This window comes from Eubalaena glacialis, chromosome 2 (genome assembly GCF_028564815.1).
Source record: "Eubalaena glacialis isolate mEubGla1 chromosome 2, mEubGla1.1.hap2.+ XY, whole genome shotgun sequence".
In the NCBI taxonomy this organism is placed as follows: Eukaryota; Metazoa; Chordata; class Mammalia; order Artiodactyla; family Balaenidae; genus Eubalaena; species Eubalaena glacialis.
Window position 1 is genome coordinate 33159545 of NC_083717.1, and position 72089 is coordinate 33231633.

At 43.0% G+C, this 72089-nt stretch overlaps 2 protein-coding genes across 2 annotated transcripts; both read left to right on the plus strand.

Moving 5' to 3' along the window:
* The first annotated feature begins 13143 nt into the window (after positions 1 to 13143).
* On the plus strand, positions 13144 to 14751 carry ANKRD34C (ankyrin repeat domain 34C). The gene has a single exon (XM_061181704.1). It carries the CDS (start codon positions 13144 to 13146, stop codon positions 14749 to 14751), a length of 1608 nt encoding a protein of 535 aa, XP_061037687.1.
* A 27115-nt stretch (positions 14752 to 41866) lies between these two features.
* TMED3 (transmembrane p24 trafficking protein 3) lies at positions 41867 to 53136 on the plus strand. The gene is made up of 3 exons (XM_061181705.1): positions 41867 to 42433; positions 44127 to 44375; positions 52274 to 53136. The coding sequence occupies exons 1-3, from the start codon at positions 41867 to 41869 to the stop codon at positions 52508 to 52510; spliced, it is 1053 nt and encodes a 350-aa protein (XP_061037688.1). The 3' UTR covers positions 52511 to 53136.
* The last annotated feature ends 18953 nt before the right edge of the window (positions 53137 to 72089 follow it).

The window sequence follows — 72089 nt, forward strand, 5'->3', positions numbered from 1 at the left end:
GCAGACTTGGAATAGGTTGCAAAAGGCCTTTGTCTCATATTGTCTTGTATGAAATGGATGGCAGAGCCCTGATACACACCACACACACACACACACACAGAGATGCTGACAAATCTCAATCTTTAGAAGGTTCCTCCACAAAGGGAGAAAACTTGTCTTTCCTCTTCACAGCTGACTCTCCAGCATGCAGAGGAAAGCAGGTCACATCATATAGCCTCAACTCAATAAATTTTTCCTGAATGAATGAATTCAAGCATCCTGGGAGACTTTAACAGTTTAATTTAAACATTAATAGATCAGGTAGACAAACATAGCTAAGACATATACAGTGCTTACTCCCTACCAGGCACTGCACTAAACACTGAACATGTATTAACTCAGCTGCCTCTGGTCCCATCCTATGAAGTAGATACTATTATGAACTCAGTTTTACGGAGATGAAAACTGAGGCACAGAGCGGTTTAGTGGTTCACCAGGGATCCCATGGCAGGCAGGTGGCTGAGTGAGGCTTTAAATCCAGGTAGTCTGACTTCAGAGCCTGCGCTCTTAACCAACATGCTTTACTGCCTTGCAGTACAAAATAAAGATACAGAGAGTAATAATGTGCAATTAACTTTACAGGTGGATTTGTGTTGTTTGTATCCAAAAACACAGAAAGTACGTTTTTTTCTTCCTTGAGTATGAGGGAAAAATTCTCTTTGAGTATTTTTAATTGGTCATTTCATAGGCCACAGAGTGGAAATTACGTAGATCATATAATTTGACCACAGCAAAATAACATTAGCTATAAACACCAAAAATAACAGGGGAAAAGCAGGAATGAACTATCAGGAATGAAAAAGGGGATATAAGAACAGACTCAGAGGAGATGAAAAATTATAAAGGAGTTCTATTTGTAACTTTATGCCAATAAATTTGAAAATGTAAATGAGACGGACTTCTTTTCTAAGCAAATATAAATGACCCAAAATTGACTCAAGAAGAATCAGAAAATGAATACTCCCTTACTTACCAATAACTTTGGAAAGAATAATTAAAGATCTAGCCTCCTAAATTCCATCAAGTCCAGATTGTTTTGTAGATGCATTCTTTAAATCATCAATGAGCAGATAGATATCTTGATAATTTAAAAATACCAGTATGTAGGAAAAAACCAGGATGCTTTCAAAAGCATCCTAGAAAGTTAGCATAACCTTGTATCACATTTGAATGAGAACCTCACCATCCCCTAAAAAGGAAAAAAATAATTTCATTTATTAATATAGATGCCCCCTAAAAGCCCTAAGATAAATAAATAATTCCAATCCAACAGTGTATTTTAATAAAAGAACATACATTGACCACATAAAGTTTGTTGGGGGAATATATATGTGGTATAATTAAGGGTGGCATCTTGAACCAGTAAGAGGAGGACGGACTATTCAGATTTGGTGTTGGGACAGTTGGCTTCTCGCCTTCATCAAATCCTTGCCCTACCTTATGCATAAATCTAATTTCCAGATGAATTGATAATCTAACCAACAATATCATCATCAACAACAACAATAACAAAAAAGTTCTAAGTTACTAGAACATTTAAGCAATTATTCTTGCGATTCTGGGTCTCCTTAAGCAAGGTAGGAAATCTAGAAGCCATGAAAGATAAGACTTACAGATTTGAGTACACAAAACCTTGTAACTGCTTTACAGAGAAAGACCCCCCCAATATTATTCAGTACTTAACAAATAATGGGTGCCACATGAAAACATTTCCATAGGTAACACTATGGAAACATTAAGTGACAAAGGCAAATTACAGAACAATATTTATATTTTAAAGATTGATAAAATCGAAAACCCTCTGGCAAGTTTGGTAAAAAAAAAAATTGGCATGGGGAGGGAGAAAATACAAATCAACAATATTAAGAATGAAAAGGGGGTATAATTTCAGAGAAAAGCAAACACTATAAGGTAATACTAGTTGTAACTTTGTGCCTGTGAACTTGAAATTGTAAGCGAGATGGACAATTTTCTAGGAAAATGTAAATGACTAAAATTGACTCAAGAAGTAGGACCTTTTTTGTAAAGGAAAAATAGAACTTTGTGTGTGTGTATAGATAGACAGATATAGATATAGATATAGATAGATAATATATATCAGTGGGTTTGTGGTTTGAAAATGCAGGTTACCTCGGGGGAACGGGACCAATAGTGGAAGGAGGTGACCAGGTAGGCGGAGGGGGGGCAGTTGCTTTCTAAATATAAAGCCGCGTGCTTTGAATCCTATACAAGCCACGAATTACTTCTGTTAGAAAGGAAGCAAATATTGTTGGTGAATGGCTCCCCGGGAAGTCCTAGGAACAAGCAGGAGGTGGGCTAAAGGACGGAGTTGGAATGGAATCCAATGGTTTGTCTGTGATAATCAGATTCCTCGCAGGTCTTACAGTCCCACTCGCCCCCTCTTCTCTCCCTCTCCTTCCCACACTGTGGACAGACATCCTGAGATCCGAGGGCGTTTTATGAAGGAAGGCAGAGCCGCGGAAAGAGCAAAGGAGACAGGAGTTCAAATCCCTACCCTGGTCTGGGATCTGCAGTGTCAGACTTTGGGAGCGTCCCCTCACTTCGCCTGATCCAAGGGTCGCCGTGTCCCATCTGCACCCACCCTCTGGGGCTCCTAGAGGCTCAGGTTAAGTTGTTAAGCGAGTCTAATCCCTCAAGAGCTGGAGATGAGGGGGCGGGGTGGCCGGCGCCTCTGCCCGCAGCTGCAGGTAGGCACATCCCCACCCCCGCTGCCCCCTCCTTCCTCCTTCCTCCCCAGCACACACACCCACACAAACCGCTCGCGTCGCGGCTGGAGAGATGCTCTCCGGCGCCAGCGGGCAGCAGAGCCTCCGCAGCCAGTAGAGCCGAAGAGCTGGAGGGCCGGGGTTGCGCAGGAGATTGCAAACCACAACGGGGGACAATTCTTATCTTTCTTTCATGCTTCTTTCTTTCTCTTTAAAAAAAACTCCCTTGTTCCCACTGCAACTTGGAGGAACAAGGAGTGGTTTGAAGGAACTGACGCAGAAGTTTTATTTATAAACCTTAAAGAAGTTCTGGGCAAGTCACTCCAACAGGACCCGCGAGGCCCCAGGTAACCCCAGCTCCCGGCGCTGGTTCAGCCTGGCAAGCCAACGCACAGCCTCAGGCAGGGCTGCGAGGCGCCCTCTGACTTTGCTTTTGGAGTAATGACACGACCCGTGACCTGGACCCAGGTGGCCTCGCTTGGTGAGCGTCCCCACCAGGTAAGCCCACTCCCGGGGTCTCCACTGGTCACCTGGGTGGGACCTTCAGCTCCTAAGAAGTAAGTCTGCACAGTTTAGCCACAGGCATGAGTGGGAGGTTGGTAGGAGAGAGTCTGCTTTTATCACAGGAAATTGTGGGAGATAGGAGTGAAAGATGGTTTAAAAAAAATTTTTTTTTTAATTTTTGCATCGACGCGCGGGGATGAGATACATAGGGGGATGAATTTTTGTAGGAAATGGTTGTGGATCGGGGCTGGAGACAGGCGCCTGAATTTCTGCAGGGACTGAAGGGGGAGCAAAGTCCACATTATTGCAGAAACCTATGATGAATGGGAGGTGAGAGGTTATGAGCCTGAAAATGTGCAAGAAATGGTAAAGAGTATGAATCTAAGCATTTTAGAGAAATGATGGGAGAAACACTTACCGTCCTGGTTTCACCTGACCCCCGTGCTCTGCCTTCTCCACGAAGATGCTCACAGACACTGTCAACAGTGGACGCCCTCACGCACTGCCCGCGCGCCCGGAGCCCGCGGCGTTCAGCACCTCGGACAGAGCCCAAAGGGGCTGCGCGCGGCGCCCGGTGAGCACAGGGCATCCTGTCTCCTTCGCCCCAGGCCACCGCGGCTCGCCTCTGAGGGTGACTACCTAACGACGCCCCTAGAGCTGGGAGAAAGGATTTTCGAATCGCAAGAGCAAACGTGGAACTCAATTTCTGATCCGCTTCCCGTGACTGCAGAAGAAAGAGGCGGAGTATAAAGATAGCCCCCAAGCTTCCGCAAATACTACAGCTGAACGGGGTGGCCTCCTGGATTTGGAAAGGTGTACCCAAACTTCTTCAAATTTTAACATTTATTGAGCGTTTTCCATGTGCCAAGGCCCTGTGCTAGGAGCTCTACATGAGTTATTTTATTGTTATAGCACACCACAAATGTGTCTGTGATTATCCCCATTTTACAGATGAGAAGACTGAGGCAAGAGAGGCTGAGTAACTTGGCCCAGTTTATACAACCACCCAATGGTAGAGCTGTGTTCTTAAACTCCACTCCCGGCTGCAGTAGTCAGGAGATGTGTCCGAGCAGAATTCTCACTGTGAAAGAGCTCTGAACTTGGGCTCAGAGGAACAGAGTTTGAATAAAAGCTGTACCACTTACAAACGTGTGCTCTTGGGCAAAATTACTTAACATGTCTGAACTTCAGACTCTGTATCTGTAAAATTAGGATAATAAAGCTTCCCTTGCAGAAGTGTGAGGGGAGGGTGGTCAAAGAGATCATGAATGTGGAAAGACTCAGCAAACTTTGAATTGTGGTTGGGTGGTAGAGGCAAGAAAGGAGGCAGCAGGTGATTGGAAGAGAAAGAGGACTGGTAATGACATTAGTGGCACTCTACAGGGTGCTGGGAGGGCTTAGAGGTAGGATTCTAGATGAGCTTAATTCAACATAATAACCCCTTGGCTTTTTAGAGGACTTTGTAGATAGTGTTCACATATAGCCTGCCCTTTGATCCTTATAAAAATCTTGTAAGGCAGAATTGGAGTTCTATTCATTTGGCAAGACGATGCTTGCCCTCAATTACTCAGCTACCTAGTAGCAGAGCTGAGGTTAGAATCCAGGTCTGCTTCTCTATCCTGTAATCCTTCCACCATGACTGGTGCATCCTCCAGAGCTTGGATTATGGAGCAATTACAGCACTAAAATATATTTAGATAAGCACTGTAAATATCAGGTTGGACCATGTGAAACTGATGATGGTTTGACCATTTTTTACCTACAGAAACAGTAATGTCATATGGATCAATCTAATAAATGTTCATTGATTATATTCTATTTTGTTCCACAAAGAATTTAAAACAATTTATAAAGATCCACAAGATGCCAGGTTTATATATATTAGAAGCAGTCAAGAAAATAGAGGAGAAACAAGATGAAGGCTGTAGCCAGAAATAAGATGAATATAAAATATGCATATTATAAAGTCCTAGAAACTTGCTTTGGGTCACAAAGTACAATAAAGTGTATATCCAGTCCCTTACACAGGGACATGAGAAACTTCACAGACATTTGTAGGAGTCTGTTGCTCCTCTTTTGCATAATTTTTCTACTAGCTCTAATATGAGTAGTCTTGAAACCAATGCAATGCCTCAACCCTCTGAAAGATTTACCGCTGTGTCAAACAAGGGAAGTTTAACTGGAAATCTGATGCCAATGAGACTCAAGAAAGGGGAGATAAAGCAAATGGTATTTTATCTGCACTGAAGTAATGAAGTGTTAGCTATTTATAATGGTTCACACAAGCACATCATACTTTAAAGTTTATAAAAAGGGCTTCTGCATCCATCAGCTCGTTGGAGCCTCCTAACAAACCTGTAGAGGTAAGAAACTAGGAAGTGATGGGAAGAACAAAAACACAACATCATGACTTGTAGTTCATGTATTTTACTTTTTATGCCTCATGTCTTAAACCCACATAGCTACAGAGGCTAGGTAAGTAACCTGAATGTGTGAACTGGGCCAGTTTGTAAGACTACAGAGAATGGCAGGGTCTTTGTCAAACTGGACAATGCATAATCCATCTTAAAACATTCAAATTAAAAAAAAAGTTAAAGCACTGTTCCAGTGGAGCAATACATAACTGTGCATCACATTTAGCCCTCAGCCCAGTATTATGCAGCCTTGTTCTACTCTAATCAGGCTAAAGGTCTGGGAAGACATGGGAGTGAAAGAGCCTAGATTCAGTGAGATTAAAGACTCAATCTCTGTCTTTAAACTTCCCACTTATAAACTGGGAAAGATTGAACAAGATGGCTCCTCTCAGCTTCGAAAGCGTAAGACTTACATAATTTTGTGGATAATGAAATAATTCAAAGGTTTCTGGACAAAAAAGGCAAATAATTCCACCCATTCATCCCCTCCATCAAAACAATTTTTTTTTTTGTGTGTTAGTGATGTTTTGGTTTTCAGCATTTCTTTTCCAGTCCCTGTGCCTTCAGAAATTATGTCAGTCACCATTATAGTGGAGATGAATTAAACAGAAAACAGCCCTGAAAAGTGAAAAGGATGGTGGGGCTGGGGGGTGGGGTTGGGAAGGGAGCACGAGAGGGAGGAACCAGCCAAACTTTGCTCACTTCTCAGTTTACTCCTCTTCTGAAACACTTGAAGAAACCCCTCACCACTTTGGGGTTGCTAATTTTTAAAGATAAAAACGTGGTGCCTAGAGCAGCCAAAGGGGATGGGATTTCAAAATTCTGGGCATGTACCAGCTCTTTTCAGTCAGGACTGCTTCCTTTTCTTCCAACAAGCTTAGAAATCCTGAAAGGCATCTGCTGTTTCCAGCAATAGGTGTTTTTAACATTCATTCTCTGTGATGCACAGTAGGAGATAAATTCCCAAGTTAAAGTAAATTCAGGGACTTCCCTGGTGGCACAGTGGTTAAGAATCTGCCTGCCAATGCAGGGGACACGGGTTCGAGCCCTGGTCTGGGAAGATCCCACATGCCGCGGAGCAACTAAGCCTGTGTGCCACAACTACTGAGCCCGCGTGCCACAACTACTGAAGCCTGCGCGCCTAGAGCCTGTGCTCCACCACAAGAGAAGCCACCACAATGAGAAGCCTGCGCACTGCAACGAAGAGTAGCCCCTGCTCGCCGCAACTAGAGAAAGCCTGTGCGCAACAACGAAGACCCAATGCAGCCAAAAAAAAAAAGTAAATTTGGTCTTGGTTGACTCCCACATCCGATGGGTCACTATTCAATTCTAGCTTTCGAACATCTCTCCAGCTTGATTCTTCCATAACTTCCTCATTTTGGTGCTTCTGAACCTCGTCATCTCTCAGAGGTTCCTCCAGCCTCCCGTCTCACCCTTCCAATCCTGAATTCTATAGATTTCTTTAGAATTCTATAGAATTCTACAGATTTCTTCAACACCTAATGTGGAGTAGACACATTGAGTGTTTGATGGTGAATATATGAATGAATGAGCCAGCAAGTAATGCCAGTGTTTTAGTGAAGGTTTACTTTTTTATAAATAATAAAAATTAACTCAAGCTATGCTAAACAGAAACATGGCTTCTAGAGTGTTCACAGACCCCAGAGGGAGCTGAACTGCTGAAGAGAGAGGGGATTCTCTCCACCTCTCATATCAGCTTCTCAGTGTGTTTACTTCATTCTTCTCACTGTGCACTTCAGCCTTTCTGCTTCTCTGTGCATGTGGCTACCCGACCACTGCAGCCTTATCTCCGGAGTCCCTAACACTTCAGTTCCTACAAAACAACCCAAGATAACTGGTGTTTCTCAGTCTCAATGTCAAGTTCTACCCAAGGTCAAGTCAGTCAAGCTCATGGGGCAGGTCAGAGAGTACAAAGTCACCTACCAAAAGCTGAACACTGTGCGGGGAGATAGATGACAGACAGAAGGGTCAGTGTGGGCTGGCAGGACATCTCAGAAGACTCACCCACTCACTGATCTCTGAATGACCCAGGGCAAGCCAATCCTTCACTCTTGGCTTCAGTTTCTTCGTTTGTTAAATGGGGGGGAGAGGAAATTTGATAGGGCCATTTGATGCTTCAAAGAAGGCAGTTGGTATCAGCCTGGGGCAAAAACATACGTATTAACACTTCATTGGGTTATAAAACCTTGGGAAGTCTAATGAGAACCTGCTGCATAGCACAGGGGACTCTACTCAATGCTCTGTGGTGACCTAAATGGGAAGGACATCCAAAAACGAGGGGATATATGTATACATAGAGCTGATTCACTTTGCTGCACGGCAGAAACTAACACAACATTGTAAAGCAACTATACTCCAATAAAAAAAAAAAACCAATCTACTGTATAGCACAGGGAACTCTACTCAATACTCTGTAATGACCTATATGGGAAAAGAATCTAAAAAAATAGTGGATATATGTATATGCATAACTGATTCATTTTGCTGTACACCTGAAACTAACACAACATTGTAAATCAACTATACTCCAATAAAAATTAAAAAATAAAATAAAAAACAAACAAACAAACAAAACCCTTGGGAAGGAGGAATAAGGGGAAATGGAATACGAGGCCAGGCAAGAGGAAGAGCAAATACAAGGGCTACGTTATTGAGCTACTCACGGCTTGAAGACGAGTGCACTGATCGCTCAGTCTTGCGGAAGTTGTATGATCCATTGCATCCCACCCAAATCTTTTAAACTCACCCAAACCAGGCTATTAGGAGACGAAAGGGAAAAGCGTTTTCCTGACATCTATTCCCCGTCTCCCACTCGTCAATATTTTGCTCTACAAAGGGCTAATCCCCCCACACTTCTGAGCTGAGTAATTCTGTCTCTCCAGGCAGCTGTTGGAGAAACACTTTCTCCAATAGTCAGTTTCTCCTGATCAGTTGAAACCAGGTGTGGGGCTCAGCCATCTGTAGCAGTGACAGCAGCACTAGTGTCCTGACTCTAAGACCAAGGTATAGAACTTGCTAAGCCCACTCAGGCAAGAGAGCAAGGCGAGCGGCCAACCCCCAGGGACGGTAAGCAGACAGGGCTATGTGAATCTGGGATGATCCAAAAAGGGAGTCTGGCGTAATTTGCAAGGCTCTTGTCAACTAGCTATGTGAACTGCAATCTTTTATTTTTATTTTTTTAAATTAATTTTTATTGGAGTACAGTTGCTTTACAATGTTGTGTTAGTTTCCGCTATACAGCAAAGTGAATCGGTTATAAGTATACATATATCCCCTGTTTTTTGGATTTCCTTACCATTTAGGTCACCACAGGGCACTGAGTAGAGTCCCCTGTGCTAACCAGTAGGTTCTCATTAGTTACCTATTTTATACACAGTAGTGTATATATGTCAATCCCAATCTCCCAACTCATCCCACCCTTCCTTCCCCCCCACACCCTGTATCCATATGTCCATTCTCTACATCTGTGTGAACTGCAATCTTTTCAACCCAATTTTCTTGACATGAAAAGTGTAAGGCAAATGCAGCACATCAACAGTTAATGTGAAGGCAGCACATTTGATCTGGGCTACAAGAATGAGGGAAGGGTCTGATTCTGTGCTCACACGGACCTCCTGCATTTTCGTCATTTAAGGAATTTCAGTGGGGAGGCCCACAGTGAAAAAATGGTTAGAGACAACCCGAAAACTAGCTCACTGTGGAAAGAGAATGTTATCTCTATAGATGGGCTAGACATTCCAGACCTCAGAGAACAACTCGGATGCTGTGCCTCCATCCTGCTCTCTCCTTAGGGGCCAGGGCAGTGTTGACTGGGACAAGCCTGGGCTCAGGGGAGGAGGTGGCCACTGATTCCAAGTGAAGGGAGAGAAGCATCTCCCAGATATTCCATCTTCTTCCCTGCTTTCCTTTTCTCTTTTGTTCCCTACCCGCCTCCCCTACTCCCCGCACCCCTCCCCAGACTTCGAGGTAGTCCAGAGCTATGTGATTTGCACCACACACAACATAGAGAGATAACCCAATGATCCACCCACGTCTCCTTCCCATCTTCCTTTCCTTTTTCTCTTCCTCCCTTCCTCCATCTTTTCCTTTATCTTACTTTCGAATTATCACACAGCTGATGGGGGAGAAAAGACAGTTTTCCTGCCTCGAGGGGCTCAGAGATATGGGGAGGAGGTGGACCCAGATGATTAACCAGATCAATACTTCAGTTGAGAAAGTTGAACCCAGGGGATGCAGTATCCACTTTTTTCTTTTGGTTTGTTGTGTGTGTGAGTGCGTGTGCGTGCATGTGTGTTTGTGTGTGTGAGAGAGAGAGAGAGAGAACATGCACGAGAGAGAGCGAGAGAGAATGTAAAGATGATGTATAATATTCCAGTGTATGAATACGAATATACTACAATTTCTTTATTTTCTTCTTGATGGGTTGTTTCTAGTTTTCACTGCCAGGATCATTTTTGCACACGTTTTGCTATGCATATTTATCAGTAATCTATTCCTGAGAACAAAGCATCCCAAAACGAGTGGCTTAAAACAATAATCATTTATTTGCTCATATTTCTGCGATTTGGACCAGCCTCTGGGAACTTCTACTGGCCTCACCTGGGTTCCCTCACGCAGTTGCAATCATCTGGGGCTTTGGCTGGCCTGAGATGGCCTCGTGCACACTCTGATGTTCGCTGGGGCTGTCAGCTGAAGCGCCCTGTGTCCTTTCTGGTTAGGGATACCCCAGACTTCTGCACATGGCAGTTGGATTCCAAGAGAGCAAATCTTGAAGCTACAACGTTCACTGGGGCCATGCCTTGAATGTCACACAAAGTTAGTTCTGCTGCGTTTTATTGGTCAAAGCAAATCACATGCTGACGCCTCCTCTCCATGGGAGGAGAGGCAAGACCTCATGGCAAGTGGTGTGCACACTGGGATGGCAGGACTTTGTGGCCATGCTTTTCAGTCTATCACGCACCTAAACCCAGGCATGGAATTGCTGGGTCAGAGTGTAGGCATTAATTTAGTGGAGCCAACTTATGCTCCCACCAACGTGTTCCTGAATCTTCCCATCTTCTTCCATCCTTGGTACTGTCGGTGTAATTTTAGCCGTGCTGGAGGGTGTAGTGGTATCTCATTGTGCTGTAATTTGACTTTCCTTGATTGCTGACAAGGCTGAGCACCTTTTTCTGTGCTTATTGGCCATTTGTGTATCCTCTTTTGGAGGAAGTGATTTGTAGGAGTTCTTTATATAGTCTGGATATGAGTCAGTTGTCATTTTATTCCACTTTCTCCCTTCCATCCTGAGTGATTTTCCTCTTGATTAAAAAGGAAGTAACATTTGAGCTGAGATTTGAGGGATGATGAATAATTAAAGAAGAGCAGGGAGGTCTTAGAGTTAGAAACATGAACAGGGTTAGAAGGCAGAAAAATAAACAGTGGGGCATTTGAGAAATGACCAGATTTCAAGATAGATGGCGTATAAAGAGAACAGGAGTAGCAGGGCAGATGCTGAAGAGGTGTGGCCAGGAGGTGAAGGGCCCCTTGGATGGAATGGAAAACAGCATGTTTTCACTGCACATTGCCTTTGCTTTATTTAGCCCTTGAAAATTCTGCTTTAGATGTCCAGAGTTTGGGGACTAACAAGCTTATAGACACATAGAACTGTAATAAAATGATCAATGATCATATGACCACAGAAGAGTTAAAATGACAGAAACAGAAGAGAAAGAATGGCCACATTTAGGGGGCGCAGGCGGGGAGAGAGAGAGAGGGAGAGAGGAAGAAGGACTCAGTAGGAGATTGAAGAAAGAAGCACAGAGTTGAAGAGACAGAAACAAACTTCTTGTGAATACATTTAATAATATACAGTGTCTTTGGATGGTAGGGATTTTACAGAAAATCTCATAGGAACACACAAACACAATTGCAACAAGATCAGACTGAGATGGCATTATTAGAATAATGCATTTGGAAGAAGCAGAAAATGATCTGAAGCAGAAAGATACAACCTAGACTGCTAACCACAGTTAATTCTGAAGAGATGAGTGGCTTCAAGGTGGGCTGGGGGCGTGTAAAGCGTACTCTTCTTCTTTATATACTTAAGTGTGATTTGGGCTTTTTTGTTTTTTAAACAAAGTATCTATTCATGGATTACAAGTTTTAAAAGGCAATATACCCATCTCTCAACTTTAGCCAAGAAAAGCTGTTGACTTCCTATTTAATAGAGGAATAGAAATTGATCAATAACCGCTCAGGGTAGTGGGGTAAGAGGAAGGATGACATGCATCAGAGAAGGAAAACTCAGGCATTGTGACACCTGCTCAGCGGAGCCTGAGGGACAAAAAGTCCACATGGAGGGGCCGTGCTGGCAGAGCATGGCCAGTGAGGGACCCGGGGCTGGCAGGGCATCAATTCTGGGAGACCATTTCTCCTTATTCGTGGGAGACCTCGTGACCAACACCCATTTTGGAGGCTCTGAGTCCAGGAATTAGGTAATTGACATGAGGAGAACCAAAGCAGAAAACCCAGGTTTGACAGACTTCAGCGTGGGGGGGGGGGAGCTCTGGAACGAGCTTTATTTCCTAACATTCGTGAGCAAAAAGGCAATCCCCTTGTCCATCCTCTGCCTCAGATCTGTTCAACCAGAGAGGAGGATGTAGCATTGCATTATTTGAGCTATTCTGAGAGTCTGAATGAGGATGAGAGCTCTGACATCTGCTTGAACCGTGGGGGCTACAACCTGGAAATGGGCAGCTGGATTGCTTTTGTTTTACAGTATTTCCCCCCTACGACAATGGTGATACATGTTTAGTTTAGGAAGTACAGCAAAAAGAAGAAAAGGAAAACTCTTCATAATCCTATCACCATTTTGGTGTATTTCCTACTGGTCTTTTTGATACACACCTAGAACTACACTGCATTCAACCATTATTTATGAGGTAACCTATTAAGTGTGACTCATTGCTAAACGCTGAGGCTACAACAGTGAACAAGATAGACTCAGACCTTTCCTTATGGAAACTTAGACTTTAGTGATGCCGACAGACAGAAAACAAAGTTTCTTAAACTGCATTTGTGATAAGTCTCATGCAGTCAACGCTGTAAGAGCTTGCACGTTTTATTGCTTGCTCTCTCCTAGGCGTCATGCCAACTGCTTTACGTGTGGTTACGTGTTTTATATACACTGTTTCATGTAATCTTCACAAAGTCAGGTAGCTTGCCACTATCACCACAGTCACCCCTGCCATGTTACAGATGAAGAAATAAACCCAGAGAAGTTAAATAACCAAGCAAGGTGGCGTAACTTGGGATCAAACTGGGACATGACTGTATCCAGACTCTGTAACAGCCTTGCTGCTCAGATCAGCTGTATAGAATACATGACCCTTTTCTCTCTTCTTCCCTTGCTAGGTCTGATCGCCACTGTGGCTCAGAGACTCTAAGCTGTAGCCAGTATGATGGATGACGACACCGAATTAAGGACTGATGGAAACTCACTTTTAAAGGCCGTGTGGTTGGGGAGGCTCAGGCTGACCAGACTCCTCCTGGAAGGGGGTGCTTACATCAACGAAAGCAACGACAAAGGCGAAACGGCTCTCATGGTGGCATGTATCACCAAACATGTGGACCAGCAAAGCATCAGCAAGTCCAAGATGGTGAAGTATCTGCTGGACAACAGGGCAGACCCCAATATTCAGGATAAGTCTGGCAAGACCGCCCTCATCCATGCTTGCATCAGAAGAGCTGGGGGAGAAGTGGTCTCCTTGCTACTGGAGAATGGAGCAGACCCCAGCCTCGAGGATCGCACAGGGGCTTCAGCTCTGGTTTACGCAATAAATGCAGATGACCAGGATGCATTGAAACATCTCCTGGATGCCTGCAAAGCCAAAGGCAAGGAGGTGATTATTATAACAACGGATAAATCATCTTCAGGCACCAAAACCACCAAACAGTATCTTAATGTCCCTCCTTCACCCAAAGAGGAAGACAGACAGTCGCCTCCACTGTATGCATCTCCCTCAGATATTGAACTGAAGGCTCCAGGCCTGGGCGCTCCACCCAGTGAGAAGGAAGATGACTTCTTTAGCCTCCAATCAGGGCATCCAGGTGGTTGCGACAACTCCAAGGCTCCTAATGAACCTGGGTCACCCACTAGGAAAGTTGGGAACCTCAAAAGGGCCCGTTTGCCTCAACTGAAGAGGCTCCAATCTGAGCCCTGGGGCCTGACCGCGCCCTCCGTGTTGGCCGCCTCTATGCGCCAGGATGAGACCCATGGCGCAGGTGCAGACAGCGAGGTCATCAAGAGCATCAGTGACATGTCCTTCCCCAAAAGGGGCCCCCTCTCCAGAACCAACAGTATTGATGGCAAAGACCCCAGCCTCTTCCACACGGTCACAGAGCAGGTCCTGAAGATTCCAGCCTCTTCGGCACCGGCCTCGTGGAAGGCAGCCTATGAGAAAAGTCAGCCTCCCCACTCACGTCTGGCCAGAAGAGGAACTCTCCCTATTGACCAAGAGAAGGGTAGTATTGGCCCATCAGGCCCCTGTGCTCTCAAAGATGCAGTGCACCTCAAACGGCTGGAAAATGACCTCTATGATTTAGATTTACAGCCAGGGGCCGACCCACCCAACTCCATTTCCCTTGAATCAGGCAAAGGACTCTTAGATCGAAAGAAGCTCAACAACTCCCATTTGTCTCTTTTCCAGGGCTCCAGGGAGGCCCTGGATGCTGTGCCCTGCACATCTCCCAGCTCAGCGCGCCGCAGGCCACCCCATCTTCTAGAAAGACGGGGTTCCGGAACTCTGCTACTAGACCGAATTTCCCAGACCAGGCCTGGCTTCCTTCCGCCTTTAAATGTAAATCTGAACCCACCTATCCCGGATATTAGATCGAGCAGCAAACCTTCCTCTCCACTTGCTAGTGGCTTAAAATCCATGGTACCTGTTGCTCCAAGTTCACCAAAGAGAGTTGACTTGAGAAGTAAAAAGAAGCTCCTCAGAAGGCATTCTATGCAAATTGAACAGATGAAGCAGCTGTCTGACTTTGAAGAAATCATGACCTAGAAGCTTTTTCAGTGAGGTTTTTTTTTTTTAAATCTATGTAGTTTATGAAAAGTACCATAATCTAGACCAACACAGTCATGCAGAGTCTCTGCATCTTGATCACTCCTTAATGTTGGTGTGTGGCTGCTTCAGAAGAGATGGAAACGGAGCTGCTTCACTTCTGAAAGAACATCTGGGTTTTTATAGGCCTACTTGAAAAGAGCCCAGTATAATTGGGTTTTGGAGATGAAATTGCCAAAAAAAAAAAAATCTCCAAAGGAAGAAAACCTTTGGAGTTTGAAAGTCACACAGCAGGTACAATGATCTAAGCTGCTGACACCCATTATTTTCTATCAGACAAACAATTTAAATCACAAGATGGTATTTGAAGGATGTCATGTGTAATAAATCTATAAAGTGCCTACAAAGAAAACGAGGCTTTTTAGAATGTGCAAAAGTTCAAAACCAATCTTTGGGCTGTTAAATATGGGTATCTGTGTTACATTTGGAGGAATGGAGGTAGAATTCTCCCATCAGAGAGGTTCTGGTATTCGGGTCCTGCCTCTTACCATGTCATGGGGCACTGGCTAGTGTAGCATAGTTGAGATCTTTCAGAACTCCGGTAAAAGGCTTTATCCATGTACTAGTTCGGGTGTGCTTTGAGTCCCCAAATATTAGATCTACGTGTCCCCCAAATTCTGCTGTGTCACAGTAGCTGGTGCCTCAGAGATGAATCTTGCCCAGAAATGAGACTGGCCTTGGCCTCCTGCCCTGACACAGGTTCTGTGTTGAAATCTTGTGAAAAACAGTCAGGGGCTATTAGGTAATTTGGAGTTTTGTATTATACAACTCATAGAATAGACACATAAGAAGCATTTCCTGATTATTCTTTAGAAAAAAAAACTTGGTTAAGATCTCCCCAAACTAGAATGATACATGGTGATGGGAGATGCACATATTACAAGGTAGAGTAGATGGTTCTCAGGCCAGAGGCAGTGGGGACCACTTGTAGCCTGAAAATTTTCAGGGATGCAAACTGTCACTTCCCCTTCACTTTTCTGGGAAATTCAAGAACATCTGGTTTCTTCTTTGCCTGAATTATCTATGTGATGGGAGATTTGTAGAAATAACCTGTACAACTTTTTCAAGCCACTTTGTACGAACCCAAGAATGGAAGCAGACATTTAGCACGTTTGGTGTAATGTAGCCACATTCTAGATGAAGATATTTCTGGTTATTTTCCCATTTATTGTTTTCTTTCATGCTGCTTAGATATGTTTGCTCTATGGTTAAAAAAATTCAGTAGTCCTTGGGGATAGCATCACATAGAGGAAAAAGGAAAGACTTTGAGATTTGGGTTTGTATCTGTATTTCATCATTTACCAGCTGCGTGACCTTGAGGAAGTGGCTTAACTTCTCCAAGCCTCCACTCCCTCATCTGTAAAATGGGGTTAGTAATGCTTCACCTTACAAGTTTGTGGTGAGAATTAAGTGAGATAATGTATGAAAGTGCCTGTAACTGTGCCTGGCACAGGTAGAAGTAATTGGAAAAGAGGCAGCTGATTTTAATACTCCTTTAGACCTCCGAAGCTTCAAAATCTCAAATAATACCTAATACCCTACACAAAGTGAAGCTAAGGCTAGCTGAAATATTCAAAGGGCCCCTTGAGATTCTCAGGGGTTCTGTAAATACTGAGCCTTAAACTCATTTGTAGAGTAAAAGAAATTCTGCCACAGAAGCTCTGCATATCAGACCATTTCTATAATGACATTTGCTAGAAATGTATCTGTATATCCCAATCAAAAGTGCTAATGATGGTTATAAATACACCGAGTGTTTGTTATTTAGTAATTCCTTTAGGACAGGCACATGCTCAGCCTTGGCACTATGGATCTTTTGGGCTGGATAATTCTTTCCTGTGGGAGACTGTCCTGTACATTGTAAGTTGTTTAGCAGCATTCCTGGTCTCTACCCATTAGATATCAGTAGCATCCTCATCCTAAATTGGGACAACCCAAAACACTTTCAGACATGGCCAGACATCTCCTGGAGGTGACATCACCTTAGCTGATCACCACTGCTCTAGGAGAATGATTGTGTATATGGTAGAAATATGTCAAGAGCAACCAAGCTGCATGAAGGTGTAGGTCTGGCTGGCTGGCTAGGCGGTCCCACTAACTTAAAGGCAATTCAAACTGTAATTTAGTAAGATGACTCATATACAACGTGGGCCTTCAGGATTCTTGACCTGAGTGCTAATGGCCTCTTGTACTTGGCAGGAAGGGAAGAAAATGAGAAGAATAGCACATAAGCTAGTGAAAACCTAGGGCTCATGACCTTGGTTGAGTGTCACAACCCATATGCTTTTCAGGACCATTTAGATGGTAAGAGTTCTCACCAACTGGATGTGATTACAGGCAAAGCAACAATTCTGATGTATTAAAGAGAGAACCAGACAGACAACCACTGTTCTCAGCAGCTCATTAAAGGAACACACGCACACTACACATTTTAAGTACTTTTCCAATGGTCGTTAGTGTCAGTTAAAACTAACCTCTGCTAGTATTGATAGTATCTAACTGTGGGGATAGCAAGACACTGCATAAGAGAATTTTTCTAAACCTTTAGCTAAGATTTGAAAGCCTAATTTATCCTAAGTAGTGAATGTGGTACATTCATAGCAATTAGCTTAGGTGAAACACTAAACATGATGAGTTGCCCATTTGGAATAGCCTGCCCATCCATCACACAGATGCGTAACAGCAGGTACGCTCATGCCACTTACTGCCTGCATCCATCAGTTGTGACCTTTCCATTGGCCTTTTTGTAGACGGTCATCAGGATAGTACCTTGTTTCATCACTATCCCACGATGCATTAGTTGAATTAGACTGTTCCAAACTAGTACAACCACTGCAATACTTAATTACGGTTAATGCATACATGGGCAATTTTCTTCGTGTTAACAAACCTCAGAGAAATGCTTTTTAAAAGCATATTTAGATTGAATCACGCTTCCTACATCAGAGATTTGGGGGAGCCTAGGGTCACTACAGAAGAGAGCCACAAACTAGTTTCAATAACCCATCTACTTAAGACTCTCTGGAATGTTTATCAAAATATATTATAGAATGTGAGTCTAAAGTTTCAAATCTGGAACTTGGGTTCAATTTCTGGACATTCTAAAGCCTTTGTTTGTTTGCTTAAGTCCATCGTCGAGTCTCTTAGAATTTCATCGAGTAAATGCAGGTTTTGTCTGACCTTCCTCCTCTGTGTGTGTTGGTACTTCAGATGTATCGTGTGTTGCTTGAACTGGTTCTCTACAGAGTTCTATCCTAGTCTCGAGATGACGATGTGCTCAAGGATGTATCAAAATCCATGTAATGGAACTATTTAGATATTTCTAATATGTCAATAAAAGATATATTACAATCCTTCAATAGTAAGTATTTCCCATTTTTCTTAGTGAAATCTCAATTATAAATATTACCTTTGCCTTAAGATGGGTTTGACATGACTGCCTGGTAACATCGACCTGAGCAAACACCTATTTTATGTACATGTGATTTAAAAAATGAATTTTTAACTACACAAGTATTATAGTTTCTTTTTTGGTTAAAAAAAAAAAAAGAATGAGAAGGTGCATTGCCGCAATGGGTGTGAATTCTTTTCCTCTGCCCCTGCTGCTCGGTTCCCCCCAGGGTTGCACCTGCCATCTGCTACTGGTAGGGTCCCTGGATATCCCTCCTTGGGCCCTGTTTCTAATGTCGATGAATGTTAATATAAGCTGATTTCTCTTAGCTCTTACTCCAGGGCAGGGTGGTAAGTATCAAATAAACCAGGTGGATGGTCTCTCTTCTCTCTTAAACTCTAGAATTCTGTGATTCAGACTTCATCCAGACTTCCTGATTCCCTGGAAAGTTCCAAACTTTACCCTTAGGTTCTTTCCTAGACGGTTGAAATAAATTATATTGTTTTGTGCCCGTCTCAGCCTATTGATAACCAATGTTATGGCTGGACCAGCCCTTGTGGTTCTTATTGTGGTTGCAAGAAGCCCTCAGCAATAATCATCAGGAAACTTTGAAAAAAAAAAGGTTTGTTACTTACAGGTCCTGGAAATTACGTGGCACACCTGGGGTCACACAGTGAGGCTGTGGGTAGACAGAGGGCCCAGGCCTGGGGTTCTGCTTTTATTGGGGTCCAAGCTGAGGACCTAGGGTTTCATGGGCTCACTCTTTATTAGTGAATTTAAAACATAAGAGCAGGAATTAAAAGTGTGAGAAGAGAAAAAACAAGGGGCCCAAATGGTCAGTCACTGAAATCAACCAAGATCTCTAAAACAAAGTTGGGGAGTGGGTGGGGGCATGACCTGGCTCTTTATTTAGTCCTGTGTGGCTGGCAATGTGTACTTATCGAGATAGCCATCTTTGAGGCAGAGGCCACCTTTGAAGTGGATGCCTCAGCCATCAAAATTAAGTCAGGCACTTGCATGACAAAAAGAAAAGCCAGCTGTCAGGCTTACACTACAGTTAACAAGGGGGAGAAAAGGGAAGCAACCTAAGTGCCCATCAACAGACGAATGGATAAAGAAGATGTGGTATTTACATATATACAATGGAATATCACTCAGCCATAAAAAGAAACGAAATAGTGCCATTCGCAGAGACCTGGATGGACCTAGAGATTGTCATACAGAGTGAAGTAAGTCAGAAAGAGAAAAACAAATATCGTATAATCTCACTTATATTTGGAATCTAGAAAAATGGTACAGATGAACTTATTTGCAAAAGTGAAATAGAGACACAGATGTAGAGAACAAACTTATGCATACCAAGGGGGGAAGCGGGGGTGGGATGAATTGGGAGATTGGGATCGACATATATACACTACTCTGTATAAAATAGATAACTAATGAGAACCTACTGTATAGCACAGGGAACTCTACTCAATGCTCTGTGGTGACCTAAATGGGAAGGAAATCCAAAAACAGGACATATATGTATACGTATAGCTGATTCACTTTGCTGTACAGCAGAAACTAACACAACATTGTAAAGCAACTATACTCCATTAAAATTTTTTTAAAAAGCGGGGGAGGGGAAAGGACTAGTTTCAGCATGTCTTTTCCTCACTTCTATGTGCAGGAAAGGGAGGTCAATATTGTTTCCAGCTCCTCTGAGGAGAGATTAGGAGGGACCTCCTGGGAGAAGAAAGTGCTGGGGGAGGTGGAGGTGTGATGAGGGACAAGGCCCCCCCGAGTGAGGGAGTACATTCCCAAGATTATAGGAGGCTCAGAAGTTGGGGTCCCTTGTGTGGAACTTGCTCCTTTCCAGAGCAAAACCTTAGAGGGGAGTGGCTAGATGTGTGTGGACTTAAAAAAATGTACAATGTAAGAGTTGCGAGTTAAGCTTTATTTGGGGCAAAATGAGGACTGCGGCCCGGGAGACAGCATTTCACATAGCTCTGAGAAACTGCTCCAAAGAGGCAGGGGGGAAGGTCAGTATATATGTGATTTTGGTGAAGGGGGTGTACATACGATCAAGCACTTATATATACTTTTTAATATACTTGGCAGTTTGCACTTTTTAAAAAAAATAAATTTATTTATTTATTTATTTATTTTCAGCTGAGTTGGGTCATTGTTGCTGTGCACAGGCTTTCTCTAGTTGGGGCGAGCGGGGGCTACTCTTTGTTGCAGTGCGCGGGCTTCTCATTGTGGTGGCTTCTCTTGTTGCACAGCATGGGCTCTAGGCGTGTGGGCTTCAGGAGTTGGGGTTCGCGGGCTCTACAGCGCAGGCTCAGTAGTTGTGGCGCACGGGCTTAGTTGCTCCGCGGCATGTGGTATCTTCCCGGACCAGGGCTCGAACCCGTGTCCCCTGCATTGGCAGGCAGATTCTTAACCATTGCACCACCAGGGAAGCCCAAGCACATATTTTTGCAGAAGGTTCTGCTAGTCTCCTGAGGGTTACTGCTAGTCACGAGGAGCAGATGTCACCATGAAGGAATTTAGTGCTTTTCTAGATATGAGGAGATGCAAGAATTGGGCTCCTAAAATCGGCTCCTGAAAATATCTATCTGAAGACCTGTTCTGCCAGTTTTTCTCAGAGCACAGAGGGCCTCATTCCTGATCTCCACCCTGAATCCCTTTCATGGGGTGTTGAAGGTCAGCAGGTGCAGCGGCACCTGCTTTAATCCTTGTAGAGGTAGATGGCAAGTGCCCATGACAAGTGCCAATTTGTAGTTGACATGTGCATCTTGGGAGAATGGGCCTGGGTCAAGCTGGGCAGGAGGGCAGCTGAGGCACTTGCCTTGAAGAAACACTGGAGCTTGGACAGTGAACATGTCGGCACAAGGATCCCAGGGCTCCCTGAACCTGAAGGCTGTGTACTGCTTAAGGCGTCTACAGAACACAGTGGAGAGAGCTCCACCACGGCTGAGATGGATTTTCTTATCAGTTTTGGGAAGGAGGGGTTGAGAAATACAATCAATTTTAACTTGATTTAGCAAAGTAAAGAAATGTGCCATTTCTCACATCCAAAGGTTAATGAGGTGAAATTCACAGCAGTCCATGTCCTATTGTTAGGGGAACCACTGATGGAAACCGCCTGCCCTGGCCAAACAGGATAGTAACAACTTGCATGAGTTATCTTACAACAGGAGGTCCTGGTGAGGAACATGGAACTAACAAGCTACCACCAACTGGAAGAATTCAGGAAAGGTCAAAAGAGACACCAGTCCATATGTCCTACCAACCTCCCAGGATCCTCCTCGCTGGAATCCATCCTGGCTGAGCGATGCGTGTGCCACCAGGAAGGACCCTGAGTCAGAATGATTGGCCAGGGACAACCTGGAAACTAATCCCATCACCATAAAACCCGAGACTGCAAACCACATGGCAGAGCAGTCCCCCTGGGTTCCCTTACCCTGCTGCCCTCCGCCCGGGCTTCCCTTCCCAATAAAGTGTCCTGCTTTGTCAGCATGTGTGTCTCCTCAGACAATTCATTTCCCAGTGTTAGACAAGAGCCCATTCTTGGGCCGTTGAAGGGGTTCCCCTTCCTGCAACACTATGGTCCAAGTTACAAAATGGCATGCATGCAGTAGGAAGGAAAAAAACTTGCTCACACTTGGAATTTATCTGCGGCAAGACATCAAGAATAAGGAGCAGGGGGCTTCCCTGGTGGCACAGTGGTTGAGAGTCCGCCTGCCAATGCAGGGGACACGGGTTCGAGCCCTGGTCTGGGAGGATCCCACATGCCGCGGAGCAACTAGGCCCGTGAGCCACAATTACTGAGCCTGCGCGTCTGGAGCCTGTGCTCCGCAACAAGAGAGGCCGCGATGGTGAGAGGCCCACGCACCGCGATGAGGGGTGGCCCCCGCTCGCCGCAGCTGGAGAAGGCCCTCGCACAGAAATGAAGACCCAGCGCAGCCATAAATAAATAAAAATTAAAAAAAAAAAAAAAAGAATAAGGAGCAGGTCTCAGAAAAAGAAAGGAGGTAAGTATTTTAGAACTGTAGCATTATCTAATAAGTCAACACAGGAATAAGTGTCTGGTAATTCTCACCAGGACACCTTAGCTGAAGGTGATGTTGTGATCCAATTCCAGTAGACTGATCGTGAAAGCACAGAGTTAAAAATCTAGCAATTTTCATCGGAGAAAAGGGTAATCAATACGCATGAGGATTGGAGTCAGGGGAGATGAAGAGAAGAGAAAGAAGTGAAAGGATAGAAGAGGTTAAGGTTGATGAAATAAAAATTCACATTTTAAGGCAAGACAAGAAAAACTGAAACATAAAACCTTTTTCTCTGTCCTTTGACCTCCTTCCCCACCCCCCAACTCCGGTGTGCACTGCGCAACTGCATTATATGTTAACCAGACCTCCCAAATGGCAGGAACCTTGGGAGATACTGGGCCTCACCTAATGGAAGTTCTTAGCTTAAATCCTTATGACCTATGAATGTCGCTAGTTATATTACTTGTATTCTGCCTATTTCACAAGATTATTGTTTATTGCATTACCAAATGTGTGACTGAGCCACAGATAAAATTAATGATGATTAGGCAATTTGCAATGATTGATCAAAATATATAGTCCTATAAGATCAACGATTGTAATAGTGTAACTCCAGATATGCGAAGAAGCAATAAGAGGGAAACATTTCCTGGACCATAACAGACTAGTAAGACAGGTGGTCCAGAGGCTTTTGGCTATTGTTAAGAGCCTAGTCCAGTAATAGCATGTAGAGTGACCTATCAACAAAATCCTCACTTGACCTGGGAATGAGCATTCCTAGTGCCATGGGACAAATTGGTCACAAAATGCTCCCCAAACGTTGGTTGAAATTAAAAGGGAAGGGACTGTAAAATAAAGACTGTTGGCCACCATCTCTAGTTCTACAAGAATCAAGTCATTCGCCACTGCAGTTGCTGACCTACGACACACCCTGAAACGAATTCAGGGCGAAGATCAGGATGAGGCACTCTGTGCTCTGGGAAAATGGACAGAACCGGCCCTCAAATAGTATCTTTAGGAGAAATTTTTTATGAACCTGGATTCTTGGATCTTCCCATACTTAGAAAAGCACTAAAACCATTAACCAAGATGTCTGCTCCTTGTGACTAACAGCAACCGTCTACTGAGATAGATGTGTGCTTGACTGCAGGTACCCCCTTTGCCAAAATCACATATATGCTAGCTTCCTCCTTTACGTCTTTGGAACAGTTCTCAGAACTCTTGGAGAGACTGTCTCCTGGGTTATAATACTCAGATTGGCTCGAATAAAATTTCCCATTTTTTCTTAGATTGACTATTGATTAGTTTTTTCATGGACAAGGTCTTGCCAGTGTGAACCAGTCCAAATAGCAGCCTGATGAAAGAAGCCCACCTGGCTGTCCCTTCTGGAGTCCTCTGCCTCCTCTGGGATGATTGACCCAGAATCACAGACACTCCTGACCTAGGGCAAAAATGATTTCTCACGGGGTGACAGGTAAGGGTCTAAATACATTTTTAAATTATCCCATTACAATTTAATCAGTACTTAATCCTTTCTTTGCTGCAGTTGGATATTGTTGCCTACCCAGTTTGATCCTCCCTTCTCCTTCCCATTAGATCCTGATTTTGTTTATGTAGTCAATCACCCTGTATCCTTGCAGCCCTTTTGTCTTCATCCCAAGCTCCAAGGGAAGCCCTGATTGGTCTGAGTTAATTATGACAATCCCCATTCTCCTTATCAGTGATTGGCTAAAGGATCCAGCCTAAGCCAATCAGTACATGACTTTCTCCTTGTCAGTGGCTTAGATCCAGATATGGGCACATGACCTAAGTTGGCCCAATTTTACTGAAGGAAAGGACATACAGGTCATGAGCGAAGGAAATATTTCTCTTCCTTCTGATAGACATGACTAAATAAACATGTTGTCTCAAGCTTGTTTGTTTGGTTTGACAACCTTTTTGTGACAATAAAATAAGAGAGCCTAAGAATAAAGCCAACATGCAGAGGACGGAGTAGCCAAGAGAAAAGCAGGGAAATGGACTGGAGCCCTTATCACACTATGCCTGAAGCTGAATTCACCTCTGAACTTTCTGCTATATTAAATGGTATATTTTTTGATATATATGATATGAGTAGTATATTTTAGAATTCTAGAGTCTATTTAATATAGGTTATATATCATTTAATCTAGTTGGAGTTTAAAAAATTTACTTGAAGCTAAAAGTATCCTGATATCATTCACTGATTTAAAATATCTTTGTAATATGCTAAATTCTTGCTTTTAAAATTCTTGAGTCTGTTTCTAAACTCCCTCATTTCATCCCATCCCACTTCATTCCACCCCATTCTGTTCCATTGTATTACGTTCCATTGGTGTATTTGTCTTTCTGTTCCATACCAGAGCATCTATTTTAATTACTGTAGGGTTTTAACTCACTTTCACAAATGGTGAGTCACATTCATTCTCAATTCTCTTTGGATAAATTATTTCTTAAAATCATTTTATTAAATGTTAAAAATGTTCTGAGATTATGACTGGGATTCTTTGACATTTAGTTATTTAGGTGCAAATTAACATTTTAAAAGATTAAGTCTCCCAATGCAGAAACATGAATTGTTACTCTAAAAATCCAAATCTTCATCTTTTTTATCCTTCATTTATAAAACTTAAAGTGTTTAGTTTTCCTACAATGAGGTGCCACCTCACACCGGTCACAATGGCCATCATTAAAAAGTCTACAAATAACAAAATCTGGAGAAGGTGGGGATAAAAGGTAACCCTCCTACACTGCTGGTGGGAATGTAAGTTGGTACAGCCACTATGGAAAACAGTATGGAGGTTCCTCAGAAAACTAAAAATAGAATTACCATATGATCCAGCAATCCCACTCCTGGGTATATACCCAGACAAAACAATAATTCAAAAAGATACATGCACCCCTACATTCACAGCAGCACTATTCACAACAGCCAAAATATGGAAACAACCTAAATGTCCATCAACAGATGAAGGGCTAAAGAATATGTGGTACATATATACAATGGAATACTACTCAGCCATAAAAAAGAATGAAATAATGCCATTTGCACCAACATGGATGCAACTAGAGATTAGCATACTAAGTGAAGAAAGTCAGAAAAAGAAAGACAAATACCATATGATATCACTTATGTGTGGAATCTATAATATGGCACAAATGAACCTGTCTATAAAACAGAAACAGACTCACAGACATAGAGATCAGACTTTTTTTTTAAACATCTTTATTGGAGTATAATTGCTTTACAATAGTGTGTTAGATTCTGCTTTATAGCAAAGTGAATCAGCTATACATATACATATATCCCTATATCTCTCCCCTCCTGCGTCTCCCTCCCACCCTCCCTATCCCACACCTCTAGGTGGACACAAGCACTGAGTTGATCTCCCTGTGCCATGTGGCTGCTTCCCACTAGCCATCTATTTTACATTTGGTAGTGTATATATGTCCATGCCACTCTCTCACTTTGTCCCAGCTTACCCTTCCCACTCCCCGTGTCCTCAAGTCCATTCTCTACATCTGTGTCTTTATTCCTGTCCTGCCCCTAGGTTCTTCAGAACCATTTCTTTTTTTTTTTAGATTCCATATCTATGTGTTAGCATACGGTATTTGTTTTTCTCTTTCTCACTTACTTCACTCTGTATGACAGACTCTAGGTCCATCCACCTCACTACAAATAACTCAATTTCATTTCTTTTTATGGCTGAGTAATATTTCATTGTATATATGTGCCACATCTTCTTTATTCATTCATCTGTCAATGGACACTTAGGTTGCTTCCATGTCCTGGCTACTGTAAATAGTGCTGCAATGAACATTGTGGTACATGACTCTTTTTGAATTATGGTTTTCTCAGGGTATAGGCCCAGTAGTGGGATTGCCGTGTCATATGGTAGTTCTATGTTTAGTTTTTTAAGGAACCTTCATACTGTTCTCCATAGTGGCTGTATCAATTTACATTCCCATCAACAGTGCAAGAGGGTTCCCTTTTCTCCACACCCTCTCCAGCATTTACTGTTTGTAGATTTTTTGATGATGGCCATTCTGACTGGTGTAAGGTGACACCTCATTGTAGTTTTGATTTGCATTTCTCTAATGATTAGTGATGTTGAATAACCTTTCATGTGTTTGTTGGCAATCTGTATATCTTCTTTGGAGAAATGTCTATTTAGGTCTTCTGCCCATTTTTGGATTGGGTTGTTTTCTTGTATATTTTGGAGATTAATCCTTTGTCAGTTGCTTCATTTGCAAATATTTTCTCCCATTCTGAGGGTTGTCTTTTCATCTTCTTTATGATTTCCTTTGCTGTGCAAAAGCTTTTTAAGTTTCATTAGGTCCCATTTGTTTATTTTTGTTTTTATTTCCATTTCTCTAGGAGGTGGGTCAAAAAGGATCTTGCTGTGATTTATGTCACAGAGTGTTCTGCCTATGTTTTCCTTTAAGAGTTTTATAGTGTCTGGAGTTACATTTACGTCTTTAATCCACTTTGAGTTTATTTTTGTGTATGGTGTTAAGGAGTGTTCTAATTTCATTCTTTTACATGTAGCTGTCCAGTTTTCCCAGCACTACTTATTGAAGAGGCTGTCTTTTCTCCATTGTATACTCTTGCCTCCTTTATCAAAGATAAGGTGACCATATGTGTGTGGGTTTATCTCTGGCCTTTCTATCCTATTCCACTGATCTATATTTCTGTTTTTGTGCCAGTACAATACTGTCTTGATTACTGTAGCTTTGTAGTATAGTCTGAAGTCCAGGAGCCTGATTCCTCCAGCTCCGTTTTTCGTTCTCAAGATTGCTTTGGCTATTTGGGGTTTTTTGTGTTTCCATACAAATTGTGACATTTTTTGTTCTAGTTCTGTGAAAAATGCCATTGGTAGTTTGATAGGGATTGCATTGAATCTGTAGATTGCTTTGGGTAGTATAGTCATTTTCACAGTGTTGATTCTTCCAATCCAAGAACATGGTATATCTCTCTATCTGTTTGTATCATCTTTAATTTCTTTCATCAGTGTCTTAGAGTTTTCTGCATACAGGTATTTTGTCTCCTTAGGTAGGTTTATTCCAAGGTATTTTATTCTTTTTGTTGCAGTGGTAAATGGGTGTGTTTCCTTAATTTCTCTTTCAGATTTTTCATTAGTGTATAGGAATGCAAGAGATTTCTGTGCATTAATTTTGTATCCTGCTACTTTACCAAATTCATTGATTAGCTCTAGTAGTTTTCTGGTAGCATCTTTAGGATTCTCTATGTATAGTATCATCTCATCTGCAAACAGTGACAATTTTACTTCTTTTCCGATTTGGATTCCTTTTTTTTTTTTTTTTTTTTGGCAAGGGCTTTCTCTAGTTGTGGCAAGTGGGGGCCACTCTTCATCACGGTGCGCGGGCCTCTCACTATCGCGACCTCTTTTGTTGCGGAGCACAGGCTCCAGATGCGCAGGCTCAGTAGTTGTGGCTCACGGGCCTAGTTGCTCTGCGGCATGTGGGATCTTCCCAGACCAGGGCTCGAACCCTTGTCCCCTGCATTGGCAGGCAGACTCTCAACCACTGCGCCACCAGGGAAGCCCTGGATTCCTTTTATTTCTTTTTCTTCTCTGATCGCTGTGGCTAAAACTTCCAAAACTATGTTGAATAATAGTGGTGAGAGTGGGCAACCTTGTCTTGTTCCTGATCTTAGTGGAAATGGTTTCAGTTTTTCACCATTGAGAACGATGTTGACTGTGGGTTTGTCATATATGGCCTTTATTATGTTGACGTAAGTTCCCTCTATGCCTACTTTCTGCAGAGTTTTTATCATAAATGGGTGTTGAATTTTGTTGAAAGCTTTTTCTGCATCTATTGAGATTATCATATAGTTTTTATCCTTCAATTTGTTAATATGGTGTATCATACTGATTGATTTGCGTATACTGAAGAATCCTTGCATTCCTGGGATAAATCCCACTTGATTATGGTGTATGATCCTTTTAACGTGCTGCTGGATTCTGTTTGTTAGTATTTTGTTGAAGATTTTTGCATCTATGTTCATCAGTGATATTGGCCTGTAGTTTTCTTTTTTTGCAACATCTTTGTCTGGCTTTGGTATCAGGGTGATGGTGGCCTCATAGAATGCGTTTGGGAGTGTTCCTCCCTCTGCTATATTTTGGAAGAGTTTGAGAAGGACAGGTGTTAGCTTTTCTCTAAATGTTTGATAGAATTCGCCTGTGAAGCCATCTGGTCCTGGGCTTTTGTGTGTTGGAAGATTTTTAATCACAGTTTCAATTTCAGTGCTTGTGATTGGACTCTATATTTTCTGTTTCTTCCTGGTTCAGTCTCGGAAGGTTGTGCTTTTTTAAGACTTTGTCCATTTCTTCCAGGTTGTCCATTTTGCTGGCATATAATTGCTTGTAGTAGTCTCATGATCCTTTATATTTCTGCAGTGTCAGTTTTTACTTCTCCTTTTTCATTTCTAATTCCGTTGATTTGAGTCTTCTCCTTTTTTCTCTTGATGATTCTGGCTAATGGTTTATCAATTTTGTTTATCTTCTCAAAGAACCAGCTTTTAGTTTTATTGATCTTTGCTATTGTTTCCTTCATTTCTTTTTCATTTATTTCTGATCTGATCTTTATGATTTCTTTCCTTCTGCTAGCTTTGGGGTTTTTTTGTTCTTCTTTCTCTAATTGCTTTAGGTGCAAGGTTAGGTTGTTTATTCGAGATGTTTCCTGTTTCTTGATGTAGGCTTGTATTGCTATAAACTTCCCTCGTAGAACTGCTTTTGCTGCATCCCATAGGTTTTGGGCCGTCGTGTTTTCATTGTCATTTGTTTCTAGGTATTTTTTGATTTCCTCTTTGATTTCTTCAGTGATCTCTTGGTTATCTAGTAGCGTATTGTTTAGCCTCCATGTGTTTGTATTTTTTACAGTTTTTTCCTGTAATTGATATCTAGTCTCATAGTATTGTGGTCGGAAAAGATACTTGATTTCAATTTTCTTAAATTTAGCAAGGCTTGATTTGTAACCCAAGACATGATCTATCCTGGAGAATGTTCCATGAGACTTGAGAAGAAAGTGTATTCTGTTGTTTTTGGATGGAATGTTCTATAAATATAAATTAAGTCCATCTTGTTTAATGTATCATTTAAAGCTTGTGTTTCCTTATTTATTTTCATTTTGGTTGATCTGTCCATTGGTGAAAGTGGGGTGTTAAAGTCCCCTACTATTATTGTGTTACTGTTGATTTCCCCTTTTATGGCTGTTAGCATTTGCCTCGTGTATTGAGGTGCTCCTATGTTGGGTGCATAAATACTTACAATTGTTATACCGTCTTCTTGGATGGATCCCTTGATCATTATGTAGTGTCCTTCTTTGTCTCTTGTAATAGTGTTTATTTTAGTCTATTTTGCCTGATATGAGGATTGCTACTCCAGCTTTCTTTTGATTTCCACTTGCATGGAATATCTTTTTCCATCCCCTCACTTTCAGTCTGTATGTGTCCCCAGGTCTGAAGTGGGTCCCTTCTAGACAGCATATATACGGGTCTTGTTCTTGTATCCATTCAGCCAGTCTATGTCTTTTGGTTGGAGCATTTAAGGTAATTATTGATATGTTCCTATTACCATTTTCTTAATTGTTTTGGGTTTGTTATTGTATGTCTTTTCCTTCTCTTGTGTTTCCTGCCTAGAGACGTTCCTTTAGCATTTGCTGTAAAGCTGAATTCTCTTAGCTTTTGCTTGTCTGTAAAGGTTTTAATTTATTCGTCAAAGCTGAATGAGATCCTTGCTGGGTAATCTTGGTTGTAGATTTTTCTCTTTCATCACTTTAAATATGTCCTGCCACTCCCTTCTGGCTTGCACACTTTCTGCTGAAAGATCAGCTGTTAACCTTATGGGGATTCCCTTGTATGTTATTTGTTGCTTTTCCCTTTCTGCTTTTAATATTTTTCTTTGTATTTAATTTTTGATAGTTTGATTAATATGTGTCTTGGCGTGTTTCTCCTTGGATTTATCCTGTATGGAACTCTGTGTGCTTCCTGGCCTTGACTATTTTCTTTCCCATATTAGGGAACTTTTCAACTATAATCTCTTCAAACATTTTCTCAGTCCCTTTCTTTTTCTCTTCTTCTTCTGGGACCCCTATAATTTGAATGTTGGTGCATTTAATGTTGTCCCAGAGGTCTCTGAGACTGTCCTCAATTCTTTTCATTCTTTTTCTTTATTCTGCTCTGTGGTAGTTATTGCCACTATTTTATCTTCCAGGTCACTTATCCGTTCTTCTGCCTCAGTTATTCTGCTATTGATTCCTTCTAGAGAATTTTTAATTTCATTTATTGTGTTGTTCATCATTGTTTGTTTGCTCTTTAGTTCTTCTAGGTCGTTGTTAAACGTTTCTTGTATTTTCTCCATTCTGTTTCCAAGATTTTGGATCATCTTTACTACCATTACTCTGAATTCTTTTTCAGGTAGACTGCTTATTTCCTCTTCATTTGTTTGGTCTGGTGGGTTTTTACCTTGCTCCTTCATCTGCTGCATATTTCTCTGTCTTCTCATTTTGCTTAACTCACTGTGTTTGGGGTCTCCTTTTTGCAGGCTGCAGGTTCGTGTTCCCGTTTTTTTTTTGCTGTCTGCCCCCAGTGGGTAAGGTTGGTTCAGTGAGTTGTGTAGGCTTCCTGGTGGAGGGGACTGGTGCCTGTGTTCTGGTGCATGAGGCTGGATCTTGTCTTTCTGGTGGACAGGACCGCGTCTGGTGATGTGTTTTGGGGTGCCTGTGAATTTACTATGATTTTAGGAAGCCTGTCTGCTAATGGGTGGGGTTGTGTTCATGTCTTGCTAGTTGTTTGGCATGGGGTGTCTAGCACTGGAGCTTGCTGGTTGTTGAGTGGAGCTGGGTCTTAGCGTTGAGATGGAGATCTCTGGGAGAGCTCTCGCCGACTGATATTACGTGGGGCCAGGAGGTCTCTGGTGGCCCAATGTCCTGAACTTGGCTCTCCCACCTCAGAGGCTCAGGCCTGATACCTGGCTGGAGCACCAAGACCCTGTCAGCCACACGGCTTGGAGGGCTTGTACCCAAACAGCATTACAACAACAACTTTAAAGTCCTCTCTGCTTAGATAGCCTTTGTTATCTTCATTGTATGCTTTAAATACTTCTTGTGCTCTGAGAGGCTGGCTTCCCCCACCCGCAACCGGGCCCTGGAGAAAAACATCGCAACCACCACACGGGAGTCAGGATGCCTGAACTCGTCACCTCTGTAGCCTGAGCCCCGCTTGCAGTGACTGCATACCAAGCTCCCCCGAGATCAGACTTGTGGTTGCCAAGAGGGAGGGGGGAGGGAGAGGGATGGACTGGGAGTTTGGGGTTGGTAGATGCAAACTATTATATATAGGATGGATAAACAACAAGGTCCTACTGTATAGCACAGGGACCTATATCCATTCTCCTGGGATAAACCATAATGGAAAAGAATGTGAAAAAAAGAATGTCTATATGTGTATAAATGAGTCACTTTGCTGTGAGGCAGAGTTTGGCACAGCATTGTATATCAACTATACTTCAGTTAAAAAAAGTGTTTAGTTTTCTACATAGGGCTCTTATACTTTCTTTTTCATCCTATTTCTAGACATCATATATATTTTTGTTGCTCTTGTCAATGTGATATTCTTTCCCACATCATTGGATATTGCTGGTATGTAGCAAAACTAGATTTTCTTTAATGTGATTACAGTGAAAATACCCACAGGACTTTTTCATTAAAAATGACAAAACCATTCTATAATTCATATGGAAGAGCAAAGAGCTGAAAATAGCTAAGACAATTTAGAAGAAGAATAAGAAGACTGGGAGTATTATGGTACCAGATGACAAGATTTAAAAAGTTATAATTATTTAAACAGTGTGATAACATGCAGTAATAGGTAAGCTGACCCACAAAACCAGAATAGAGGACCTAGACTCTCACATAGATGGAAAATTTAGGTATGACAGAGATTAATTTATTGCAGACTAATAAATGGCGCTTGGACAATTTGTTTTCCATATGAAACAAAAATGAAATTGGATCCTTTTTTCATAGCATATATCTAAAAACTTAAATGAAAAGAGCAAGACATATTTTGATTATGATGTTTTGCATTTGTATCCATAAATTCGATTGGCTTCCAGTTTTCCTCTTTCATAGTTTTTCTTACTTTGATATCAAGTTTATACTAGTTTTATAAAATTCATCGTGGCATGTTCCCTCAATTTATATTCTCTGGAAAAGTTTTCGTTTGGATTAAATGTTCCTCACAGATTTTTCTCATAAATTGATCTTGCTGGTAAAACTATCTGGTCCAGGTGGGATTATGTATCAATATGTGCACACACACACATATGTAATTATTATCTCCATTTACAAATTATTTATATTATAACAGAATTATTATCTCCATTTACAAATGATGAACCTGAGGCACGGAGAGATTAGGTAAGTTGCTCAAGGTCACACAGCTGGGAAGTGGTAATCTGGGACTGGAACTCAGCCCTCTGATTTAACAAGCACTTCCGAATTTGAATGACTAATTCCACTTATTTAATGGTTATGGGTTTCTTAGGTTGGGGTCACTAAAAGCAAAACCTGAGACAGGGATTTGGTCTCCTGCAATTTATTTGAGGAAAAACCTCAAAGGATGGTTGGGAAGCAGGATTGGGAAGGAGAAGAACCTGGCAAGGAGGTGATCTCAGATGAAGTCCAGCCTTGCCTTGATCCCCAGAGGAGGGGTATAGAGAGAATAATATTCTCCATAGAATTGTCCCTCCTTGATGCAAGGGGCTGGCCTTTTGTATCCTTGCTTCAGTCAGTTATAGGCTACAGGCAGAGGAGGAAGGGCTATGTTTTCTGACCTTGATCTGGGAGTGATTCTGGGAGGCGGAGGGAAGCTGTAAAAATTTAGCAGTTAACAGAGCAGCAGGGGATGAGTGCACTGGTCAGGGAAAAGGAATCTGGGCACCCAAACAGTTGCTGTCCAGTTGAAGCTATTCAGATTTTATACTTCTTCTTGAGTCAGATTTGGAAGGTTATGTTTTTCTAAGAAATTATCCAGTTTTTCCCCTAAATTTATAAATTTTTTGGCATAGAATTATTCGTAGTATTATTTTTATTATTTTAAAAACAGAGATATAATTAGCATATGATACATTGTATATAAATTATACACTTGGATAATTTTGACATACGTGACATACATGTAACACCTGTGAATCATCACCACATCAAGATAATAAACATTTTTACCACCACCAAGTTTGTCCACATCCTTTGTAATCTCTCCCCTCAGTCCCTGGCAACCACTGATTTGCTTCTTATGACTACACATTAATTTGCATTTTCTAGAGTTTTATATAAATGAAGTTACAGAGTATGTACTCTTTTGTGTCCACCCCCTTTCCCTCAGCATAACCATTTAGAGAGTCATCCAGGTTGTTTCATGTATCCATACTTCATCCCTTTTTATTGCTGAGTAGTATTCCACTGTGTGGATATACCGTAATTGTTTATCCACTCATCTGTTGAGGTACATTTGAGTTGTTTCTAGTTTTGGGCTACTACAAAGAAAGCTGCTACAAACATTCATGTACAAGCTTTTGTACAGTCACATACTTCCTTTTTTCGTTTGTAAATACCTAGGAGTGGGGTGTCTGAATCATATGGTAGGTATACGTTTAAATTTTTAAGAACCTACCAAACTGTTTTCCAAAGTGATTGTACTATTTTACATTCCTATAAACAGTGTATGAGAGTTACAGTTTTTCCATCTTTTCACCAACTCTTAGTCAGTCATTTTAATTTTAGTTATTCTAATAGGTGTGTAGTGGTATTTAGTGGTATCTCATTGTGGTTTTAATCTGGACTTTCCTAAGGACTTAATAATGCTGAGTATCTCTTCATGTGCTTCTTGACATCCATGTATCTTCTTGGTGGACTATCTGTTCAAATCTTTTGCCCATTTAAAAAATTAGGTTGCTTTCTTATTTTTGAATTTTGAGAGTTCTTAATTTACTCTGGATACATACTTTATCAGCATCTGCTTTGTAAAGATTTTCTCCCAGTGGCTTATTTTTCACTCTGAAGAGTCTTTTGAAGAGTCTTTTAAAATTTTAAAAAAATTTTGTGAAGTCAAATTTATCAATTTATTCTTTTATTACAGATTGTAGGATCTTATTTAAGAAATCTCTGCCTAATCTAAGGTCATAAAGATTTTGCCCTATGTTTTTTCCTTCTTATAAAGTTTTATACCTTTATGTTTTACATTTAGGTGTATGATTCATTTGAGTTATTTTGGTATATGATGTGAGATATGGATCCACGTTCCTTAAAACAAGGTGTTTTTTTTTTTGCATATGAATATCCAATTTTTCCAGCATCATTTATTGAAAAAGCTGTCATTTCTCCATTGAATTACTGCCTTTGTAGTAAATCAGCTGCCCATATATATGGTTAGGCTAATTTCTGCAGGTTTTCAAAAAATTAATTAATTATTATTATTTTTTGGCTGCGTTGGGTCTTCATTGTTGCGCACGGGCTTTCTGTAGTTGCGGTGAGTGGGGGCTACTCTTCGTTGCGGTGTGCGGGTTTCTCATTGCGGTGGCTTCTCTTGTTGCAGAGCACGGGCTCTAGGCACACAAGCTTCAGTACTTGTGGCATGCGGGCTCAGTAGTTGTGGCTCACGGGCTCTAGAGCACAGGCTCAGTAGTTGTGACGCATGGGCTTAGTTGCTCTGTGGCATGTGGGATCTTCCTGGACCAGGGCTCAAACCCGTGTCCCCTGCATTGGTAGGCGGATTCTTCACTGCACCACCAGGGAAGTCCCTGCAGGCATTTTTATAGAAATTAACAAACTGATTCTAAAATTCATTTGGAGGGACTGCCCTGGTGGTCCAGTGGGTAAGACTCCACGCTTCCACTGCATGGGTTTGATCCCTGGTCGGGGAACTAAGATCCTGCATGCAACTCGGTGCAGCCAAAAATAAAAAAGTCAATTGATTAGTAACTGTAATTCCATTGGCAAACTTATTCTTTGCCACGTTAACAAAATATAAAAAATAAAATAAAATGAAATAAAATTCACTTGGAAATGCAAAGGACCTATAATAGCCAATACAACGTTTTTTTCTTAATATTTATTTATTTATTTATTTGTCTGCTTTGGGTCTTAGTTGCAGCACACGGGATCTTCATTGAGGCATGCGGGATCTTCCATTGTGGCACGTGGGCTCTTCGCTGTGGTGCATGGGCTTCTCTCTAGTTGTGGCATGCAGGCTTCTCTCTAGTTGTGGCATGTGGGTTTTCTCTCTCTAGTTGTGGCACGTGGGCTCCAGGGAGCGTGGGCTCTGTAGTTTGCGGTACGCAGGCTCTCTCATTGAGGTGCGAGAGCTCAGTAGTTGTGGTGCACGGGCTTAGTTGCCCTGCAGCATGTGCGATCTTAGTTCCCTGACCAGGGATCGAACACGCGTCCCCTGCATTGGAAGGCAGATTCTTCACCACTGGACCACCAGGGAAGTCCCACCAATACAACTCTGAAAAAGAATAGCAGAGTTGGAGGACTGGCATGACGTGATTTCAAGATTTTTTCTAAAGTCACAGCAATCAAGACAGCATGATATTGGCACAAATAAGGACAAACAGATCAGTGGAACCAATTAGAGAGATCAGAAATAAACCCATGCATATGTGGACTAGAATATTGCTCAGCAATAAAAAGGAATGAACTACTGACATACACTTCAGCATGAATGCATCCTAAAATAATTGTGTTGAGCTTAAGAAGCTATACTAAAAAGAGTGCTTTTGTATGATTTCACTTATATAAAATTCTAGAAAATACTAATGAATGTATTGTGATAGAAAGCAAATCAGTGGTTATGGGGATGAATGGGGAGGTTAGGGAGGTATCAGAGGGATGGATTACAAAGGGCACGAGAAAACTTTTGGGGAAGATGGATATGTTCACTATCATGATTACGACGATGGTTTCACAGGTGTATACATATGTGACAACTTATCAAACTGTACACTTTAAACAGATGCAGGCTGTTGTATGTCGGTTATACCTCAATTTTTAGCAAAGTTCCATAAGGAGCTCTCCTGATATAGAAGAATAAAAGAATGATTATATAAAGTGAGAAGGTAAGACAACACAGGCTGTAAGGGGAGTGTATTAGTCAGGTTCTCCAGAGACGCAGAACCAATAGGATATTGTACATACACACAAACACACACATATGGAATTATATATATTATATATATCAATAGTATATATACATATACATGGACTGTATAGGATATATGATATATGAGGCATATATATGAGATATCTAACTATCTATCTAAAGATTCATTATAAGGAATTGAATTATGGAGGCTGGCAAGTCCACAGTCTGCAGGGTGGGCTGGCAGGCTGGAGAACCAGCAGAGCGGACGTTCCAGTTCAAGTCTGAAAGCTGTCTGCTGGAAAATTCCTCTCGTTCAGGGGAAGGTCAACCACTTGGTCTATTCAGGCCTTCAACTGATTGAACGAGGCCCACTCACATCCTGGAGGATAACTGGCTCTACTTAAACTGCACTGATCCCAATGTTAATTTCATGCAAACGCATGTTACAGGAACACCCAGAATAATGTCTGACCAAATATCTGGGTGCCCCATGACCCAGCCACATTGACTCATTACAAGTAGGTAGAGGTTTTGTGGATGGTGTGTGGGACAGGGTCCCCAGATGGAGTTGGCAGACCCTTCCAGGCGTACAAACAACACAAGCAAATCACGGAGTTGGAAATGACTGTCACAGGACATGGGCTCCGAACAGAGACTAGCACAGAGGTGATGGTCGGGACCAACTGGTATAATTAGGATCAGGAGGGACTGTGATGTTTCTGTGAAGCCAATTGCATGTGGTCGGTGTGGGTGATGCCTGGCAGCTTCTGAGAAAGAAAGTGATATCATGCGCCCCCAACACCCCTCTTCAGGCTCTGTTTTCTGCCCACTCTCCCTGTGTGACTGTAAACATTCAAATTAAACATTTTCAGAATTGGCAAATGCCCTCATGGGAAAAGTAGCATTTGGGAACGCCTCTGTCTCCAGGTGACTGTTTTCCCTTCAATTTTGGCTTGATAATTCTTTACAATCCTGTCAGCTCTTTGATGCTTTCTAGAAAACATTTAAAGTTGTATTTTTAGTTGTTTTCAGGGGGAACTTAGGTTCAAATGATCTAACCTGCCTTTACCAGACACTGAGTCTTCATTATGTTTTTTATTATTTTTTACTGTAATGCAATAGATATAGATAGTATTCACTCATATTCAGTCCTCCTCTCTTCTGGACACATGGGAGACAAATCTTCCCATTCACCTTGTCATTGAGCAAGGCCGTGAGATAACTGAGGAAAATAGGCTGTGAGTGGGATTAGTGTATGTGTCTCTTCTGTGCTACAAACACCAAAAAATTTGAGAAAAGCTATTTCAAAGCATCCTCCTGATCCTATGCTTCCACAACACACAATTATACAGCCAGTTTATTGACAATCATAAAAAGATTATTTTATTCTAAGCATTGCCTTCAAAAGCACTTCATGGAATTTCCCTTTCCCATTCCTTCTTGACACTTTAGGCAAATCCTATAGCTTTCTAGCTGCCTCGGGGTAATGAAGAATCCAGGCCCATTCTACTTCAGTTTAAAAAATCTCAAACTCTATAGAGCCAATGAGAAGAATGGAAATTGACTTATAAAAGGGGCAAGACTTAAGAAAGGCTAAGTGGCCAAGGTCACTGCCAAAATCATGTCATAGGAAGCTTCCACTCAGGATGAACTTGTGCTCCTGGGCACTTGCTCTCACACCCCTGGAGTCTCCATCCTACCACTGCCATCAATAATCTTTGACGTCTCCATGTCTTCGGATACCCCCTCAAGATTCAGATGCAAGAGCCTCTGGTTGGCGGAGCCTGGGTCACATGCCCACGTGTCTTGGGACCTACAAGCAGGGAGAGAGGGAATATCTGGCCCTCTCGGTGCTGTGACGCGAGGTGGTGTGTGTCATCTTTCTCTGGTTTGTTTGGGGAAAGCCTGGTATTGGCTATAGTTCCATGGCAACATAAGTGGTTTGCAAACTTTCTATTTGCCTCAGTCCACAGTGACTACATTGCTTTCTTTCCTCACATCAATTACATGTAGAAGGTGTGGATAAAAATGGATTTTCATTCAAAATCCTAAGAGCATGCTGGGCAGTGCTCCTGTTGTATGCAACCATGAAAAATCCTGCTTCAGGGGACAGATGGGTCCACCTTACAATGCCTATGTCATTATAAGACACTTACTCTCTTTTTAAACCTTTTAAATTGTGAAAGAAAACACACACACAGAACATAAGTGTGCAATTCAACAAAGAGTCACAATGGGAACATTTCTGAGTCCGTCCCTTGGGTGCCCCTCATATTCTGACTTTCATATTTCCTATTCTTATCCTTGTATTTCTTTTTCTTGCCTTATTTTACTGCTTAGAATTTCTAGAACAATGTTAAACAGCAGTTGTGATAGCAGGCTTTCATGTCGTATTTCCAATTTCAAAGGGAAGGATTTTAATGTTTAGTCATTAACCATGAGGTTGGCTCTTATTTTTTAATAGATATTTTTATAGACATTGAAGGAAGTTATCTATTATTTCTGGTTTGCTAAGAGTTTTTACTGTGAGTGGATGTCATGCTTTTTTTATCATGCTTTTTCTGAATCTATTAAGATACTCACTTTTAATTTACTGTTTTAAAAGGCCTTTACAAAAGGCAGCCATGAAAGTGGACAGGTAATGGTTTTGCTTTTGTTTTCCAAGTTTCCCTACTTTTGGAAGTTTCTACCATATATCATGGAAAACAAAGCTTGGAAGGAAGCTTAAAGGTCATCAACCATTACACTCCATCGCTCAGTTCACAAATCTTCTCTACAACATTCCAAGAGGTTGGCTGTTTATACAGTCTCTGCTTAAATATTTTAAGGGATGAAAGAAAATCATTATCTCTGCTCATCAATTTTTGGAAAGCTCTGGTTGCCAGAAAGTCATTTCTTACGTTAGTTGAAATGTACCTCAATGTCAGATTCATCCCAAGTCTGGCAGATGGAACATGCAGGACCGATGTGCCCCGAGGAATGGGTAGAGCAGTGTGTGTGGTGAAATGCACGTGGCCTTTAGAATTAGGCAGACCTGGGTTCAATTGCTGGCTTAGCCATCAACAAGCTGAGCGAATTTGGGCACTATGGCAGATTGTGTAATGATCACAGATTCCCACCACCCTAGTATACTTCTCCTTTGAATGTGACTTTGCAGCTCCTCCAATCCAGAGATGGATGGAGTCTATTTCTTCACCTCGAATCTGGGCTGGCCTTGGGATGTGCTTTGACCAACAGAATGTGGCAAAAGTGATATTGGGCAAATTCTGGAATGTAGTGAGTGGGGGGCGCGGGGAGGGCATGGGGAGAAGGGCCAGGCTGTTTCAGGCTCTCTTGAGATGCTGCCCTGAGCCTGCCATATAAGGAAATCATCTAGCCTACAGGAGGTGAGAGGATGCATGGAGAATTAAGGTGCCCCAGTCAACAGACTATACCAGCTGCCAGACATGTAGGTGGGACCATCTTGGATTTCCCAGCCCTGAAGCCCAAGCAAAACCAGCTAAAGAACTGCGCAGCCAACCTACAAAATCATGAGAAATTATGTCATTGTTCGTTTAAGCCACTGAGTGGTTACATGGCAAAGGCTTACTGAGACAAATGTTATTCAAACAACCAGAGCTTCTGTTTCTTCATTGTTACAAGGGAAAACAATAATAATTCTTTCCATGGTTGTGAGTGAGGATTAATTAGTGTAAAATATGTAAAAGTGTATAAGTAGCCAGCACTGTGCTGGTTCATTGTAACTGCTAAATAAGGGTAGCTGCTACAATTGCTGTTATGCAAACTTTTAAAGCTAACACCCTCTTCCTTCTTAGTTTCTACTCTTCCAGGTTAAATCCTGTTTCCTTTGACTTTACCTTGTTTGAGAAGCCTTCCTGGCAATTTATTATACTGCTCCCCTCTTAATTACCTCCTATACCCCCTATTTTATTAATGTCCCTCTTAAAACAGAACAACAGATGTGATCTGATCATTGCCTGTTACTGGGCAGGCAGTTCCTTTCAGTAATAGTGACTTCCACACAATAGGTGCTAAAACAATGCTGTTTTTTAAATTAACTCAGCCCAAGTCAGGGCTCTTTTTTTAGTTCATCCGCTTCCACTGTCTTTTATTCAGCTAACTGTTGATTATCAGTCTTCAACTGCTCTGACTTGAGCTACTGCCAAGCCAAGTTTCTCGTCCCTGAGAGTATGCAGGTGTTTTCTTGGAACTAAATGTAGAATTTAACATTTAACCTGGTGAAATTTCTTTTGTTAACCTTAGCTGAGTATTCCAGCTGGCCAAGGTAATCTCGGTCTTACATCTGTCATTTGTTTCTCTTGGAACTAAATGCAGGATTTAACATTTAACCTGGTGAAATTTCTTTTGTTAACTTTAGCTGAGTACTCCAGCTGGCCAAGGTATCTCGGTCTTACATCTGTCATTTGTTTCTCCACTTGGTGCATCAAGATTAGATGATTACTACTTACATGTTTTCTACCAGTTACTGAAAAATAATGTTTAACAGGACAGAGCCATGGAAAGAGCCTCAAAGCACACTATATACCTTGCCAAGTCTGGTACAGAGCCAGTAAATAGTAATAATTACATTATGCGTGCATGTTATTTAACAGCCAACAGACTTTCACATCAATTAGCACCTTAATCCAACGTCAAGTATGCCCAGTGACAGGACTCTTCGGTCTTATCCACGTGGAGACCTATATAGGCAGTAAAATTCTTTGCTAAAATCAAGATACACCTCACCTAATGATGTTCTGAAAAAAATTCTTTACTGAGTAGCGAGACTACAATCGTTTTTTTCTCTTTGTCTTTACCTGATCATAGTGAATATAAAACGCTATAGTAATGATTATACAAAATATCTTCTTAGGTCAATGGTAATAGATAAGACAGTAAATTAATTTATCTGCTTTCAGCGCTTTTGAGAAGTCAAAGGGGGAAAAAAAAGATTGTTCTGTCCCAGAAGAACCTTCAACTTATCCTGACAACCAAGAGATACCTGAAATCCCTGAGTGAGAGACCTGTATTCGTATCTTCAGGAAGTTTCAGGAAGCTTTGTATGTGAGCACGCCTGCCGGTTTTCCCCAGAACAGATGTAATTGTGGGGTTTTACTTACTCGCACCCCTCTGCCCCGTGGCATACTTTTTCACCTTGGGAAGGGGATGGGAATGAGAAAGGGGGTGTTAATTGGGTCCCCAGAGTTTGCATATCTTTCCTCTAGCCTTCCTTGCTACTGTGGATAGTAGGTTTGGGCACACCCAGTTCTAGATCAGGAGACTGATTCTCCAGAGAAGCGCGAGACAAGTTACAGAGCCAGTCAGAAGCAGAGCCTGTACCTTGTAAAACCACATGGGCTTCGTGCTGCTGCGGCCAGAGAGGATGGACTGCGTGGACCAGGGCCAATTCCGGGGAATACTCAAGCCTGCGGGTCCCAGAGGATGCAGAAAACGTCTGTCGGGGAAGTTGGCAAAGGGCCCTTCCGCGGAGGTGCGCGCTGCGGCGGGGGAGCGCCGTCCCGCTTCACCTTCGCCGAGACGCCCCAGCAGAAGAGCGCGGGGCGGGGGAGGGGGCGTGTCCCCTTCGCCAGCTCAGCCAGCGCGCAGGCGCAGCGGGCAGAAGGGGCGGGGGGAGGCTGCGGTGCTCTCTGGCTTCGGTCCCGGGACCACCCTCGAGCGCGCGACTGCGCGCTGAGCCTCCCGCCATCCCGGAAGCGTAGCGCTCGGTTAGCGCCACGTCGGTCCCTGCGACTTATCCCTGGTCCCCCAGCCACCGTCCCACCCGCGAGGGGCGCACGCCCGAGCCGCGGCCCACGGGGCTGGACCGGGAGCATCATGGGCAGCGTGGCCTCGCGCTCCGCCTGCGCGCTGCCCCTTCTGCTGCTGCTGCTGCTTCTCCAGGCGGAGCGGCCGCGGGGCGCGGAGCTCACCTTCGAGCTACCTGACAACGCCAAGCAGTGTTTCTACGAGGACGTGGAGCAGGGCGTGAAGTTCTCCCTGGATTACCAGGTGAGGCCCTGGCGCCCGGCAGCGCCTCCTTTCCCCCTTCCAGGTCTCCATTGGTCACTGGTGCGCCCCAGGCTGGAGTGGCTGGAAGTAGCCAAAGAGGCTGAAGGGGGCGGGAATGACCAGAGACCAGCTGACTTCCCCGCGAGGAAGTCAGAGCCCACTCGAGACAGGCCCGACTAACCAGGGAGGGAGGTAGCGCCGCAGGTGCGCGACCTGGATGCGGATACCCGGCGGCGGGTCCTGCATCCTGGGGAGTTGTCCTCAGTGACCTGCAGGCCCCTTGACTCTAAGGAATGCCATGTCTGATTAGCTGGACACAGGCTGTCTGTCCCAAGTTTTTTGGACCAGTTTGTCCCCGCCTGTACTGAAAAATGGCAGCGAGAGGAAATGGGTTCTTGGTTTTATTTTTCCCTCTTTCCAGTGTTTGAAGTCAAGTTGGGGTGAGCGCAGCAAGTGATGAGAAATGGCGCTTTGGAAAGGTGTCAGCGCAGGCTCTGAGCCCTGGCAGTGTTTCCAAGGAGTGGTGTTGTGGCTGCTGCCATATGACTCAGAAAAGCTCCTAGCTCCTGCACTCCTGGCTCCTTTGAGAGATCTCATGGCTCACAATTCAGGGGAGCAGGTCTTGAGTGAGAGATCTGCCCCTAAGGTTTAGTGAGCAGATCTAAGAGTAGGGAGCTGAGTGGGAATCATACCCAGACCCGCGTCTGCTTGTGGACACATACTGACAGGCATTACAGAGATGAGTTGGCATGGGAAGCAGGAGTAGGGGCAGGCCATATGGTGGGCCCTCTCTGACCAAAGCCACTAAAAGAGGCGTGTGCTTGGGGACAGCACTATGTGCGATGACCTCCGAGTCACTGATGTGGCCACTTTCACATGTCCGTGGACAGTGTGGAAATTGCAGCTGGGCTAACAGGGGTAACCTAGGTACAGTCACCAAAACGTGATCGTTGTGAGGATGGAGGGGCCTGAGAGGTCATCTGGTCCCTGCCAGGTCAGGAACCCCTGTTAGAGCAGGTTCAGCATAAGTTTACACACCCCCAGCATTAGGAAGCTCACTAATCACAAAGCAAATTCTTCCATCTGGACAAAAGGAAATTTTAACATTTGGAAGCAGATGGTGGCCATTGACTGTGTTCTTTGATGGACCTTAGTTGTAGTCATTGACCACCTCTGTGATTTTTGCCCTTTGCAGGTCTTATCTTTCCTGTGTTGACAAAGAGAGTTTGAACTAATGATTCCCGAGGACTCTCCCACCTCTGGTAATCACTGATTCTGTGAAGGCTTCAGTCTATGTGTGCTTTCCCCTTGCATTCCATCAGCAGTAATATTAACGTTTACCAGACACGTTCAGCAGTTTACTTAACCTCGGAGCCTCAGTTACCTCTTCTGTAAAATGGGAAGGATTAGGCTCTTTGCACTCTTGCAGAGCAAAACTTTTGGAGTCAGGCAGACATGGATTCGAGTCTTAGCTCTGTCACTTTCAAGCGGCATGACCATGGCCAGTGAACTTCAACTCTCTCAGCCTCAGTGTCATCCTCTGTAAATCGGGGAGTGTCAGCCTTTAGAAGGCTGCGAAGATTAAGTGAAAAAAATGTTGGTGACGTGTAATCACAGTGCCTGGTCGGCCTTTGGTAAGTGGTGTTTGCCCCTCTGGTAACAGCAGACTGTGGGTGTCTTTTGCGGTTGTCAGGTCATCGCTGGAGGCCACTACGACGTTGACTGCTATATGGAGGACCCCCTGGGGAACACCATCTACAGGGAAACCAAGAAGCAGTATGACAGCTTCACACACCAGGCTGAGGTTAAGGGCGTTTATCAATTTTGCTTCAGTAATGAGTTTTCCACCTTCTCTCACAAGACCGTCTACTTTGACTTTCAAGTGGGCGACGAGCCCCCCATTCTCCCAGACATGGGGAACAGAGTCACGGCTCTCACCCAGGTGAGTGGACACTAACAGGCTGAGATGAACCCCGTCCCCCCAGCCTGCTCCTTCTCGTCTGTGCCCGTCTTGGCTGATGAGCAGTCACCAGCTATCCAGCTCCAGTCTGAAGTCTCAGTATCGACTCTGCCCCTCTGTTCACATCCAGTCCTACAAGACCCTATGTTCTCCTTTTGGTCTTCCTTTCCATTCTTTAACTGGATCCCTGCAATAGTTTCCTCTGGTATCCCTGCGTTCCCATTTAGTCTTTGGCACGGCACCACTTTCAAAGTACACATAGCATATGCCTCTCTGCTGATATGATGTATCTACATGAGAAAGACTAGTCCTACTTTGTGTGGTATATATTAGTTAAGGTAACAACGGCTGGCTGCTATAACAAATAAATCCCAAATATCAATGGCTTAGCACAATGAAAGTTTTTTTTTTTCCTCACTCAAATAATAATCCAGAGAGTGGGGATGGGGGTGGAGGACTTTCCTCCATGGAGTGACTCAGGAAACCAGGCTCCTTCTTTCTTGTCATCTTTCTGATGTCCCTTAGGGCTTCAGAGTCCTCTGTTTCTAGCCACCAAAAGAAGGAGAGAATGATAAAGTCCCATCTGCTTCTTAAAAGCCCTGGCCCAGAAGTGACGCCATCACACCCACTCATATCTCATTGTTGAGAAATAGTCCTGTGGACAGTCTGGATGAAACGAAGGCGGCAAATACAGTTCAGTTGGGCAGTCAACTCCTAGCAACAAACTTCACAATCTGGAAGAGAAACGGTGACACTTTTGGAGGACAGATAGTCATCTCTGTCACCCATGGCTGTCACAGTTAACTATAATCCGACCCCAGCCTCCTCCATCAGTCTTCCCTCCTGCTATTTAAGCTTCTCCCTCCCTCCCATATGCAGGCTCTGAGGCTAGGACTCTATATTACCCCTGAATCCCCAGCGCCCCAGTGCCTGGGGTGTGGCATAGAATAAGAGCTCACCAAATAGTTGTCAAGTGACTGAGTGGCAGGACCCAGGGAAACCTGCAAGACAGGAATGACCCTCTGTGGCTGCACCTGTTCCAGAACCAAAGCCAGAGCATCTGAGTCTCCAGCAAAGCCAGATTACCTTCTGGGCTGCCCTCCAAGGTGACCACAGGCTCCATTCCTCTGTGGCTTTGACCATGGGCTCATTCTCTGAGCAGTTGGAGGTTAGCACTGCACTGTCCAGTCAGTAACAGCTATCTACATATGGCTGTTGACAATTAATTGAAATTAAATTAAAAATTCCCTTCCTTGTTTGCTCTATACCAACATTTCTAGTGCTCAGTAGTCACAAGTGGCTGGTGCCCATGCACGGAGAGTTCCACTGGACAGCAGTGCGTTTGAACTTAGCGGCGTGACTGCTGATAGGAGGTCCAGCCCAGGGTGTGTCTTATGTGTAAGATCTTTCATAACCTATCCTCTCAGGAGGTCTGTTGGTCATTGATGAAATAGCTTCTGTTTTGAAGATTTTGTGAGTCTCCAGAAGCTGAGCTGAAGGATTTCTCTCTCTAAGCAGTGGAAAAGAAACCAGTAGAGAAAAGGCTTTGTGGATTAGCGCACTAGAGATGTTCTTTCCTGGAGCCTTAGAGTTAGAGTTTGGTTTTGTTGCAGGAAGGAGTGATTGCACTTCCCCTCTTCTGCATCTGGGAACCTCATCCTTCCTTCTGCCCGGCCGCAAAAGAGCTGTTTCCTTCTCCTTCTGTACCTGTGACCCCCCTGCCTGGTCTGTGCCTGTCGCAGACAGCTCCCGCGCGCCTGTGCTGGGCCCATGTCAGTCTGCACACTGTACCCGGTGGTGGGAGTGTGAGGAGGTCAGAGGGCGCTGTCCCAGCTATCAGGAGCCCTGCGTGGAATGCGACCCTGTAAACCACGGAGCTCCAGGATGCTCTGATCAGAGCTGAGATTTAAGGGTGAGGGTTGTCAGGGGATGGACCAGTTGACTCTTGCAGGAGTGTCAGGGAAGTCTTCTCGGGGAGCGTTTTAGCTTAAAGCGACACTCTGGGTGCTTGCCTAGGAGTATGTCTGGCACGGGAGGAGGAAAGGCCTCCTGGGTGGGGAGAACAGCAGGTGCAGGTATTCAGGGCATCACTTTACTTTGCTCACCGGTCCTGATCTTATTTTGCTTGGCATGGATCCCCTTTCTCCCTGCAGCTGTCTTCTCTCTTCCCCTGAGGCTTCGTCCGGCTCAGTGCTGGGCCAGAGGCTGTGTGTTCTGGCACCAGTAACAGCCCTAGGGTGAAAGAATAGGATCCAGAGTGACCGAGTCCCGGGCCAGGGCTCCAGGCCAGAGGGACTTGTCTTTGGCCTGAGTTCCAGCACGACCAGGCTCCTGGCAGAGGACATGGGCTAGGGATGCTGCTGAGGGAGGCCGAGCTTGAGGTGCCCTGGGCGTCCTGAGAGTCTGGGCAGATCCTAGCGGAGGCTGAAGGGTCCTGACAGAGGTCCAAGGTCCGGGGCTACCTCAGTGGTGGTCGAGGGAAGATTAAAGGTTTTCCTAACTCTACTCTGAGGCCAGCTCCTGTGACGCTGCCTTTGAGCTCTTGAAGAATTTAAAGAGCCAAGCGCGGACTTCCCTGGCGGTCCAGTGGTTAAGACTCCGCGCTTCCATTGCAGGGGGTGCGAGTTCGATCCCTGGTTGGGGGAACTAAGATCCCATGTGCTGCGCGGCCAGAAAATAAAATAAAATAAAGAGCCAAGTGCTTCTATCTGTGGAGGTCCTGATGAGGTGAGGCTGCAGGAATTTGCTGGTGGTTACAGAGTGAAGACCTGGGCATCAGCAGGTGGTAGAGATGGGATGGGATGTGGGCATGGGATGGAGGAAAGGGATGGTCCTGGGAGGGAGACAGGTCAGGGTGTCTCCAGAGACTACCTGTCATGATGGAGCGGTGCCCACAATCCCCATGGGGCTCCCGGACACTGGGAACCAGCCAGGGCTGGAGGTCTCAGCGGGGTGAAGGTCGCACTGCAGGAGAGCTGGGGACCTATGGCCCTGGGAAAACAGGGCTCTTTGCAACAGAAGGGCCTCTGCTGGCTTCCTGCTGGGTAGGAAGCAGGCTGGCTGGGTTGCCTAACTGAAATTTTGTGGGAACAAGCTGAGTGGTATCTTAGACTAACGGCAACGGCACATCCCAGTGGACGGGGAAGTAGCATGTTTTTACGGTAAGGGGATGCTTCCAGGTGTCTGTGAATCTTGGTGATGTGTTGCCCTGGGGTCTCCTGTGAGGCCCGTGCCAGGTTCTAAAGGTGTCTGCTGGTTTTAGACGCCAGGAAAGCCGTAGAGTACCACCTCCTGCTCTGTTACCTCCTGAGAACTGGCTTCCTTCCCTGTAACTGATCGGATCTGAGGTTGTTCCAGTAAAGACCTCAGGCCCTCGTCATAGAAGTGCAGTGCTGGTCTCTGGCTGGTGACATCTGATCCACGTCTTTGAAGTGATGCCTTACATGGCATATCTGATGTGTCCTCTGCCCAGGGTGTCAGCACCCGTGGTTTCGGTGTCCTCCTCCGTTTCTCTTCCCCTCCACCCCCCTTCCCATCCCCTCTCCTTCTCCAGTGATTCTGGACCCTGGGAGGAGGCTGGAGGTACCAGCCTGTACTGCTGAACGCCTGGGCTAGGGCTCAGGGGTCCCAGGAGCTCCCAGTTCAAGTGAGTGTAATGTACATCTTGAGTTTCTGAATGAGCTTGTGATGGAAATAAACACGGAGGGTGGAATTCTAGCCTGGAAAACCAGTGAGCCCTTCCCTAGTGTTTAAAAACAAAGCCTCTGTGTATTTATACATTCTAAACGTGTGTATGTATGTCTATATGTACACATGCATATGCATGCATATACACGGGCATGCACGTGCATGTATACACATGTATATGTGTATCTCTGTCCATCCCACTAATTTCAAGAATGATCTTCTCTACCTTGTTACCGAGTCCCCTAAATCGCTCCCAGATCTGCTCTTCTTCCCCCACTTGGTGACCTTCTTAATTGAGGGCCTCGTCTTTTCTTCCCAGCAGAATTGCAGCCAGCAAAGTGGTTTCCCCACCACCAATCCCCCTCTGCATCATGGCTGGCAGGGAGGTTCTCTTAAAGTGGGATCCTTGCCTTGCCATTCTTCTGCTTACAGAGCTTCGTGTTAAAGTCTTGACTCTCAAGGCCTTTACCGTGAGCTTCCACCTACCCATGACTTCCTTCCCACATATCCCCGATGGGATGCACATACTGGGCCCTGCATGTGCTCTTTGCCATGCTTTTCTTTCCTTTTTTTTTAAAATATATTTATTTTATTTATTTATTTTTGGCTGTGTTGGGTCTTCGTTGCTGCACGCGGGCTTTCTCTAGTTGCGGCGAGCGGGGGCTACTCTTCCTTGTGGTGCGTGGGCTTCTCATTGCAGTGGCTTCTCTTGTTGCGGAGCATGGGCTCTAGGCACGCAGGCTTCAGTAGTTGTGGCATGCAGGCTCAGTAGTTGTGGCTCACGGGCTGTAGAGCGCAGGCTCAGTAGTTGTGGTGCACGGACCTAGTTGCTCTGCAGCATGTGGGATCTTCCCCGACCAGGGCTCGAACCCATGTCCGCTGCATTGGCAGGCAGATACTTAACCATTGCGCCACCAGGGAAGCCCTGCCATGCTTTTCCTACGTGGAATGCGTTCCCCTCATCCTCTGCCTGGTGACATGCTGCCCATCTGTCAAGGTTCAGTTTATCTCTTCCCTGTGTCAGGTATGCCTCCATCTCTGGCAGGATTAGCAGCTTTCTCTGAGGTGTTCCCATAACTCCGCTCACCCCTCTATTGTTAGCTCTTTTGGCATTGCATGAAGCTGATTACATTCTCTAAATTATGACCTTCTTGAGACCCAGGACTGTGTCTGACTCTGATTTCATCTCTCGGTTCCCAGGGCCCAGCACAATGTCTGGAAGGCGAGTAGGCACTTAATAAATAAACATTTGAAAGAATGAATTAGTGTAGTTTGGGCTATCAAAGAAAACCGAGTATGATTTGGAATTCCTGTAGTGTCATTTTGAGAGGTGTCTCTCCTGAGTTCCCCAGCCCTACCTTCAATAACCGAGGTCTTCCGAAGATCACCAGGGTGCTATAAATATAGAACTAATTGGACTTACCAGATCTTCCTGTTGTCATGGCCATAGGGAGTGACTGGAAGGGCACAGTAGGGAAGCGTCTAGCAATGCCATACCTTGGTTCCACTTTGGCACAGGTTTGCGTAGGTTAAGCCTGACTCCACTCTGTGACCTCTTTCCTAGTTCCTTCACAGTTTAGTCCCCTTCCTTCCTCTGTGACAGTTGACATGCCTTCATCAACTCTGGAAGCATTACCAGGAGAGCTAAGGGGAGCAAGCCTACAAATGCCACCGTTGTCTCCAGTGCAGAAGTCTGTGCCCTGAGAGGTCTCCTCTGGTGGTTGGCATCTGAAGTCAGTTGTCACTTAGGAGTCCCCTTTGGAATGAACTTCTTGATGTCAGGAACCCTTCTCAGGATCATTTGTCCATTTCTCAACATCACACATCTGTAGGTACAGACATACCTTGTTTTACTGCACTTCACAGGTGCTGTATTTTTTACAATTGAAGGTTTTTGGCAACCCTGTGTTGTCAGATGATGGTTAGCATTTTTAAGCAATAAAGTATTTTCTAATTAAGGTATGTACATTGATTTTTTTTTTAGACATTATGCTATTACACTCTTAATAGACTACAGTATAGTGTAAATGTAACTTTTATATGCACTGGGAAACCAAAAAATCCCTGTGACTCACTATATTGTGACATTTGCTTTATTGTGGTGGTCTGGAACCACACCCGCAGTATCTCCAAGGTATCCCTCTACACCCTACCTACCAAACATGGGGAAGGTGACGAAGCCCCATGCTAACTCCAGTCGCCAGAGAAGACCGTAATATAGCCCAAATAATAGGGCATGCGGGTGTCACTGAGAAAGCAGGATCAAGGTTCCCCTTGGGGGAAAAAGTGAAGCACAAACGACCTTGTTCTTTACAGTGGATTCTGCCCCTTGACCTGATGCCTAGTCAAGGTCCACTAATTCCATCTCGTACACAGTGACCTTGTCAATTTTCCCTCCACGTGACATTTCACCACCTCTTCCCTATAGATCAGAATGAGGGGGTCATACAACATGTGCAGAGGAAACCCACACCCCTAGGAGGTAGACCAGTTGTCACACAGAAGATGCTGCCTTGTCAACACAGAGGCTAAAGGGAAGCTTTTCTCTTTCCTCATGTAGTCTAGTTTAGCTCCTAGAACGGCCCAGAGTCAAGAATATCTATGAAGCAAGTAAGGGCAACATCTTTTTTTGGTCATGGTCTCCCCTTTGCTGTCCAGAAACTGTTCAATTTGTGAGAGAAATGAGGGTTTCATGGGGGGGTCCATCAAGGTGGTGACACAATGGTTTGGTCCCTTCTAGCTTCTTATGTTGAGCTTTATAAGTAGTTCACCTTTGGAATTTGGGAAACAAACGTCTGTTGGATGCTTATGAACTTCCGTAGCGCAAAAACTTATTGTTGGGATAGAATTTGCTGGGTTGTGGATAAAATTATTGCTTTAGAGGTTACCTGTGAGTAAGAACACATGTTCTTTCACAGGCATAATATCTTAGTTTTCTATTGCTGAGTCAATAATTACTACTAATGGCTGAAAACAACAGCCATTCATTATCTCACAGTTCTGTAGGCTCTAAGCCTGGGCCAGCTCGGCTGGGTTCTCTGCTCAGGGTCTCAAGGCTGAAACCAGGTTGGGTTGGCCTCTTCTCTTGCGGCTCTGGGGAGGAATCTGCTCTCACACTCATTCAGGTGGTTGGCAGAATTTATTTCCTTGCGGCTGTAGGACTGAGGTTCCCGTTTCCTTGTTGGCTGTTGTGCTGTCCACTCCTAGAGGCCTTTTTCTGGTCCTTGCATGTGACCTTCTCTATCTTGAGAGCCAGCAACGGTGCACTGAATTCTTTTGAATCCAGCCTCTCTGACTTTTCCTTCAGCCACCAGCTGGAGAAAGCTCCCTGCTCTGAAGGGCTCCTGTGATTCGGTCAGGCCCACTGGATGGTCTCCCTCTCTTAAGGTCAACTGTGACATATAACATAATCACAGGAGTGGCAGCTCATCATATTCACAGCTTCCTGGGACTGGAGCAGGGGACCTTGGTAGTGGGGGTGGGACATATTCAGAATTCGGCATGCTACACATAATATTTTAGCAGGTAAAGGAAGTTGTGAAGTAGTATGCGTTATGTGTGAGTATATGCATGTGTGTGCACATTCATGTGCACACATGTCTATGTCTTTGCACATGTTTGTATGTGTGTGTGGGTCTATGTACATGAGAAATGTATGTCTTCATGTGTTTGTGTCTACATAGAAGTGTAGGCAGCAAATTTAATAGAATGAACAGTAGATTCAGAGTCCAACACAATTGTGGTTTACTTCACGCCCTGCCGTTCATTAGCTGTGTGACCTTAGGCAAGTCATGTAGTCTCTTTGAGCCTCAATTTCCTCGTCAGTATATGCAGTAAGCAGTCAATCCTCCTTAACATTGGGAGTAATGATCCCTGCCTGTCAGGGGTATGGTGAGTATTAAATAAGAACACAGGGCAGTATTTGAAAGCATAGGCTCAGGACTCAGACAGTTGAGTTTAAATCCTGACTCTGCCATCTACTAACTGTGTGACTCCGAACAAGTTACTTAACCTCTCTGAGCCTCAGTTAGGCTTATTATGAATACAATCGTGTCAAATCCTTAGCATAGGCACATAGTTAGCATTCAGTAGAAATTACCTAGGATATTGAAGATCACATTTGCTGTGTGTGTGCTGGATCCTGTTCTTCTTTTCTGAGGGTTCACAGTGACTGCTTTTCTCTTCCTGCCTAGATGGAGTCCGCCTGTGTGACCATCCACGAGGCTCTGAAGACGGTGATTGACTCTCAGACGCATTACCGGCTCCGGGAGGCCCAGGACAGAGCCCGGGCTGAAGATCTGAATAGCCGAGTCTCTTACTGGTCTGTTGGTGAGACGATCGCGCTGTTCGTGGTCAGCTTCAGCCAGGTGCTTCTGCTTAAAAGCTTCTTCACAGAAAAACGACCCGTCAGCAGGATGGTCCACTCCTAGTTGGGGCGCTCTGCTCCCAGGCCCCTCACACCCCAGGACGGAGCAGCTCCCTTTGGTCACAGGCTTCTGGGGCTGGTGGGTGCAACCCAGGAGCTGCCTGGAGAAGAGCACAGGGTAACATGCTCTCACCTTGCCTTCTATTCAGATGCTTGGTCCTTGTACTCCAGCAGCCAAAGCTCATAGAGCCCAGTAAGCGGAAGACATCCAGCTGCCTTATGTGTGCAACACTGAATGCAGAAAGGGTGCAATCAGGCTAGAGATTGGCCAGTGTGGGAGGGCAGGCAGGCAGCCATCCAATGGCCTGGCTCGTAGGAGGAACCCCAAGGGCCCAGGCCTCCAGGGGGCAGCTCAGGGCTCTCTTTTTGCTCCATGACGCATGGCCCATTTGCCTTGTGTGTCCTATCCCATGTGGAGGAGACAGGGCCCTGTCTGGCCTTTCCTCACATGGAGCTCTCTGTACCTGTGGAAACCAGGCCTTGAAGCAGCTTTGCAGAAATCCCCATCCCAGGTGAGCCATGGAATCAGCCATGCAAGCAAGAACAAAATGGTAGCTGGGTGCCTTGGTTGGCTGTGTATCTCCTAGGAGGCAGGACTCTGGCTAATAAAAACTGTCTGTGAGCACCATGGAGACTTGTGCCATTATTTCTTTGCTCTAAAGGAGCTCATGGCTTAATGGGGAGCATTGGTGTGCATATAAATAATTACAGCATAATAGAGCAAGTGATGCCTCAGAGATGTGTATGTGTAGACGTTTGTGGAGGGAGTAGTAAATAACTCTCAGCTGAATGAAAACAGTGAAATAGGGAGTTGGTTATTTTGTGTTCTCAGACCCTAGTGCTTACTGTCAACAACTGAGTCATCATTTAATCCAAATAGAGGGGCTAAGAACAGAAAAAGAAAAGACTGAGCAACGATGAGTGGCTGTCCCAAGGCCATTTCCACAGCAGCTACAGTGGTCTCTTTAAAACTTAAGTCAGACCCTGTCACTCCTGCTCAAAACCTTCCCAAGGCTCTGCATGTCATTCACAGTTCATGAAAGTCCTCACCGTGGTCTTGAAGTCCTGCATCTGGTGCCCCAGCCTCTGGCCCTGGAAATCGCCTACCCTACTCCCTCCACTCACTTCTCCCATGTCTTTCAGGTCCTGCTGTTCCTATCACACCAGGCCATGCTTCTGCCCCAGGGCCTTTGCACAGGTTGTTTCCTCTGTTAGAACACCCTCTCCCTGATATCTGCATGACCTGCTCCATCATTTCCTCCTAACCAATGTCACCTTGTCAGTGAGGTCTCTCCTAACCACTCTATTTAAGATGGCATCATCTCACCTGTCCCTGGCCCTCTGTGTCTCTGTCTCTGCTTTACTTCTCTGTATGTCATTTATCACCATTGACAGATATGTTTACTTGTTTGTTTATTGTCTAGATGTAAACTCCATGAAGGTAGGGACTTTGTTCACTGCTGTATTCTTAAGTGTATAGAATAATGCCTGATATATACTAAGCTCTTAATAGATATTAGTTATTAGATGAACAGCCTTGCCCATTAGTAAGAAATTAATGCATACTGATCAAGTGTCTGTATAGTAGGTCTTGAGGGAAGATGATATGATGTCTGTCCTAAAAAAACCTACCAAGAAATCTGAAATCCTCAGCTGTCTAGCAAGCATTAATAGTGCATTGTAGGGAACAAAATAAACAATCCCATGAGAAAGAAACTCCATAAGCCTTACTTAGCTTGATTGAAAGATAAATCCTACTTATACCTGTTCATAGAGTTTTGATGGTATTTCTTCTCTCTTAAAGTTAAGTACCAAGTATATATAAAAGATTTTTTATGAAATATGTTTGCAGTATAGTGAAAAACAATACAGCACATCCTTATGTGCCACTAGCTGGATTAAGCGATATAATGTGACTGTTTCCTCTTAGAAGCTGACGTTCTGTGCCTTCCTCTCCTGCATTTTGCCTTGGGGCTACCATGGCCCCCCTCCTTTGCCATGATTTGAGTGGCAGCAGCCAGGCCGCAGGTGCCTGTGTAGGGCAGGACCAGGGCAGAGCAAAGGCCCTGTCCCTGGGTGGTGAGCGGTGGTTGACCAGCTGCCCCAGGGCATCTACTCTTCCCTGTCCTCCCCTCCCTAAGACCCATGGCTGGTGGATTAAAAACTAAGGCCACTCTCTCATCCCAAAGCTGTTCTTTCTGAGTGTTTAAAGTGAACATTAAGGGACTTCCCTGGTGGTCCAGTGGTAAAGAATCCGCCTTCCAATGCAGGGGATGTCGGTTCAATCCCTGGTCGGGGAACTAAGATCCCACATGCCGTGGGGCAGCTGAGCCTGTGCACCACAACTGCTGAGCTCGCATGCCTCAATGAGAGGGCCCTCATGTGCAAACTACAGAGCCCACGTGCTCTGGAGCCCGTGCACCACAACTAGAGAGAGAAAAACCCGCACGCCACAACCCGAGAGGAGCCCACGCACCGCAACGAAGAGCCTGCAAGCCACAACTAACCCAATGCAGCCAAAAATAAAATAAAAATTAATTAATTAATTAACTAAAAATTATTAAAAAAATAAAATGAACATTGAACAACAAGGCTGGCAAGTACTAGCAAATGAGGGCTACCCATTGTCATTCTCCATCCTGGGGCTTCCTCCCCCGCCACCTCATTAAATCCTCTGCAGGGACACCAGCTAGGTCCTAGACTTTAGCCCTTGTCAATACACATTCCCAGACCCCAGGGGAACATGAATAACCAGGCAGAAACAACCAGACCCCCAAGGATACCAAAAAGATACAACACCTTGACCACCATTCAAACATGTCATTTGAAGTAAAGTTGTTGGAACGTGTGGACCCCAATTTTTAAGTAACATAATAAATATACTCTAAATGAGAAAATGTTAATAATATTTAGCTGTAGCAAGAAGTTGTAATAAAGAACCAAGTGGAAATGTTACGGATGAGAAATATAAAAGTAGAAATGAAGACTACTCAAGAGGAAATAAAAGCATGACATAGAGCTGATCTGTATGAAAAACTGTCCTAGATGGCAGCAGGAAAAAAGGAGAAAATATTAAAAGAAAAAAAAAAAAGCTAAGAGATAGGAAAGGTGAAAATAGAAAAGAGATGGATAATAGGTGAACCTGAAGTAGAAAAAATATATTTGAAGAAATAATAAAAATACATTTATTGGAATGAAAGAGGAAAGATCTCAGAGCAAAAGCCTCACAGAGTGACAAACAGGGTTGAGGATTGACCAGGTGAACCCCCATATGGACACAATGACATTTAAGAATACCAAAGGCAAAGAGAGAATTCCAAATGCCTCCAGAGAGAAAGAACAAATCCTCTGTCAATCAGACTTAAATTAGATTTCTCAATAGCAACATTGCATGCAAGAAGAAAATGAGGGCACATTTTTTAAATAGAAAAGGCAAGAATAAAATAACCCCGGAGTTTAGCCAAATTGTAAACATGAAAACCCACTGAGAAATCTCAGGCACATAGGACCACAGCAGAGGAGAAGAGAACTAAACCTCAGAAGCAGCTGTAAAACATATGAGAACTGATATTTATTGTCTAAAAGTCTTGGGCCAGAGTAAAGGAGGAAAGAAAATACATGCCAACCAAGTACTGCCATTCTGAACAAGGTCCAGAGAGTTTAAGATGCAGGCAGAGAGACTAAAGAGAGTGAGGGTGTACTAAAAGTTCTTGTCTCGTTTGGGAAAAGATACTGATATTGATGATTTTAAGAAATCAATAGAGGGCTTCCCTGGTGGCGCAGTGGTTAAGAATCTGCCTGCCAGTGCAGGGGACACGGGTTCGAGCCCTGGTCCAGGAAGATCCCACATGCTGCAGAGCAACTAAGCCCGTGCGCCACAACTACTGAGCCTGCGCTCTAGAGCCCATGAGCCACAACTACCGAGCACACCTGCCACAATGACTGAAGCCTGCGTGCCTAGAGCCCATTCTCCGCAGCAAGAGAAGCCACCACAATGAGAAGCCTGCACACCACAACGAAGAGTAGCCCCCGCTCGCCGCAACTAGAGAAAGCCCGCGTGCAGTGACGAAGACCAAACACAGCCAAAAATAAAATACATAAAAAATAAAGAAATTTTAAAAAGATAAAATGGGAAAAAAAAACAAAGAGCTGGAAGTTATCAGGGAAAAACCGAGAGATCTGTATAACAAAGGATATCTGTCATGCAGATAATTGGCATCCTTGAAGAAGAAAGTAGAACCACCACAACAAATCTAAAGACATAAAAAAAGAAAGCTTTAATAAAAATAAAGGAAGACCCCAATACTTGGTTTAAAAGGGTATCTTGCATTTTAGGAACAATTGAAGCAGAATGATCAACACAGACATATCCTAGTGAAGTTACTGAGCTTCAAAAAAAGATAAGGAAACTATCAACATCTATGTTACATTAAAAACAAAGACAAAAAGTGCAAGCAATTGACAAGAGGAAATCATGTGCTCTCCAACTTTTCTATGATATTTACTGTGAGACAGATGGCAAAGTAGCATCTACAAGGAATTTAGGTAAGAGTGTAGACCAAAAAAGATTATAAACTGCTAGCTTGTCATTCACGTACAAAGGCAGCAGGTGACCATTCTAAAGCTGGAAGGAACTTAGGGGACAGAGCACTCATGAACCATTATTGAATAAGCTACCTCCTGAAAAGCTCTAGAGAACCCAGAAGGAAAGAAGCCATCATAAAAAGGGCAGATGGTCAGGAAGTGTTTCATCCATTAAAATAGACCCCTGAGATGAGACAACTATGGAAAATCTAGTTAGAATAAATTTTATAAACTCTAATGATTTAAAAATAACAATACAGGCAATGGGGAAGATAGGAGAAAGTGTAAATGCTAATGTTCTTATTTTTAAGGTTTAAGAGAGAATACTAATTATAACAACTACAAAAGAAATTCTATTGAGCTCTTGCTATATGCACATTTCTAAGTGCTCTCTGTGTATCATTTCAGTTGATTCTCACAACAGCTCTATGACATAAGGATTATTAATATTCCCATTTTATAGGTGAAGAAACTGAGGCACAGGCACAGAGAATTTATTCAACTTGTCCCAAGGCCATACAGCTAGGAAGCATCAAGTGAGGAAAGCTATTTGATCATCTCAAGAGGCCTTGAAAAATTAATAAGATAAGTAAAATCCATTCCTGATGGAAACTTCTGATCAAGGAATAATTGGTCAGGGGTGTGTAAGTGTGGCAGCTGGAGTGTGGCTGCAGGCTGGAGCTGATTCTGTCCTTTGTGATTCTGGTGCCCCTGAGGTGGGACATTTCTTCTAGACTGGAGTATCAGTCACAGTTCTCCAGGGAAAAAGAACCAATAAAACCAAAGAATTTTATTTTAGGAATTGGCTCACGTGGTTATGGAGGCTGAGAGGTTCACCATCTGCCGTCTACAAGTTGGAGACCCAGGAAAGCTGGTGGCATAACTCAGTCTGAGTCCAATGGCCTGAGAACCAGGGGATCAATGGTGAAAGTCCTGGTCTGGGTCTGAAAGCCCAAGAACAAGTGCTGACAGAAATCTCTTGCATTCCTATACACTAATGATGAAAAATCTGAAAGTGAAATTAAGAAAACACTCCCATTTACCATTGCAACAAAAAGAATAAAATATCTAGGAATAAACCTACCTAAGGAGACAAAAGACCTGTATGCAGAAAATTATAAGACACTGATGAAAGAAATTAAAGATGATACAAATAGATGGAGAGATATACCATGTTCTTGGATTGGAAGAATCAACATTGTAAAAATGACTATATTACCCAAAGCAATCTACAGATTCTATGCAATCCCTATCAAACTACCAATGGCATTTTTCACAGAACTAGAACAAGAAATGTCACAATTTGTATGGAAACACAAAAGACCCCGAATAGCCAAAGTAATCTTGAGAAAGAAAAACAGAGCTGGAGGAATCAGGCTCCCGGACTTCAGACTATACTACAAAGCTGCAGTAATCAAGACAGTATTGTACTAGCAGAAAAACAGAAATATAGATCAATGGAACAGGATAGAAAGCCCAGAGATAAACTCACACACATATGGTCACCTTATCTTTGTTAAAAGAGGCAAGAATACACAGTGGAGAAAAGGCAGCGTCTTCAATAAGTGGTTCTGGGAAAACTGGACAGCTACATGTAAAAGAATGAAATTAGAACACTCCCTAACACCATACACAAAAATAAGCTCAAGGGCTTCCCTGGTGGCACACTGATTAAGAATCCACCTGCCAATGCAGGGGACACGGGTTTGAGCCCTGGTCCGGGAAGATCCCACATGCCGTGGAGCAACTGAGTCCACGAGCCACAACTACTGAAGCCCGTGCACCTAGAGCTGGTGCTCTGCAACAAAGAGAAACTACCTCAGTGAGAAGCCCGCACACAGCAACGAAGACCCAATGCAGCCCAAAATAAATAAATACATAAATTTAAAAAATAAACTCAAAATGGATTAAAGACCTAAATGTAAGGGCAGACACTATAAAACTCTTAGAGGAAAACATAGGCAGAACACTCTATGACATAAATCACGGCAAGATACTTTTTGACCCAGCTCCTAGAGAAATGGAAATAAAAACAAAAATAAACAAATGGGACCTAATGAAACGTAAAAGCTTTTGCACAGCAAAGGAAACCATAAACAAGATGAAAAGACAACCCTCAGAATGGGAGAAAATATTTGCAAATGAAGCAACTGACAAAGGATTAATCTCCAAAATTTACAAGCAACTCATGCAGCTCAATATCAAAAAAACAAACAATCCAATCCAAAAATGGGCAGAAGACCTAAATAGACATTTCTCCAAAGAAGATACATAGATTGCCAACAAACACATGAAAGAATGCTCAACATCATTAATCATTAGGCAAATGCAAATCAAAACTACAATGAGGTATCACCTCACACCGGTCAGAATGGCCATCATCAAAAAATCTACTAACAATAAATGCTGGAGAGGGTGTGGAGAAAAGGGAGCCCTCTTGCACTGTTGGTGGGAATGTAAATTGATACAGCTACTATGGAGAACAGTATGGAGGTTCCTTAAAAAACTAAAAATAGAACTACCATACCACCCAGCAATCCCCCTACTGGGCATATACCCTGAGAAAACCATAATTCAAAAAGAGTCATGTACCAAAATGTTCATTGCAGCTCTATTTACAATAGCCAGGACATGGAAGCAACCTAAGTGTCCATCGACAGATGAATGGATAAAGAAGATGTGGCACCTATATACAATGGAATATTACTCAGCCATAAAAAGAAACGAAATTGAATTATTTGTAGTGAGGTAGATGGACCTAGAGTCTGTCATACAAAGTGAAGTAAGTCAGAAAGAGAAAAACAAATACCATATGCTAACACATATATATGGAATCTAAAAAAAAAAAAAAAAAAGGTCATGAAGAACCTAGGGGCAAGACAGGAATAAAGACGCAGACCTACTAGAGAATGGACTTGAGGATATGGGGAGGGGGAAGGGTAAGCTGGGACAAAGTGAGAGAGTGGCATGGACATATATACACTACCAAATGTGAAATAGATAGCTAGTGGGAAGCAGCCGCATAGCACAGGGAGATCAGCTCAGTGCTTTGTGACCACCTAGAGGGGTGGAATAGGGATGGTGGGAGGGAGGGAGACACAAGAGGGAAGAAATATGGGGACATATGTATATGTATAACTGATTCACTTTGTTATAAAGCAGAAACTAACACACCATTGTAAAGCAATTATACTCCAATAAAGATTTAAAAAAAAAAAAAAAGAACAAGTGCTGATGCCCTAGGTCAGAAGTGGGATGTCCCAGCTCCAGCAGAGAAAGCAAATTCCTCTGCCTTTTTCTATTAAGGCCCTCAATGGATTGGATGATGCCCACCACATTGGTAGACAATCTTCTTTACTCAGTCTACCTATTCAAATGCTAATCTCTTCCCGAGATACGCTCACAGACACACCCACAAATAATATGTTACCTGCTCTCCAGGTATCTCTTAGCCTAGTCAAGCTGACATATTAAATTAACCATCACACCTGGGTTGGAAATATCCCCTTCCCTGAACTTCAGCTCTAACAGGTAGATGTGAAAACGTCAAAAAAAAAAAAAAAAAAAAAAATAGAGCCCCACCCTTGGCTGGCTTGTCAGCTGGACTTCAGGCGCTTCCTACACTTTGAGTGGTTGGCAAACCACTTTATTACTCTGGGTGGATCAGATCCTGAAAATTCTACCTACCAGAGTGGATTGATTGGTGTATAGAATCGAGGGACATGGACATTTCCACCAACTTCTGAGTATCAAGGCACGATTAGTGATCACCACAAGTTGCTTTGGGAGTCTGTCATCAAAGCAGAGGGCTGGCAAGCTCTGTTAGATATTCCATCCGGCCTGTGGTGGACCCTGGAGGATCACGCCTTACTATTACCAAGGCTGTATCTTGACTGACTGGAATCCAAAGTATCTACCCCCGTTAGCTGCTCTCTCTTGCAAGGTGTATTAGTTTGCTGGAGCTGCTGTAACAAACACCACAGCCTGGGTGGTGTAAACAACAGAGTTATTTTCTCACTGTTTTGGAGGCTGGAGGTCTGAGATCAAGGTGTCAGCAGGGTTGGTTCTTTCTGAGGCCTCTCTCTCTGTCTTGTAAATGGCCATCTTTTCCTTGTGTCTTCACACAGTCCTTCTGTGTATGTCTGTGTCTAAATTTCCTCTTATAAGGACGCCAATCATATTGGATTAGGGTCCACCTCAATGATCTCATTTTAACTTAGTTACATCTTTAAAGGCCTTGTCTCCAAATAGAGTTTCATTCTGAGATATTGGAGGTTAGGACATAAATATGAATTTGGGGGAGATGCAATCGGCTCATAACAGATGGAATTGGATAAATCCAACTCTTAATTTTTGCTACTTTAAAAAAATTAAATTACGTTCTTTTCAGAACCTCTATTTTGTCAAGATTAGATACATTTCATAGCTTGAATCAGGTACGTTTTTCCCAGCATCTTTTGTGAGATATTGGTCGTACTCCAGTCTCATCGGGAACATGCACAGAAGATGCCTGGAGTGCAGAACGGTTTGGTAGCAATTGCGTCCTGACTCTGCCATCTGGGAGCTGTGCAAGGGTGAGCAAATCACATGGTCTCCCCCCTCAGAGCCTCCGCATTCTCATTTGTGATACAATGTGATATTATGGGACATGGAGAATGATGTTCATTGCAGTGTTGTGTGTGGTGATAAAACATTGGGTATAAACCAAGTGTCCATCAGCAGGAAAAGAGAGAAGCAAAATGTAGTATGTTTATATGTGAGAATACTTTACAACGGTTAGAAATAAATGGAATAGCTCCCTATACAGCAACATGAAATGGTATTGAAAACATACTGTTGAGTGAAAAAAAAAAAGTTGGAAAATTGTTCAGTGTGATACTACTTATGTATCACTAAAAACACACAAAAAATAGTATTCTGTATGGCTTATGGAAACATATGAATTTATGTCTATGTGTATTAAATATACTATAAATGTACATACTAAGATGATAAAGACACCCACTGACTACAAAGTTGTAAAAAAAATGGTTACCTTTGGGAATGGAGGATGGGAAATGGGGATGGGGAGGGATGGAGGGGGGATTTCTATTTTATCTTGGGGTATTCCTTTTTCCTTTTTTTAAATTAAAAAATCTCAAGTATATATGACAAAATATTAGCATTTGTTAATTCTGGGTGGCACATATGTGGGGTGTTTGTTATATTACCTTTTGTACTTTTCTGTATTAAAAATTTCAAAAGCAAATTAGATACAAGGATGGTAATAGTACTTACTTCACCTCTTAAGGCTATCGCAAGGTTTCCATAAGAGTATTTGTGAAAATTCTTTGCAAAATGAAAAGCTCTCTACAAATATTAGGTTTTATAGCTAATCTGTTCCATTCGCTGTTGATTCTGTTAACTTCCATTTCAAAAGTCCACATGGTCTGATAGCTTCAACCTTTGGGTGGTGTTGGCAGTGATTATGGTAGTGGTCATGATGGAGGTGACAGTGGTGGTGGTGACGATGCTGGTGGTGGTGAGGGTGGCGTGTGTAAGGAGTAAAGTCAGATCTGTGATCCAGTTCTGTGCCTCACCATGCACTGCCACAAAATATAATACACTTCTGGGCAGAGTGTCTTACTTCTAAGGAAAGAGTAAAGCCTACAGAGGCAAACTGCATGAATGTGTATCTCCCACTACTCCAAGCAAACACTGCTCAACGTACTGTATTTAGCACTGTATTTTTTTTTTTCCTGTAAATACCAAATGAATTCCATCTTTTTCTTAGAACTGCAGCAATATGAGGAATGACCACAAGAGGGCAATAGAGAAGCATCAATAAAGCTTACTTTTGCTTGGAGGGTTGGGCTGGTTAGTCACTGCTTCGGAGAAGAGACAGGTGTGCTGCCGAGGAACTCAGTTTGTGGGAATTATTCAGGGCTATTCAATGCATCACAGAATGTCATGGAATTTAAGAGTTGTTGAGAACTACCTAGTTCAACTTCCTCAGCCACAGCCAACATCTTGACTGCAACTTCATGAGACTCATCTAAGGAGATGAGGAGCTGTAGGCTGGAGGATGAAGTTTTAAAGGAGTTTTGCTTTAAAGATTTGCTGTGTTTGAGCTGTAGCCAGAAGGAGATGTGGGGTAGATTGTTTTTAAAGAGGGTGGGTAGTGCAACATATGGGAATCTCATGGAAATGCTCAAGTAGAGAGAGAAAAGGGGGAATATTAAAGAGAGAGAGGGAAAGCTACAAATTGAGATGAAAAAGACTACCAACTCAATGGAAAAAAATGCGTCAAGTGTCCAGAAAAAAATCTTTAATTACTAGTGCTTCAAAATAGATTCCTTCTCCTCTCTTTCCGAATAAAATACTTCATAAAATTAAATGGGGAAATCGGGTTTAAAAAATCCTCTTTGACGCACATTTATGTGGCACAGACCATTGGTTCCATTTTTGGACAATCAATAGACATTCCCTTGACCCGGCTTCACCCCCATTGCTGGCTCTCCAGAAAGCACAGGTCAGCATTCAAATTAGCTCTGGTACTTGGTGAACATTCAAGGCTCTCTACTCACCTGTCACAAGTCTATGGTTATTTTTTTGGACACAAACCCTGTCCAGTCCCAGAATGTAAGGTGTCCGGTGGTCAACCCCAAACAGGGCTGTCAATACGATTTCAGATACAGCAAAGCAGGGGGATGCTTACGAGGTTTACTCATGTGCCGTGTTCCTTTGAAAATTAATTTTTCTTTATGCACTTAAGCCTTCAAAATAAAATAAAATAAAAGTCATAATTTAAAAATAATCTTTATTTGTAGCCAAGACGATTCTATATGTGGAAACCCCAAGGTAATTAATTAAAAATCTATTAGAACTAACAAGAGTACAGTAAGGAGGCTGGTTAAAAATATATACAAAGTCAATATTTTCTTGCAAACCAAGAGCTGGTTAGAAAATTTAATGGAAAAAAGATCCCATTTACTATAACAACACAATTATATATATTTTACCGCTAGAGGAAAGAGCTTTCTTAAATGTGCAGGAATATTATGAAGAAAATAATTTCCTTGAGTTATAAAGCATTATCCACAGTACGGTGCCATTTGGGGTTAAAATATGCAAACACACACACAACATACACTCACGTTCTTGCATAGATAAAAATCCAAGAAAGAATATCATCAAAATTTCACCATGTATTTTTTTTCTTGATGGCAGATCAAGTGTGATATGTAGGTTTTTTTTTAATATTTTAATTTTATTGGAGTATAGTTGATTTACAATGTTGTGTTAGTTTCAGGTGTACAGCAAAGTGATTCAGTTATACATATACATATATTCATTCTTTTTTAGATTCTTTTCTCATATAGGTTATCGCAGAATATTGGGTAGAGTTCCCTGTGCTATACAGTAGGTCCTTGTTGGTTATCTATTTTTTATATAGTGGGGTATGTATGTTAATCCCAAGCTCGGGATTTATACCTCCCCCCAGGTTTCCCCTTTGGTAACCATAAGTTTGTTTTCAATCTCTATAAGTCTGTTGACTTATATATATTCAGGAAAATATATTTGTAAATATATTTTGTAATGTATGTATTTTGTATGTATTCTGTTTTGTAAATAAGTTCATTTGTATCTTTTTAAAATTAGATTCTACATATAAGTGATATCATATATGTGTCTTTCTCTGTCTGACTTACTTCACTTAGTATGATAATCTCTAGTTGCATCCATGTTGCTGCAAATGGCATTATTTCAATCTTTTTATGGCTTAGTAATATTCCACTGAATATATGTACCACATCTTCTTTATCCACTCATCTGTCGATGGCCATTTAGTTGCTTCCATGTCTTGGCTATTGTAAATAGTGCTGCAGTGTGATATGTAGATTTTATTTTGGGTTTTGCTTATCTATGTTTTCTACTGAAAAAAAAAAAAACTGAACACATATTCTATAATAAAACAAAATCTAACAAAGAAAGAAGCCACACTACCTTCAGCAAAATGGTGCCACTCCTTCATCTTTATTGATTCTTCTCATTGTGCAACGGTTGACCTCTTCGGGAGGACTGAGTGACCCCAGCTTTCCCATCACAAGCAGGGCTCCAGTCCTGGGAGTGGCTGGAGTTTCAAACCAGACCTCCATCATAACCAGTTATCTGACATGGCTCGACCACTCCAAGCACCCTTGCCTGGCTTGGTGCACACACTGCGACCCTCCCCACAGGGACAGCAGATTAGAGAGTGGAAGAAGAACAAGTGCCAGTCTTCGCCCCTTGGTTCAGGTCTGACTCAGCATCTGGGGTGGACATGCTGGCAGAAGTGAACCTTCAAGAACTCCAGCTTCAAGGAGTCAGCCTTGACCTTCACCTGCCTGGCTTGTCCTCCCTTTCTCTGAGCCCGTCCTTTACCTTTTCCATCTGTGATTTTCTGGGAGTCAGCTGCTGCCCACTTTACAGCTAGTTTTTAATGGATTGACTGATGAAAAGTTCAAGAAAGTGCAATTTGATCTTAAATTTTAAAGTGAGAGGTTTAATTTTAGATGTTTTGGCCCGAGCAAACATCATTATTGTAAATTAAATGTCAGAGATGTCAGCAAAATAACAGTTTTCTCATCCAGCTCTTTGTCATTACTGGCAGAGCTGGCCTTAATGGAACGTTCTGATGATCTGTTTGCTCACCCCCCGGCACGTGTCTGGTGTGGCAAGTACACAGGAAGAGACCATCTCTAGACCTAGAATCAGTGTGGGTCTGTGTGATGCTTTCCTGCAGGGATGCGGCAATTCAACAGAATCTTGTTAGACTGGGGAGGAAAAACAATCTGCTCTGAAGAGTTCAAAGTGTTCTCCAGCCCCAAATGTTCCCCCACTAGAACGAGCCCTTCATTCATTGAATAACAGGGTGGGATTTTTGTCCGCTTTCATTAGTGATGTATTTCCAGTGCTTTAGAACAGTGTTGGCATGTAATAGGTGCTCAATATACACTTAGTGAATGAAGGAAGGAATAAATGAATGAAAAAATGTTTATTTAACACCTATTATGTGCTAGACACTGTTTAGGACTTGGATCACACCAGTGAATATCTGCAGTTGTGAACTGACAGCCAAAGCCCCTTCTGTCAGGAGTTTCCAGAAGGGAAGGTGAATGATAAACAAATAAATGTATACCGTTTCAGATGGAGAACCAAAAAAAGCAGGGTAAAGGGATAGAGAAGGTCAGCAAATGGTGGCGGGCTAGAAAAGGAGATCAGGAAAGACCACTCTAAAAAATACAATTTAAAGTGCTCATCTCCCTTACCTTGCATTTCCACTTTTAGAAATTTATCCTACAGAATCTCAGCAGCGCACAGAGATCTATATGGAGATTCTCACTGCAGCATTCTTTATAACTTCCTTAAACTAGGAACAACGCAAATATCCATCAATAAGTTAAATAAGTTATGATATATCAACACTATGGATTACTAAGCAGACATTCAAAAAAAGGTACATTTATATGTGTTGACATAGACAAAATGTACTGAATACATTAAGTAAAGCAGAAAAGCAAATCTCAGAATAGAATGTATAATATGAGCTCTCTTTTATGAAAATTGTATGTATATGCGCATTTGTAAATAAATATACAAACATATACAAATATGTGTATGTTTATTTATCGATAAAAATGTTTGAAAGGATACACCAGCTTAATAGCGAATGCCTCTGGGGAAGGGAGATCTATTTTCCATGTGATACTCTTCTATATTTTAAAAAAAAGCATGCATTAGTTTTAGAATTTAAAAAGTTTTTTTTTTTTTTTTAAACAAAAAACAAAACACACTCTTCTTGAACTAATGTGATACCTCCTTCTCCTTAGGGTCCTTCTGTCTGTGAATGTGTCTTCGTACCCCTCCCCCACCCAGCTCCTGGGGCATTCAGAGCCCCCTCTGATTTCAGTTGATATCTGAGCCAGTAAGAAAAGCACTGGCCTGGAAATCAGGAAGCATGGGCTCTACTTCTTCATAATGATGGGAAACCATTGCAAAAGTCACTTCCCCTCCTGAGTCTCAGTTTCCCCATCTGGAAAACGGATGTGCTGGTCTATAGCATCGCTGAAGTCCCTCCATGCTGTCATACCCTAGGATTCTTGGATCCTGTGATTGTAAGTCCAAATGTCATGAAAATTCTGTATCAACATCCTTCTTGGGAGATGAAACACTTTGTTAAGCTACTGGTCAGTCCCAGTTTCTACCTGAGCACAGGTTTGTTTACCAGATAAAGCAGACTGCAGACCCCTAAGGGAATGGGCATGTGAAGGGTGCCTGTTTATGTGAGGAAGACCAGAACATGGGGGCAGACCTGGGGGAACAGGCCTGCCCACTGTCCTCCATCGGGGGCCCAGGGCACTGGAGAGTGGGCTGAGGGGTGCCCGGCTAGGAAAGGCTGTGCTGGAAGAAGGTGGCCTGTCTTGGAAGCCCTGTCATCAGCGAGGAGAGGTGGAGGCATTGAGGAGTGACGGACAGAGGTCAGGACTTGAAGCTAGGACCCTTGTGTGTGACACCCATCTTGCCGCTTCAAAGCATAAAACTCTAGGTGGCTCACTCTTTCTTTCTGGGGTTTCAGGTATCAGACCTACAGGGTATGTCTAGGCAAATGGTCCACCAATGGGCCTGACTGAAGAAAGTTCCATTTTGTTGGCCACGAATTGCAGTTTAGACTGAGCAGGCTGAGAGTGACCAGTACCTGGCTGGTGTGGAAGGTGGCAGGGATGGAATGTGTCTTTTATGACAGCCACCTGAAGGAGCCAGCTTCAAGGTCAGGAGGTCAAGGACAAAGGCATCCCCTGGCCTGGCCCAGAAAAGGTCATGGGTCCACACCAGGCCCTCTGACCACTGCCTCCCCACTCCATCAGCGGGAGTTATATTCAGCTAAGAAGAATTACTTTCAAAGATCCCAACATTTCCTTATCCGCCAAAGCTAAGAAGGAAACTTCTCAGGAAGTAGGCCAGCTCTGTGCAGCTTTCCCTGGGTGTAAGCTATTTGCATCTTAATTAATTAATTAATTTATTTATTTATTTAAATTTTTATTTATTTATGGCTGTGTTGGGTCTTCGTTTCTGTGCGAGGGCTTTCTCTAGTTGTGGCGAGCGGGGGCCACTCTTCATCGCGGTGCGCGGGCCTCTCACTATCGCGGCCTCTCTTGCTGCGGAGCACAGGCTCCAGGCGCGCAGGCTCAGTAATTGTGGCTCACGGGCCCAGCTGCTCCGCGGCATGTGGGATCTTCCCAGACCAGGGCTCGAACCCGTGTCCCCTGCATTAGCAGGCAGATTCTCAACCACTGCGCCACCAGGGAAGCCCCAAGCTATTTGCATCTTGAAGGAGCAGTTTGCTGAAAACTTTTTAGGTAAGTGAGTAACAGATAGCGGGGCAGGAGGGCTGTGATCTGAACAGGTCCCTGAAGGTCAGTCTGGATAAATCGGGGGAGCAGAGAGAAGGGGAGATGGGGGGGTCTTTTCTTCCCACCTTGTCTGGACCGCACACCATCTCTGCACTTACTAGGGGTACAGGGGCTGGAACCCGAGAGTGAAAGCAGCAGTCCCACTTGTGGCAGGAGATAAGCCATGGATGCCCCAGAGAGAGGTTCTCGGACAAATAGGATTTTGCCCAGGAGGAGGAGACAACGTGGGTGAGGAAGCTTATGTAGCCAGAAGGAAAAAAAAGCAATTCAGAACCAAAGCACTGTATTTGCATCTGTACACTTAGAAGTGGCATAATTCATTTAAAGGTGATGGATCCTTATACAGAAAAATCACCTAATGGACCTCTGAGTTGAAGAGGAGGCTTCCCTTCCACTGGGCATGAGGGGAAAGAAAAGAGGAATAAACGGCTTCCTAAATAAAGGATACAGAGTTTGGGAGCTGTTTTCTGGCAGCTGGAATGACTGAGGGGATTTCAAGCACAGAAAAGAGAGAGAAGGGGAAATGAGAAGACGCGTGTATCAAAAAGGTGACAGTCAGCTGGTCATACCCAGCAAGAGAAATACATGAGTACATACATGTAAAGACCTTATTATAATACCTGGAACGCCAGGAGCCCTCAGGAGTGGCTGTTATTTCCCCTTAGGTGCACACAGAGCAGGTCTCTTCCTTACGATTCAGGAAGGCCCATCAGAGGAATATTCGATACATTTTTAGGACATTAAAGTGTTGTGTTAGATTTAATCTGTTGCCTGTACTTTGCTGTAATCTCCCTCCATTACTCCAAACCTTTAGCAAAATCTGGTAAAGCCAACCAGTGATGGTTAGTGAGATTGCACGAAAATGGAGTTAGGAGCTGGGGCCAGGGTAGGGGGTGGCGAGTGGGGAGAGAGGAAGGTAGCCCCAGAATCTGAGAACAAGAGTCCAGAGAAAGCAACAGGTTGCAAGTAGGACCAACCGGAGTATTGAATCCACTTGGAAATGCCTGGGACCGTTGGGGTGGGGCCGCACTGGGCGGGATCCACACAGAACACGGGATGGGATTTGAGGCATCTTATATGGATGCTACAGTAGAGGGTCCAATATGGATGCTACAGTAGAGGGTCCAATATGGATGCTACAGTAGAGGGTCCAATATGGATGCTAAAGTAGAGGGTCCAATATAGATGCTACAGTAGAGGGTCCAATATGGATGCTAAAGTAGAGGGTCCAATATGGATGCTACAGTAGAGGGTCCAATATGGATGCTAAAGTAGAGGGTCCAATATAGATGCTAAAGTAGAGGGTCCAATATGGATGCTAAAGTAGAGGGTCCAATATGGATGCTAAAGTAGAGGGTCCAATATTTAAAGTGTACATCTTAATGAGTTGTGACATATATATACATCCATAAAACTATCACCATAATCAAGCAAATGCACATAAAATCACCTCAAAATTTCTTCGTGTTCCTTTTGAGTATTTCCCACCTCTTTTGCCCTCTTATCCCAGACAACCACTGTTCTGATTTTTACCACTAGAGATTAGGTTGTATTTTTAGGAATTTTATTAAAAAATTAATAATGCAGTATTTATTCTTTTTTATCTGGTTTCTTTCACACAGCATACTTATTTTGTGATATATCCACGTGGCTGCATGTGTCACTAGTTTACTCCTTTTCATTGCAGTAATTTTTCTGTTTTATGAATATACCATTATCTATTCCTTTAAGTGTTGATTGACATTTGGTTTGTTTCCAGTTTGGGGATATTACAAATAAATCTTCTATGAGCATTACAAAAAATAAATAAATAAAGTAGAGGGTCCAGGTTTGCATGGGATGTACTTGATCATGCTGTCTGAAGAACCAGAGCTGTTTAGGTGGGTAAACAGAATCTTCTGGCACACACAGTAACTTTTTAATTTTTTTTGATAAAGGACGTTCCTGAAACATAAGAAAGAAGCCCGCTCTGTACAGACCTAAGGGCAGAAGAAAAGGGACAATAACAGCTACTACTGAGGGCGTTTGATATTCCAGGCATCATAATAAGGGCTTTACATGTTTTTATTCATTTATTCCCCACAGGGACATACTGTGGTGTAACACTGCAACATGGGCGTCTTTGCACATCAGTAATTCAGAGCATCCCAAATGCAGTGCTTTAACTGGGTTATAGATGTCCTGAGACATAGGTGTCTAGAGGGCCAGAGCTGCAAGCTGGTTGTCCACTTAGCCCCATACAATATTATACAATATTTTCATTTTCTATGTGTGCTGTGAAGTGAAAAACAGTACAGAAGCACTAAATTAGACAGTATTCTACAGAATCACATACAATAAATGTATAATACTTCATATAAATATATGTAATTGAGATTTTTAACCAATTCTCTGCGTTCAGGTTCCAATTCTGTCATTTGCCAGTGGTGTAGATTCAGCCTGAGTTCCTTCATCTGTGAAATAAGGACACTAAATTTTATCTCATATAAGTTTTGTGAGAATTAAATGAGGTAATCCAGGTGAAAGTATTTAATTTTAAATCATAAAACTATTTAAACATTCAATTATAGTTATAATTTATACATATTTTGCCTTAATAGCTATTAAATTGATGACCCCAAGTTACCTCAAGAGAATCAAGTGAAGCACTTAGAACTAAAAGGAGATTTCAAAATGTGTCCTGTTATAAAATAAATATACCAAACTTAATTATTTTCCTTTATAAGAGCATTAATAACTTGGATAATATAAAGAATAAAAGATCTCGTTAATTATTGAAAAATAGATACCATAGGAATTAATAAAACATTCTAGGGTCTATGAGAAGGAAAACAAGGTCATGAACAATGACTTACAGAAGTAGAATGACATTATTTATAGGTCCTGGATTGCAAAACCAGTCAATTTATCAGAATTAGTTAATACATTTACTATAATTCCAATGCCAATTTCAGTGGGATTTTTGGAAGGGAAATTTACCAAACTATTTAAAGTTGATATAAAATATTTATTTACACATATAAATGGTTGTAAAAATTAAAAAGGGGGAAGGATATGGGACTTCCCTGGCAGTCCAGTGGTTAAGACACCGAGCTTCCAATGCAGGGGGCAAGGGTTCGATCCCTGGTGGGGGAACTAAGATCTCACATGCCGCTCCTCGCAGCCAAAAAAAAAAAAAATTTAAATTAAATAAAAACACAGCCTTCTTTAAAAAAAAGGGAGGAGAAGATAATGTGTATCACCAGACAATATAGTATTTCAAAGTTATAGTATGAAAATTATGTGATCAGGTGCAGATTGATCAATGAAATAGAATATTCCAGATCCAGATCAGGTATATATAAAAATTCATTAGATGACAAAAGTAGCATTTTATGTTGAAGAGGAAGAACTTGTCAATAAACAGATTAGGAATAACCAGATAACTATTTGAAAAAATAGTTAGATTTTGTGATCTCCTCCCATACATTAACATAAATTTCAGGTGGATTTAAATGTAAAAAACCCCTCAAACAAACCCTTAAAATCACTAGAAGGAAATATAATTACTTACATAACTTTTATTTT

Bases quoted from the DNA above. Each gene is read 5' to 3' on its own strand.
- ANKRD34C (XM_061181704.1), top strand. From the start codon at position 13,144: ATGATGGATGACGACACCGAATTAAGGACTGATGGAAACTCACTTTTA.
- TMED3 (XM_061181705.1), top strand. From the start codon at position 41,867: ATGCAGAAAACGTCTGTCGGGGAAGTTGGCAAAGGGCCCTTCCGCGGA. The intron at 42,434-44,126 runs GTGAGGCCCTGG...TGCGGTTGTCAG, and splicing joins AGTTCTCCCTGGATTACCAG to GTCATCGCTGGAGGCCACTA. The intron at 44,376-52,273 runs GTGAGTGGACAC...CTTCCTGCCTAG, and splicing joins GAGTCACGGCTCTCACCCAG to ATGGAGTCCGCCTGTGTGAC.